The sequence below is a fragment of the Oryctolagus cuniculus genome, chromosome 15 (genome assembly GCF_964237555.1).
Source record: "Oryctolagus cuniculus chromosome 15, mOryCun1.1, whole genome shotgun sequence".
NCBI classification, from domain to species: domain Eukaryota; kingdom Metazoa; phylum Chordata; class Mammalia; order Lagomorpha; family Leporidae; genus Oryctolagus; species Oryctolagus cuniculus.
Genome location: NC_091446.1, coordinates 36,112,006 through 36,184,094, shown reverse-complemented (window position 1 = coordinate 36,184,094; position 72,089 = coordinate 36,112,006). Strand labels below are relative to the sequence as shown.

The following is a 72,089-nucleotide window of genomic DNA, read 5'->3' as shown; positions in this document are numbered from 1 at the left end:
CAGAAATATTTAAGTCGAAAATTCCATATGCAATTCAAAAGTTTTAAGTTGTGCTCTCTTCTGAGAAGTGTGATGAAATTTTGTGCCATCCTGCTCTATCTTAGACATGAATCATCTGTTTGTCCAGTGTATCCATGCTGAATATGCTGTCTACTCTTTAGTCACTTAATAGCTGGGTTTGTTATTTGATTGACGACTGTGGTAGCACAGTTCTTGTGTTCATGTGATCCTTGTTTTACTTAGTAATAACACTAAACCACATGAGTAGGATGGTAAAAATATGGATATGATGAAGAGAAGCCATGAAGTGCTTCCTTTAAGTGAAAAGGTCAAAGTACAAGATGATTTGAGAAACCACATTTACCTTTTATTACACTACATTGTTGTAATTATTTTATTTGTTTATTAGTTATTGTTGTTAATCTCATACTGTGCCTAATTTATAAGTTAAATTTTATCATAGGAAGGTATGTATAGGGAAAGACATATGGGAGTTGGTGCTATCTAGCTAGTATCAGCCATCCCCCAAGGTTCTTGAAACATACTTTCCATGGAAAACAGGAAACTACTATATTATATTAGGTTCTTCCCATGAGTGATTGCATTTGATTTTTATAACTTTTATGACGTATGTATTTTTACTATGCTTTATGAAATAGGGAAGCTCAGAGTCAGAAAGGTTAAGTGGTTTGCCCAAGGTTATACAACTAGTGAATAGTCGAACTAAATTTGAATTTGGATCTGTCTGACTCTAAAACTCACACTTTCAGCAGACTCTTCTACCTCTGAAAAACTATATCCTAGCAGTAGTAGATTCTTGGGGATTTTGTTTTGAGTACTAAGTTAGTGCATTTTTAACATTTTTATTTTTTTTTTATAATTTTCTATGTATTTCTGATTCTCTTATTGTATCCTTGGTATAAATAGCATCTATCAAAAACAGTTGCCTCTAAATTACTATTATCTGTCTTTGAAGTACTGTAAATTTTGTAAATTTTTGTTGCCTACAAGGATGAGCTTTAAGGAAAGAATGTATACTATACTCAACTTTCTAAATTCTTAAAAATCATCTGATCACTTGGCCATAGAGTAGGTAAGCCATCATGCAACTAGTATTTTTTGGTATAAAAAGTAACATTCTCCTTTTTTCTCCTCCTTTAATTCTAGGCGTAGTACAAGAAGAGTTCGAGAATTGTGGTGGCAGGGGTTGCCCCCTAGTGTTCGTGGGAAGGTTTGGAGTCTAGCTGTAGGAAATGAACTAAATATCACTCCTGGTTTGTATTCTATGTTCAGTTATTCCCACACATCCAAACAGTCATCTGCAATTTACAAGGCAGATTAGTAGAGTGGCCAGTTTAAAAAGGCATTACCATATATAATGTCATTTTAAGAGCATGCTTCCTCTCCCCCAAACCTCATATGAATTAATAACTTACTATATTTCATATTATATAAATAAATTTGTGGTTTTTCCTTTACTTTATAACTATTAATAGGATTCTTGACATTCAGATATCAAAAGTATAGCTACTTTCGGCCGGTGCCGCGGCTCACTAGGCTAATCCTCCACCTAGCGGCCCTGGCACACCGGATTCTAGTCCCGGTCGGGGCGCCGGATTCTGTCCCGGTTGCCCCTCTTCTAGGCCAGCTCTCTGCTGTGGCCCGGAAAGGCAGTGGAGGATGGCCCAAGTCCTTGGGCCCTGCACCCCATGGGAGACCAGGAGAAGCACCTGGCTCCTGCCATTGGATCAGCGCGGTGCGCTGGCCACAGCGCACCGACCACAGCGGCCATTGGAGGGTGAACCAACGGCAAAGGAAGACCTTTCTCTCTGTCTCTCTCTCTCACTGTCCACTCTGCCTGTCAAAAAAAATAATAATAAAAAAAAAGAAAAAAAAAGTATAGCTACTTTCAGAAACTTTGATTCTGTATGACAGTGGATGAATAAGTAAATACTTCTCCTTTATTCACATAAACATAAATATTCAGGGAAGACTAGACATTTCTTACTTCTCTCCAAACCAGTTTTTTAGATTTTAAAATTCTATTTTTAATTTTAAAAACAGAAAAATAAGTTAGAACACTTTCAAAGAGTTGTCTTATTGTCTTGTTTCTTAAAACCTTGACAGAGAGAAGTAAAGTATAGAGTAGTTCTGATGAATTAAAAAGAAAGTTTAGATAAAATTGGGATAACATCAAACAGCAGAAAATGAAATAATTAACTTTAAAACATGGTAAATTTGTTTCAATGGTAATGTTAGACAGTCTATCATACCAAAGAAAGACATAGTATCTCTAGTATAACTGAAACAATATACTGTTGCTATTACTTAAAATTTTTTTAATTTCATAGTTATAAAAAAAAACTTTAAGCAGTAATAATGTGAAAACTTTATGTCTTTTACATACACACTCCTGTTCTTGTTGCTACTATAAGCACTGTTAACAAATTGGTATGTGATCTTTTTTCTATGTGCATAAAAACTTATATATCTATGTATGATAATTTTTAAGGTTTTTATTTTTCTTTCATTCATTTTTCACAAAAAATTAGTTTATGCTTTAAGGTTATTCTATGGCTTGCTTTTTTTACACAATAATCTATCTTGAACATCCTGCTATCTCAGTATATCCAAGTCTACTTCATTCCACTGTTTGTACTGTCAATTAGTTACTCGTTTCCTTTGTGATAGCCAAATCAAAGATACATATGTTAAAACAACATCAAAATATATTGTCTTTTATTCCTTCAGATTAGAAGAGGTTAAAATGATTGAGAATTACCCATACGGGTTATAATTAAAGATAATTGAGAATTATCTATCCAAAGTCTAAAAAATAGACTTTAATTTACTTATTCCAGCTTATGGGAGTGATTGGGATTGTTTGCAGAAACTATTTTTATATATATATGATTTATTTTATTTATTTGAAATGCAAAGTTACAGAGAGAGAAGGAGAGAGACAGAGAGAGGTCTTCCATCTGCTGGTTTACTCCCCAAATGGCTGCAACAGCTAGGCCTGGGTCAGTCTGAAACCAGGAGCCAAGAGCTTCATCCAGGTGTCCCATGTGGTGCAGGGGCCCAAGCAGTTGGACCATTCTTTCCTGCTCTCCAAATAGTATTAGCAGGGACCTGGGTTGAAGTAGAACAGCTGGGACTTGAACTGGTACTCATATGGGATGCTGGTGTCACAGGCAGCAGCTTTACCTGCTATACCACAACACCAGCCCCCAGAAACTGTTTAACAAAGATGTTCATTGCAGTAGTTGGCATTATAAATAACTGGACAGAATTACAACAAAAATCTAAATAATTATAATCTTAATACTGATGCCAACTTTAGATATCATAATTAAGGTTTTAAAAATTGATTTTCATTAGTATCCCTTAATGGATGAACATGTTATTTTAAAAGAACATTAAGGAAAAAACAACTTTAAGACTTAGAATTTAAAGGAAGCATTACAAATTTTGGTTTAGGGGTTGGCATTGTAGTGCAATGGGTTAAGCCACTGCCTGTGATGCTGGCATCCCATATGGGTGTCTGTTCGAGTTCCCTCTGCTCCACTTCTGATCCAGCTCTGTGCTACTGGCCTGGGAAAGCAGTAGAACATGGCCCAAGTGCTTGGGCCCCTTCCACCTATGTAGGAGACCCAGATGACTCCTGGTTTCAGCTGGCCATCTGGGGAGTGAGCCAGCAGGTGGAAGATATTCTCTCTCTCTCTTTCTCTCTCTCTCTCTCTCTCTCACATACACACACACTCACACATACACACTCTGATTTTCAATAAATAAACGAATCTTTAAAAAATGAGGTATATTGATGTTAAAATATTTATTAAATGGGTGTTATAGTAACACTATAATCAAAAGCTTTAAATTTCTAATTTTTAAAAAATATGGCTGTATCATTTATTTAGAGTAGTTTTAGATTTCCTCTGCTAACATTTAGGTATTCAGAAATGAAATGGGTACTAATTGTCTTATTTTCATTAGTGGTAGGAAGATTCTAAATTTTGATTGAAATATATTTTTTCTTTTTCTTTTTGACAGGCAGAGTTAGACAGTGAGAGAGAGAGAGACAGAGAGAAAGGTCTTCCTTCCATAGGTTCACCCCCAAAATGGCCGCCACGGCCGGCACTGCACTGATCCAAAGCCAGGAGCCAGGTGCTTCCTCCTGGTCTCCCATGCAGGTGTAGGGCCCAAGCACTTGGGCCATCCTCCACTGCCTTTCCGGGCCACAGCAGAGAGCTGGACTGGAAGAGGAGCAACCGGGACAGACCCCAGCGCCCCAACTGGGACTAGAACCTGGAGTGCTGGCGCCACAGGCGGAGGATTAGCCAAGTGAGCTGCAGCGCTGGCCAAGATATATTTATTTTTGATAACCTTATTTACTTCTGAATGGCTCTAGTAATTTGACTCTTGTTATATTTGTTTAAATCGTGAAATTTTTAATCACTAGAGAATAGTAAATAGCAGTAAAGACTTTAAAATCAGTCAAATGTGCAAATCTTGGTTCCTATATATATAGATATATAGATTTGTGACCTTGGGCAAATTACTTAACATCTAGAATTCTTAGTTTTCTTCAACTGTAAGATGGGGCTATGATTATTAGCTATTTTAAAGGGTATGTTAACAGTTTTTTGTGCTAATGAATACAAAGTTATAATGAAATTGTGCACTCTACTGAGAATATATATGAGATAAAGTCTCTGTCACAAAATAGGAAAGTGAAACATACATTGGAATTATTCTCTATTCTAGACCAAATGTACCATCTTTAAGTCTGCTTCAAGTTCACCCTTTGTAGATTCACAATAAAATAAGTGTGGAATTGAACTGAGTTGTAGGTCTCCTTATTAGAGATAAGCACTTGTAAATCTTCCTTGGAGAAAGGTGATGTTTTGAAATGCATTACACATTTTGATTATGGGATCAATTTTTTGGCTCCCAAAAGGGATGGATTTGTCTAGTGAGCCTTTTTTCTTCCAAGGCAATTAAAGTATTTGAGTAAAATAATAATAACCTGGCTTAGAACCAGTTTTAAGTAATGAAAAAAAGTGTGGTCTTACAAGTTTGATACCTTATAACTCCCAAATAATTATAGAAATTTAAAAATTGTATTGACTTCTTCCAAATATTCACAAGATTTTTGTTTGATTTTTTTTCTTTTCAAATTTCTTTCACTGCCATTAGTAGTAATGAAAAGTGAATAGAAGGGAATAGAGATTAGAATAGTGAGAATCTGAAATTTATCTAGTTAGCTACTTCATAATGGTCTGATTCCTGGAAGTACAGGAATACTTGTTATGGTACAGTTATGCTTGGAATACTATGAAGTTGTTTGAAAAACAGCCTGAGGGGCTAGCATTCTGGTACAGTGGTTTTAAGCCACTGCCTATGATGCCAGCATCCCATATGAGTACCAGTTCAAGTCCTTGATGGTCCACTTACGATACAACGCCCTGCTAATGCTCCTGGGAAAGCAATGGAAGAATACCCAAGTATTTGGGCCCCTGGCACCCATGTGGGAGACCTGAATGGACTTCCATGCTTCTGACTTCGGCCTGGCCCAGCTCTGGCCATTGCAGCCATTTAGGGAGTGTATCAGTAGATGGTAGGTGTCCCTCCCCTTGCCAACTCCCCTGCCTTTTTGAACTTTGCCTTCCACATAAATAAATAAATATTAATAAAGGTAGAAATAAAAATTAAAAAAACCTGAAAGTGCATCTGAATCTACTAATGAGGAACAACCTCCAATATAACAAAATGAGATAAAAATCAATACATATAATATATTGCCATTTTGTTTTGTAGAAAGAATAAATATATATTTAACTGTGCTTGCATATTTTTATCTTTGGTAGAGTTCATGAGAAGTCTAGTAACCATGGTTGCATCCAAGGAAGAAAATTTGTTTTCACTCCATTTTATTTTGTATTGTTTATATTTTTTTAAGATTTGTTTATTTATTTGAAAGTCAGAGTTACATAGAGAGAAGGAGAGGCAGAGAGAGAGAGAGAGAGGTCTTCCATCTGCTGCTTTACTTCCCAGTTGGCCGCAACGGCTAGAGCTGTGCCAAACCGAAGCCAGGAGCCAAGAGCTTCTTCTGGGTCTCCCACATGGGTGCAGGGGCCCAAGCACTTGGGCTGTCTTCCACTGCTTTCCAAGGCCACAGCAGAGAGCTGGATTAGAAGTGGAGCAGCAGGGACCCAAACGGGCACCCATATGGGATGCTGGCACTGCTGGTGGCGGCTTTACCCTCTATGCCACAGTTCCAGCCCCTACTGTTTGTATTTTTAAAAGCCATGTCATAAAGTTTAAAATATATATATTTATTTGAGAGCGAGAGAGAAACAGCTTCCATTTGGTGATTCATTCCCCAAATGCTGGTAATGGCTGGGGCTGTGCCATGTTGAAGCTGGGAGCTGGGAACTTAATCCAAATCTCCCATTTGGGTGGCAGGGACCCAACCATTTGAGCTATCATTTCTACCCTCCAGGGTCTGCATTAGCTAGATGATGGGATCAGGAGCCAGATCTAGGACTTGAACTCAGATACTCTGATGTGCGATACACACATCTTAACCACTAGGTCAAATGTCCACCCCAAAAATAAATTAAAAAAAGAATCCTTTAAAACAAAAAAATGTTATTAGTATTCTGGACAATATATAAATGTTGGTGTTTGGGCAAGAAATTTTTTTTGTTGTTCTTCTGTCACTGAAATTTGCTATTTTATGTAGTTTCTAATATCTTTAATCGTTACTTAGAAATTAAAAACAGTTGGGGCTGGTGCCGTGGTTCACTTGGTTAATCCTCTGCCTGTGGCGCTGGCATCCCATATGGGCTCCAGGTTCTAGTCCCTGTGGTCTGGGAGGGCAGTGGAGGATGGCCCAAGTACTTGGGCCCCTGCACCCGCATGGGAAACCACAAGGAAGCACCTGGCTCCTGGCTTCGGATGGGCGCAGCACTGGTCATGGCGGCCATTTGTGGGGTGAACCAACAGAGGGAAGACCTTTCTCTCTGTCTCTCTCTCTCACTGTCTATAACTATAAAGAAATTAAAAACAATTAAAATTTTCAAATTGAGAAAAAATTTTCAGTTTTTTCTATTCCTGAAGTTTTTGTGAGATTGTGGATGTGTCGTGACAGAGCACTTAAAGTAAAAAGGTTTGGTTAGAGATTTTTACATGTAGTCCCTTAGACCAAATCTGTATGAAAGATAGGTAGCTTTATATAGTATAGTATCATAATGAAGAAACCAGTTTTAGAAGATAATGAGAACTAGCATTTATTGAGGGGTCTAAATGGTGCCAGAGGCTTTACTTAAATTATGTTATTTGACCCTATCAGTAACCCTGTGAATAGATACTATTTTTCTCAAGTTTGCAGATGAAGGAAGCCAAACTTGAGAGTGGTTAAGTAACTTTCTTGAAGTGCCATAGATAGTAATTGATAGAGCTGGAATGTGAACATAAGTCTGATTTACTCCAGAAGTTCTATCTGCTATCTCACAATTATAGTCCTGTAGCAGAAACATCTCTGATTGCCTCTTACATCTGCTCTGTAGTATAGCTACTTAAATGATTACTCAGCTGTATTGTTGCTTTCTGATTGCATAATGAATGACTGCTTTTGGTAGAATCAGTTTGTCACGTTTTTGATACCTGCTACATCAGGGAGACTCAATGTTTAATAGATAAACAATAAAAATAAAAATGTGAATATATTTCTTTCTTATTATTTATGAATTTTTTTGTCTTTTATCTCAGAACTTTATGAAATCTTCCTCTCAAGAGCAAAAGAACGATGGAAAAGCTTCAGTGAAACAAGCTCAGAGAATGATATGGAAGGTGTGCTTTTTTTTTTTTAATAGGTATTTCAGGATGAAAATTCAGCCACTGAAGACACAATGTGATATTTACTGTGTGTTGAGAACTGTAGTGATTGCTTTACATACATTATCTCATTTAATCTTAATAGCCTTTTTAGTGGGTGAGTTATGTGAGAAGAAATTGAGGCTTATGATAGTTAAATAGCCTATAAACTGGGAAGCTGGGATTTAGATCCAGATTTCTTGGACTCCAGAGCCCAGGATTTAAGTCATAGCAGTGTGGCTGGCAGGATGAAGTATTTTTAGGCCAAGCTTTTAAAGATCGATATCCTTCACGCCTTGTTTGTGACCTCTTGTCCCTTCCCGTCTACTGACTGTAATGTACTCTCTCTTAATTGTTTTTTCACTTTCCCTCCACCCTCTTCAGTTTTTTCCCCCAATAATTTTGGAGAAAACAGGAACACTTTTTTCATTATATTTTATTAAATTTACATAAATTTACTCAGCCATTTATTTCCATGAGTAATGAGTAGCAATGTTTCTTCTAGTCAGTTCTCTTTTTTATATTTGTTCTACTTCATAGAAAGCAAACCCTCTTCTCTTACATTTAAATAAAACTCTAAAAATGAGCTACTCCACTTCTGATCCAGCTCCTTGCTAATGTGCCTGGGAGGGCAGCAAAGATGGCCCAGGTGCTTGTGCCCCTCCACCCACATGGGAGACCCAGCTGAAGCTCCTGGTTCCTGACTTCCGCTTGGCCCAGCCTGGCTGTTGGGACCATTTTATTTTTATTTTTTAATTTCTTTTTTTTAACTTTTATTTAGTAAATATAAATTTCCAAAGTACAGTTTATGGATTACAATGGCTCCCCCCCCCCCAGTAACTTCCCTCACACTCGCACCCCTCCCATCTCCCACTCCCTTTCCCATTCCATTCACATCAAGATTCGTTTTCAATTGTCTTTATATACAGAAGATCAAACACAGCAAGGCTTGCCCTAATTTCAACAGCAAGCTAGCACCTCTGCCGTTGACAATGTACTGCCAGCTCAGAAACCCGATAGGTCTTTGTGAAATTTTTTTTTTAACTTTTATTTAATGAATATAGATTTCCAAAGTACAGCTTATGGATTACATTGGCTCCCCCCCGCCCATGACTTCCCTCCCACCTGCAACCCTCCCCTTTCCCGCTCTCTCTCCCCTTCCATTCTTATCAAGATTCATTTTCAATTTTCTTTATATACCGAAGATCAGTTTAGTATACATTAAGTAGAGATTTCAACAGTTTGCACCCACATAGAAACACAAAGTGAAGTACAGCACATTAAGGACAGAGATCCTACATGAGGAGTAAGTGCACAGTGACTCCTGTTGTTGACTTTACAAATTGATACTCCTGTTTATGGCATCAGTAATCTCCCTATGCTCCAGTCACGAGTGTCCAAGGCTATGGAAGCCTTTTGAGTTCACCGACTCTTATCTTATTTAGACAAGGTCAAGGTCATAGTCAAAGTGGAAGTTCTCTCCTCCCTTCAGAGAAAGGGACCTCCTTCTTTGAAGACCTGTTTTTTCCACTGGGATCTCACTCACAGAGATCTTTCATTTAGGGTTTTTTCTTTCATTTAGGTTTTGTGGTTTTGTGTGTTTTTTTTTTTTTTGCCAGAGTGTCTTGGCTTTCCATGCCTGAAATACTCTCATGGGCTTTTCAGTCGGATCCGAATGCCTTTGGGCTGATTCTGAGGCCAGAGTGCTGTGTAGGACATCTGCCATTCTATGAGTCTGCTGTGTATCTCGCTTCCCATGTTGGATCGCTCTCCCCTTTATTTATTCTATCAGTTAGTATTAGCAGGCACTAGACTTGTTTATGTGATCCCTTTGACTCTTAGTCCTTTCATTATGATCAATTGTGAACTGAAATTGATCACTTGGACTAGTGAGATGGCATTGGTACATGCCACCTTGATGGGATTGAATTGGATTCCCCTGGTATGTTTCTAACTCTACCATTTGGGGCAAGTCAGCTTGAGCATGTGTGGGGACCATTTTAGAAGTGAACCATTGGATGAAGATTTCTCTTTCTCTCTCTGTATCTCCCCCTCTCTGTAATTTGACCTTTCAAATAAATAAATAAATCTTTAAAAGTTACAAGCATTAATTTCTGAGACATTTCATTGTAAATATATGGTGAGAGTAGAGATTTATGGAATGTAATGACAAGTTATTCTAGTCAGTATTAGTATGGGATTTAAGTTATGGTTATTTGCTGGCCATTTATAATTTGCATTAATCATTTAACTTTTGGCCGTTATCTTTCCAATTATTATTTCTGCCCCATCTCACTGTCATTCTGGTACTCCAATTATATGTATGGTAGAGCATTTTACAGTGTCCCAACAGTCTTGAGCCAGAAGGCCAAAAGGACTTGGGCCATCTTCTACTGCTGTCCCAGACCATAGCAGAGAGCTGGATCGGAAGTGGAGCAGCTGGGACTCGAACTGACATCTGTGCTGGCACTGCAGGTGGCGGCTTTACCTGCTATGCAACAGCGCCAGCTCCAATATTTTCTTTTATGAGACTAAATACTAGCAAAAGCTTTGTGGCATTTCTTGAAACTTAATTACTCAGCTTTTAAATTTCCTTAAATAACACATTTACTATGTAATTATTCTGTGCTTACAAAATTGAACTTGTAACTGCCAAGTGATCATTTACATTTAATGTACTTGGTAAATGCAGGTGTATCTATTGCTGATCGAGAGGCCAGTCTGGAATTAATTAAGTTGGATATATCCCGTACATTTCCATCTCTCTACATCTTTCAGAAGGTGAGGTTTTCTAATCAGCTTATAACTACATTTTTTTATCCTTCTATATCAACATCAGTATTTCTCTGAAGGCATAACTGTTATTTTTAAAAGGCAAAAGTATAAAACTTTGGGCTTTTACATAAAAGTATAAAACTAGTAAGAAAATTTTAAAGTAATTTTTATTATTTTATTCCACTGACTGAAACATATTAGAGTCAGCATGACATCATATATTCATATATTTTGTGTAATAGGTACTTGATACATTTTTATTTCGGTGAATTTCTCTTTTGCTTTTTATTCTGTAAGATACTTAATTTCTTAATATTTTTACTTGGTAGATTGATAAAATATAAAGAACTTTGCTCCAACACTTAAAATTTTCACTATTACTATTGAAATAGGAATAGTTTACTTTTTTGAGTAAAGGTTATTAGGAAGTTGCTTGTCTTTATGACCTGAGAAATAACTACATTTTATTTTATTTATTTATTTATTTATTTATTTATTTATTATATTTTATTTTTTACTCAAGTCTTTATACACATGGAATTCCTCTGTCCTTAGATTGATAAAAATGAGGTAAAACTTTTTACATTAATATTGAAATTTTGCTGTAACTTAATTTAGTGTAGTTTGATAGTTTTTTCTGAATTAGTTAAAATTAAACAATCTGTAGTTATCAGACTCTTATTGTAATAAATCTGAAGTCTTTAAAATATTGTTTATAAACTATATAGTTTGTATCTATCAAGTCCATCTTTTTTGTTATTTAGGATTATTTTTAATAATTTAAAAAACATCTTTATAGTGAATTTAGAATGTTTTGACAGTTGTTCAATACACTAAATGTTAGTTTATTAACATGTTATGTAAGAATTAACTATGAGACAATTATTTTTATATTTTCAATTTTCTCTCCTAAGGGTGGCCCATATCATGATGTTTTACATAGTATCTTAGGGGCATATACATGTTACAGACCTGATGTTGGTTATGTAAGTATTTGTTTCAATTTTTTTAATAGAAAAATATTATCTAAACTCTTAGCAAAATATGATGTATTAGCTCTCAAATGTCTGTATCACTATGTCTGTTTTCTTTGGGCTTATCAATTTACATGGAGAGGAATTTTTCCATATCTTGCCAGGAGATTATATGACCCTCTACGAGCTTCTTAGGAGAGCTATACGGATTTCACCATTCAGTTTGTGAACTTTAATACTCCTGCTGTCAGAATGAGGCCTTAGCCCCTTTTCCTATCCCTCTTTTCACTGATTTTACCTCTAGGAAATAAACTTCTTATGTTTTGCCAGGCTAATGCAAGAACAGGTACCTATCTATAAGGGATAGGGGAGGGCTGGCACTGTGGCTCACTTGGCTAATCCTCCGCCTGCGGCACCGGCACCCTGGTTCTAGTCCTGGTTGGGGTGCCGGAGTCTGTCCTGGCTGCTCTGCACTTCCGGTGCAGCTCTCTGCTGTGGCCCAGGAAGGCAGTGGAGGATGGCCCAAGTGCTTGGGCCCTACCCCTGCATGGGAGACCAGAAGGAGGCACCTGGCTCCTGGCTTTGGATCAGCGCAGCGCCGGCTGTGACGGCCATTTGGGGGGTGAACCTATGGAAGGAAGACCTTTCTCTCTGTCTCTCTCTCTCTCTCACTGTCTAACTCTGCCTGTCTTCCCCCACCACCACCACCAAAAAAAAAAAAAAAAAAAAAAAAGGGATAGGGGAGGAGATTTGCTCCACTCACAGCCTTTGAACCTATTTTTAGGCTATTCCTCAATTTTGGAGGTACTTTGTAACTTCAATTCCTCACTCTTCCATGGTTTTGTGGCTGATTTGGCTTGTTGATTATTGGCTTTCTTCCCTTTAGGTATTTTAGTTTTAACATTTTCCACTTATTTATATTAAAATTTCTAAAATGCTGTTGACAGCTCTTATCCACTGTTCATATCCTTTTCCATTCTCTTTGTCTATTTAAGTTAATACTTCTATTTCTTTGTTGTCATTTTAGTTGGATTTTGGGAGGGAACAAAGGAATGAATGTTCAATTGCCATGTTTAACTAAAAGTCATAAAACTTTCATCTTCTCATCTGTTAAAAATAGAAGAATATTAGACACCTCACTTATAAGGTGGCCATGTAATACAAGTTAACTTTGTTCTGTTTTATGTTCATTTGTATGTTTGTATGCTTAGAGTTTAGGAGGAGAAAACATATAATAAACAACAAACAAATAAATCATGTTATACTAATAGATGATAAGTGATATGGAAAAAGTGTGGCATGGCAAAGGGGAGAACTGCCAGGTTTGGGGTGGGGTAGGTTGTAATATTAAAAAGATAGTTCTGGGACCTGCACTGCAGCCTAGCTAGCCCGGTGACGCTGGCATCCCTTATGAGCAGCGGTTCATGTCCTGGTTGCCGCTGGCATCCCTTATGAGCAGCGGTTCATGTCCTGGTTGCTCCACTTCTGATCCAGCTGTCTGCTGATGTCCTAAGAAAAGCTGTGGAATTTGGAGCCCAAGTACTGGGGCCTCTGCTACCCATGCGGGAGATCCAGAGGAAGCTCCTGGCTCCTGGCTTCAGATTGGCCTAGCTCCAGCCACTGTGGCCATTTAGGGAGTGAACCAGTAGATGGAAGATTCCCTCCCCGCCCCCCCTCCCCCGTAACTCTGCCTTTCAAATAAAAGCATGTATAATTGCTTAATCGGCAGCATTTTTTTTCTTTTTTAACGGCATATAAAATAATGTAACTTCTAATAAATGGCATTGTAGATCCAATTAAACATATTTTAATCCCTTCTGTTTACTTTGCTATCATTATATTATAGATGATTAGCCTTATGTCCCTTTTATCTGTTCAGCAAATGTTGTCATACTAAGAGCACAGTCATGATTGGAGTCAGTTCTCTGTATTAGTTTCCTGTTGTCACTGTAACAGATTACTGCAAACTTAGTGGCTTTATTTTTTATTTAAAGATTTATTTTATGTATTTGAGAGGCAGAGTTAGAGCGAGAGCGAGAGAGAGAGAGAGAGGGGCTCACTCCCCTAATGGCTGCAATGACTGGGGCTGAGCCAGCGCAAATGCAGGAGGCTGGAACTCCATCCTGGTCTCCCACATGGCAAGGGCCCAAGTACTTGGGCCATCTTCCCTTGCATTCTCAGGCTAATATTAGCAGGGAACTGGATTGAAATGGAGCAGCTGGGACTCGGAACAAATGCTCATATGGGATGTTGGCATTGCAGGAGGCAGTTTAACCTGTGTTGCCACAATGCTGACCACAACTTAGTGACTTTAAGCAACATACATTTATTATTTGAAAGTTCATGAAGTCATAAGTGTGAAACACATTTAATTGGATACAATTCAAGGTATTGTCAGGCCTGTGTTTCCTCTGGAGGCTCCAGGGGAGTATTCATTTTCTTGTCTAGAAACTGCCTAGGTTCATGGCCTCCTACCTCTATCTTCAAAGCCAGCAGTGTAGTGTTCTTTAGCTTGCTTTCTGACTCTTCTGCTTCCCTCTTTCACATGTAAGTGCCCTCATGGTGATTACTTTGGGCCCACTCTGATTTTCCAGGATTATCTTCCCACCCTAAGATGCTTACTATATCATATCTTCAAAGTCCCTTTTGGCCTGTGTTATAACATTTTTAGATTCTGGGGATTAGGTCTTGGGTATCTTTGGAGGGCAATCATTCTGGTCTCTGTCCTCAATTGGCAAAGAACACTCATAAGAAGCTAGAGGAAGCGGAGGAGAACAAAGACATACTGAATCATAGAAGCTAAATGGGGGCCGGCGCCGTGGCTCACTTGGTTAATCCTCCGCCTGCAGTGCCGACATCCCATATGGGTGCCGGGTTCTAGTCCTGGTTTCTCCTCTTCCAGTCCAGCTCTCTGCTGTGGCCCGGAAAGGCAGTGGAGGATGGCCCAAGTGCTTGGGCCCTACACCTGCATGGGAGACCAGGAGGAAGCACCTGGCTTCTGGCTTTGGATTGGTGTAGCTGGGGCCATAGCGGCCATTTGTGAGTTGAACCAACGGAAGGAAGACCTTTCTCTCTGTCTCTCTCTCTCACTGTCTAACTCTCTCTCTCAAATAAATAAATAAATAAAAAGAAGCTAAAGGAATGCTGCTGCAAGGGTAGGAAAGTACCTGTGAGATTTTACAATGCATGTCATTAGTTATATTGGCAAGAGAAAGTATCCAGGTAGTATAGTAATGAAGTGGGAGTCTATGTTGACATGTGTTTAAAAGTAAATAAGAAGCTGAGAAAGTAGATAGGGATTATAGGCAGCTATTTTTTTTATGATTTATTTATTTATTTGAATGGCAGAGTTATAGAGAGGCAGAGTCAGCAAAAGAGAGAGAAAGAGAGAAGAGGGAGGTCTTCCATCCACGGGTTCACTCCCAGATGGCCACAAAGCTGCGCCAATCTGAAGCCAGGAACCAGGAGCCAGGAGTCACACTGGTGGAGGGCCATCCTCTACTGATTTTCCAAGTATAGGCAGCTTTTTCAAAGGGTTGGGAAGAAAAAATGGAGGTATCATTATAGTTATTCCTTGTGGTCTCCCTGCCCAAGTCCATTAATAGAATTCTCTGCCAGAAGTAAATGCTTGATACTCTTTCTTTCTCTTTTCGTATCGTCCCCTGCCCTCCCTTCCCCTCCCCCTTCCTCCCCTCTCCTCCCCTCTCCTTGTTACAGACAGTGAGAGGGAGAGACAGAAAGGTCTTCCTTCTGTTGGTTCACTCCCCAAATGGCCACAATGGCTGGAGCTACACCGATCTGAAGCCAGGAGCTAGGTGCTTCTTCCTGGTTTCCCATGTGGGTGCAGGGGCCCAAGGACTTGAGCCATCTTCTACTGCTTTCCCAGGCCACAGCAGAGAGCTGGATTGGAAGAAGGGCAGCCGGTGGTGCAGACGGAGGATTAACCTACTGTGCCATGGCGCCAGCCCTTTGATACTTTTTCATAAAAGAAATGTACAGTAGCTACTGAGAACTGACAGATATAACATGGATTAGCTTTTTACTAGAGGCCTTTTACAGTATGAATATATCTTACTTTTTCCAAATGTCTGTTATTCCCATTATAAAACTTGTGCTCCAACTGGCTTGGTCCTGTTTTTGTCTTTGCACCTGCTGCTTTTCCACCTTTGAATGGTTTACCCTATTTCTTTATCCTGCTTTTCTAGGAATCCAGGCTCACTATCTCAACCCCTGTGCCCTTTCTTTCTTGGAATTTCAATAGCACATCCAGAAGACGTCTTATTTTTACTTGAACAGATTATGCTATAATCACCTGATTTTCATTAAAATTTGTTATTTTGAAAGAATTCACAGAAGAAATGAAAACCAAGTAGTACACTGAGCTAGACTTAGAGCAAGTAAAAACTGATTTTTTTCTTTTGTCCAAAATTTTCCCTAATACTTTAACTCACACCATATAAACAAGAAATGTAAAAATAAGGGAGGTTTCATAAGTATTAGTTGTTCTCTATATTTACATTTGCTGAGAAGAAAAAAGAAATTTTGGTTAATTCTACTTTGTAATGTCATTTGTAGTTTTTCAGAAGTACAATAAAATAAACTGTTTAGAATTATAATTATAAATCCATTTTGATTGATTTCTTTATAGAATTATAATTGTAAATCCATTTGATTGATTTATTTCCCATTTGAAGGTCCAAGGGATGTCCTTCATTGCAGCAGTACTCATTCTCAATCTGGAAGAAGCGGATGCCTTCATTGCGTTTGCTAATCTTCTGAATAAGCCATGCCAGTTGGCCTTTTTTCGTGTGGATCACAGCATGGTATGAGCATTTGGAATGGATTGTGTTTTTCTTTCTCTGTTTCTTTAGTCTCAGTGTTCTCTTAGAATGAAAAAAACAATAATTGAAGACTTAAGATAATTTTGATCTAAAATAAATTTTATGTTGAGTTGTGGTTTTGTAATTGCTTGATGAGAAGACTAATAAGTAAGCTTTTTCTGTTAATGTTTAAAAATTTAATTTCTCTATTTCTAGAGTATACTCTTTGATATTTGATTTTTTTCTGTATGTAGATGTTGAAATATTTTGCAACATTTGAAGTATTTTTTGAAGAAAATCTCTCCAAACTATTTCTTCATTTTAAGTCTTACAGTCTTACACCAGACATATACTTGATAGACTGGTAAGTTATAAATAATGAAAAGGAAGTAAAATTTAACTTTGTAAATATTTTAAGAACTACAGTAAATCTGAGGCATAGTATCATGCATTGTACAAACCTTCCCTTACAAATAGAGGGTTTTCACATTTCTGTAGGAATGCATTTGGTTAAGAGCATGGACTCTGGGTTGAAATCAGAATCTCAGTTTGTGTTTCAGTTTCTTATCTATAAGATGGGAATAATATCTATATTTGGAGATGCATTGAGGATATTTTACATGGATTATCTCATTTAGTACCTAGCATAAACTATGGTTCTAACAGTTAGATGCTATCCTTTTTTATTCTTAATACAAAAGGACTTAATGGTTGTTATGATAGTGTTGCTTTACTAAGGTTTGGATCCAGCTTTCTGACATTGTAATGATGTCTTGTTTAAGTGCTAGTATCTTTTTCCCATGCTCCAATTCTAGATACTCTGTTTTACTTTGGAGATTTTTCCTGGCAATCAGTAGCCAGTTGATTTTACAATGGTGGGTGAATTTTTGCCAGAGATGTAACAGTGTTAAGATGGGATGTTAAGAGTACATATGATGGCCTGCACTGTGGCGTGGTGGGTAAGGCCACCATATGCAGCACTGGCATTCCATATGGGCACCAGTTCGAGTCCCAGCTGCTCCACTTCTGATCCAGCTCTCTGCTGTGGCCTGGGAAAGCTGTAGAAGGTGGCTCAAGTCCTTGGGCCCTTGCACCCATGTGGGAGACCTGGAAGGAGCTCCTGGCTCCTGGCTTCGTTTTGGCACAGCTCTGCTGCCGTTGCGGCCAATTGGGGAGTGAACCAGTGGATGCAAGACCTGTCTCCGACTCTCCTTCTTTCTTTGTGTAGCTCTGACTTTCAAATAAATCTTTAAAAACAGAGTACATATGGAAAAATTAAAATTTAAGTCCAAATCATGCAAAACTAGTGGGGTTCGTGTAAATGATATTAGACTTTAATATGGAAAAATAAATAAATAATAGCACTGATCAAATATGATGCCTTCCTACTTGTTTGGGCTTTTTAAAAATGTGTTATTTTGCAGTGTATTCTCCTTCCATTCCCACTAGGAACATTAGAGTTCCTCTGGGAAGGACCAAGGATAATGCAGAGAAGGGTTTTTATCAAGGGACCTAGAGAACCAGGATCAAATACTAATTCTGTGAAGCAAAAGACAAAAAGTCTCAATTGTAGTCTTAAGGATTATGAACATGGGACATATCAGAATCACAGTTGCTATAGGCAACAGACTGGAATTAATGATGAGTGAATACTGTGTACTAGAAACTGCCTAGATATTCCCTTTCTCATTTTTAGCAGTGAAATTAGTATTCTCTGTACTACTAAAAGTATTCTTTTTGTTATATGATTAAATGTGTGTTTATAATTCAGGAAGTAGAGTTGTGTTTCTGTCTCTGTTGACCTTATTTTACATATAAATTCCAGAATCATTTTTGCAAGCGAGGAATGAATTAAGTGGCAATGCTGAATTTTTTTTAAAAAGATTTTATTTATTTTTGAGAGATAGAGTTACAGACAGTGAGAGGGAGAGAGAGAGAGAGAAAGGTCTTCCCATTGGTTTACTCTCTAAATGGCCCCAAAGGTCGTAGCTGTGCCAATCTGAAGCCAGGAGCCAGGTGCCTCCTCCTGGTCTCCCACGTGGGTGCAGGGGCCCAAGGACTTGGGCCATCTTCTACTGCCTTCCCAGGCCAAAGCAGAGAGCTGGATTGGAAGAGGGGCAGCCGGGACTAGAACCAGCGCCCATATGGGATGCCAGCACTGCAGGCAGAGGATTAACCTACTGTGCCACAGTGCTGCCCCCCCCCCCCCCCCCCCGCTTTTTTAAAGCAAGGAAGCCTTTTAGTGCTTTCCCTAAAATTCTGTCAGTACTGCCCCAAAGAAACTATCAGTAAAAAATTTGTCCTTTTTTTTTTTTGCTATGACAACTTCAAGATGAGTTTTCTGTGGCACCTATTCTCTCCACTTCCCTAACGAGAATGCCACCTGTGGCATAACTGGATAAAGAATTACATGGTCAGAAAGTATGGAAAAAACCATTTTGGTGATTTTATCGGAAAAGAAGTAGCAAGTAAAGCTGCTGAAGAGGGAAAAATAAATAAAAAACAATTGATTCTTATGGAAGGGGAAGAGAAAAAAGTCTTGCATGAACAAGTTACTAGAATCTGATATTTGGGTTCTTAATACAATAATCATAACTTTTATCACACATTTCTTATGTACCAGATACTATTTTATATTTTTATAAAAAGTATTATATTTATTAACATCTTTAATTTTGAAAACAACCCTATGAGGATGGTACTTTAATCTTAATCTATTAATGAAGAAAATGGGGGCATAGTGAGGACAAATGTCTTGCTTAAGGTAATTCAACTAATAAGTGGCAAATTCAGTATTAAAGCACGGACATTCTGGTTTCAGAGCCCATACCCTTAAAAATTAGACTATTCTACCACTGTTGCTTGTATTATATCTTAACTTTTCAAGTTTAAAAAATAACACAATTTCATGATTTACTAATTTCCTACTACTGAAGTTTGAATAAAGAAGCCATATTTTATTTGCCTTTTATCCCTAATTAAGCACTGTTCTTTTTCCATAGAGATTTTTAATAAGTGAATGAGACAGTAAATGAAAAACTTCAGTGATTATTTTCTCTCCTTACTTTAGGATCTTTACACTGTATAGCAAATCCTTACCACTTGATCTGGCCTGTCGAGTGTGGGACGTATTTTGCAGAGATGGGGAGGAATTTTTATTTAGGGCTGGATTAGGAATCCTTCGATTATATGAAGATATTCTCCTGCAGATGGACTTTATTCATATAGCACAATTTCTCACTAAATTGCCAGAAGATATCACATCAGAAAAACTGTTCAGCTGTATTGCAGCCATTCAGATGCAGAATAGCACCAAAAAATGGACTCAGGTAGAGTGACATTTTCCTATCTATAATAGATTTGTTAATCAGTTGACTTCTTGTTAAAATAGTTATTTCTCAAATGACAATGCTTATATTTAAAAATATACATCTTCTAAAAATAATTGTGATGTCAAAGAAATAAGAATTTAAAGCAGTTTGTCCCTCTCACTTAACCAAACCTGTGGCTTTAGTTTTATGTTAAGTCCAGTAATATTTTGAGTTTAGTGAAGTACAACCTGTAATAGTATTTCATTTGCCAGTGCACTTATTTAATTATTTTGGTATTTCAGATAGAGAAAACTTTTATTAAACACCTGCCTCATACTAAGAGTTTGCATGGAAAGAATATGATATATGATCTTAACTTTTTAAAGGCTTAGTCTTTCTAGAGAAGCAGACATACTAACATACTAATTCAGTGACATAAATATTATGACATAATCCATGGATACTGACAATTAGGGTTATAAGTTCACAGTTTTATTCCTTATGAAAATGAAATACAGAAATATTGATCCAGAAAGTGTTCTGTTACTGAATAGTAGTTTAATAATATCTGGCTATTGATAAACACTGGAATCTTAATTGTTTAATAAAACAAGGAGATTGGAGAATGGCAGTGTTTTAGGGGACAGAGTTAAGTATATGAAAGCTTTTTCATGTTTCTAAATTATATTTACTTAAATTTCTTTAATTTGGGTGACTTTTTGGATTAATTTTTATTCTGTGTAACTTCTAGGTCTTCACTTCTGTAATGAAGGATATTAAAGAAGGAGACAAGAACAGTAGTCCTGCTCTGAAAAGCTGATCTTCAAAATTAACAGACTAATTGAAACATAAGATGTTTTTTGGATAAAAGTTTTTTGTTTCTTAGGTAGAAAGCATGGAAGAAAATGTTGGAGAAATCTTAAAACAATCAAGAGGTGGAAAACTGCTGATTTTAAATTCCATGGCTGAAATGAAATAAGTAACTTATTGACAGTATTAATGAAAAAGTGTTTTGTAGGGGAAGCCATTTTTGAAAGGAAAAAACTTAAATGGCTACTTCATACTCCAAAATTTGGAGTGAAGAGTTTAATGCAATAACTTTTTAAAATAGCCTAAAAAATCCTTCCAATTTTTACGTCTTTTCTTCTTAAATAATTACCACAATTGCACTTTGGAGGTCAGAGTAAGACTGTTAAATAGTACTCTAACTTCCAAAAATACTGTTTTATAGATATTATCTCCAGTGCTGACCCTTTGAAAATATGACAGACAAAAAATAAGCAACTCTGGTTGTAAATTAAGTCATGGAAGTTGTCACCTTCATTCACAAATTGGGGAAAATCTGTGTTATGTGGTAACTAGAAATATTGGTGGGAGATTGTTAATTATTTGTTTGGGCTTTCCCCCACAATATTGTGTCTATTTGTTTTGGAAGGTAATTTTTTTCTCTTACTTAAGGAATTCCTATCACTTAAAGAATTTTTATCCTTTTTTTTTTTTCACCCTAGTGTAACAAGTTGTTCATCTGGTATTTTAACATTAAGAAAACTAAATAAGTGATAGAAGTTCTTTGCACTTTAATGGACTAAAGACTTAACTTTGGGAGTTAAGTCCAAAAATATAAATGAGGTATTTCACTGGTAAGACTAAAAAGTAATGAATTCTAAGAGTTCTTAAATAGTGTACTACTTGACAAGATTAAATTTTTAAAAAATTCCTCCATTATCTATAGAAGCAAAATTCATTAATTTCAGTTGAAATCTTAATAATAGCTAAGTCCATGACTTGTAAAACACTATGCATATTTTTTCTAATCAATGGAAATCAAAGAAAAAGTAAAATTAACTTTTTTTCTGAGTTCTACTTTGATAGCATAATAAAGAATATTAATCATTGGTAAATTGGCATTAAATTTATTATGTTTAATTTTTTGAACTTAAACTAAGTCATTGAGTGTTATGATACTTGTTTAACATGCTATTTGGTTAATTAATTTATGCTGTGTTTTTATGTTGCAGTTTGTTTTGAAACAACACATAAACACACTATTTCTGTTAGTGGTATATCTACAGTCTTCAAGCTAACAAGCCCAAGATCCTTGTTAGTGTAATGACTGCCTCTTAAAGAGTATGGGACCAGAGGGTGCCCATGGAATTTTATGTCATTGGTCATTCTAGCCTAGGGACTACTATTGGAACCCTCAGAAGTTAACTCCTTTTAGAGAGCCTTGCTTAATGGTAACTGGTAGTGTAATACAATATCGAGGGAGTTTCTAGGATCTTACAAGTTTTAGGATGACCTTTTAACTCTGGTAGCTACTTCCTTGGTATTGATATTCCTGATAGAGGGAATGTAATGTCTAGCAGTAATCTCACTGAGGTTATACTACCTGCCTAAATTTAATCTTACTTTTATGTATTTGTTGCCTAAGTTGGATCTATGTTACTGTATTCCTTTTTCTTATTTTTTTTTCTTATTGTACAGTTTCTTTACCTTTCAAGTATAAATGTGTATATAAAGTGTAAATATAAAGAATCCACTAAAAACCACTAGTAACAGTAACTGTGTAAATAAAACTTATAAGCAGAGTATTTACTTGAAATGAGTCTTCATTACTTTGGGGATATCTAGTTTATTAAACCACATCCTGAGGGAAAAAAAGAAATACGCTTTTTTTTTTTGGTCAGATTTCTCTTCCAAGGGATGCACTAGGCCTTGTCTTTTGAAAGGCAACATTGGCAGCTAAATATTATATCTTCCCTTGAAACTGTATATAGGCAATATGTGGTTATTCATGTGGTCAGAATATGCAGGATTGTTTGTTTTTGGTTAAAGTATATTTAAAATTAAAAAAACTCCTAAAATATTTAAGACATTCTGAGATTTAAGGTTTTATTTGCTTGTCTACTTAATATATCCTTTAGCCCTGTTCTGCATTGCTAATATTTAAATGTTACTAGAGGTCTCGAATGACTAGTATAGTCTTCTGAAGTCAGCATTTGCTGATTTCTTTTGCATTGATTCCATTCATATGATGTTATTGGTTTGTTATTGTTTAACTTTACAAGTTAGGCAGCCTTTACAAAAGAGCATACAAATTTGCAGAGCCTCTGATTTCAAGATGACATTTTTCATTGTAGCTTAGGAACTAATGCTGTTTCTACCTATAGCAGTCAATTCTATTGAATGTGTACTGTTAGAAGGTACGATTCTAAAACATATAATCAGGAAACTTGTACTTCATAATGTCATATGGTTTATCTTGATTTTTCAGTTCCTATTTTTGTTTAGATAGGATAAAATTAACTTATACTCAAAAAGCATGTTCAAACAGTAGAGACTGGAATAAACGAGGCAAGAAAGATGTGAGGTAGCATTGGAAAATCAATCATTTTAATTTGCCATAAACAATTAATATAGTGTTACCTCTGGAAAGAAAGTGTTTTTTTTGTAATGAATTCATATTATTTTGCTGTTGACATTGTCTAAAAGTTAAATTCTCAAATGTAGTAAAACTTCATTAAAACGTCACTATTTCACCGCATGTAAAAACTAAAATAAAGATATTTCAAGCCAGATTTCAGGGAAAGTAGCTGCTTCAGAGAAAGCCTTGTCCTTTAAAGATATTGTTTGCATACTAAGAGTGTAATTGCAATAAAAGTGCATTACATGGAAATTTTAATTACTGAAGTGACATTTATTAAGCCTACTTATATGCTATGTCCTGCTTCTTAATATTTTGTTAGGCTACATAAATTTCTAATGCCTGGGAAGTTAGAAAATTGGCTCTTCCTTTCAAGCATTCTACTGTTTGTATTGATTGTTCCTCAGTCCAAATTAATGAAGTTTTACTGTGCACATTTCTTTTTGTGTGCTAGATTTATTTTCTAAAAAACTTTAGAGAGGAAAGTTGACCTTAAAAAAATTACATTGCCAAAATGTTTCACCTGTTGAACATTTAAGTAAATAGTATTTCATGGTTTTATTAAATTTAAGGTAAATGACTTTTGTACCATATAATGTATTTGGAAAATCACTTTGTAATAAAAACATAAGTGATAACCTAATAAAGACTTGATGGAGTATATAAAATTCACAGCAATCAGGATCTATAGTATTTTCTCATTTTTCATCTTCATATAATGATATTACAGAACCAGAAAGTGAAACTTTGGATTCTCCTGGTCTAGACCTTACTGATGTTGTATTTTGATTACTACATGAATCCCAAGGCTTTTAATTTTAGATATTCCTAAGAAAATTTGAAAGGGAAATATTTACTTGAAATTTTTTTATAGATTTATAAAAGGCTCTGACACCTGTGTTTGGACTTCATTTTCAACTGAGACGATATATAGGAGATCATTTTAATGACAGGGTTTATTCTAATTTTAAATTATACCATGTGACTTTAATTGTATTTCAGTAAGGTGCTACCTCACTTATCATGTTCTGATTTAATTTTTACACTCATGTATGTGAGCCCATGAAAATAAACAGGTCTCATTAAATTTTTAATCAGATTGTATGTTTTATGATTTTCTAAAAGTGTCATTGAACTCCATCATTTCCTTCTCAAGATCCTCTAATGACTTTCCTCATAATAAAAACCCGAAGTCTTTATCCTGGTTTACAAGATCCAACTTGATCTGGTCACTGCCCATCTGTGCACTTTCAACTCCCATGTACCCTCATTTATTCCACTCTAAGTACAATGGAGTTTATTTACTATTGAATTGCTAGTACTCCAAATATTGCCTGGTGCTACCTATGATACATATGGGTGATTGGATTCTTTTTATTTTGCTCCATTTCTCACAGAACTTACCTTTCATTTACAATTTTTATACAAGATTATGCTATTGGCCAGAAACTCAAATTATTTCTGGTTCATTCTGATATTTCAATACTTACAAATGTTGAACTGGTGAAAGTCAGAAATAGGAATATCAGGGCCGGCGCCGCAGCTCACTTGGCTAATCCTCTGCCTGCGGTGCCAGCACCCCAGGTTCTAGTCCTGGCTGGGGCACCGGGTACTACTCCCAGTTGCTCCTCTTCCAGTCCAGCTCTCTGCTGTGGCCCAGGAGGGCAGAGGAGGATGGCCCAAGTGCTTGGGTCCCTGCACATGCATGGGAGACCGGGAGGAAGTGCCTGGCTCCTGGCTTCGGATCAGCACAGCGCTGGCCATAGCGGCCATTAGGGGAGTGAACCAGTGAAAGGAAGACCTTTTTCACTGTCTCTCTCTCACTGTCTATAACTCTCTCCCTGTCTCTCTCTAACTCTGCCTGGCAAAAAAAGAAAAAAAAAAAAGGAATATCAGGAGAGAGTGGGTCAGAGAAGATAAGGGACAAGGGTATTTTCACAGAGTGGTGATTAACAGTGTTATGCCACAGTGAGATTGAGCTAACTAAGCTAAGAGATGTCTATTATGTTTAGCAACAGGGAGGTCACTGATTACCTTAACAAGCTACTGTTTGTGTCGAGTGGCAGCCAGACAGATGGTAAAGGCAGCAGTGGGAGTCAAGTAGTTAAAGATTGCTCATGTAGATAATTTCTTTCTTTTTAATTTTTTAAAAGATAGCAATGTGGTTTTTTTTTTCTATTTTATTTATTTGAAAGAGTTACACAGAGAGGTGGAGCCAGACAGAAAAAGATCTTCCATCTGCTGGTTCATTCCCCAAATGACCGCACCAGCCAGAGCTGAGCTGATCTGAAGCCAGGAGCCAGGAGCTTCTTTCAAGGACTTGGGCCATCTTCTACTGCTTTCCATCCAGGCCATAGCAGAGAGCTGGATCAGAAGAGGAGCAGCCAGGTCTCAAACTGGCACCCATATGGGATGTTAGCACTGCAGGCTGGGGCTTTAACCCTCTGTGCCACAGCGCTGGCCCCCGTTGTAGATAATTTCTAAAGTAAATTATAAAGGGAAGAGAAAGCTGTGAATAGTTAGAAGTGAAAAGGAGGTTCCCCCCCCTTTTTTTCTTTAAGGTGGGGAGAGATTTGAGTGTTGGAATACTAATGTAAAGGATTCAGTAGAGGTTTAAGAAACAGAATGGAATAACATGTAATCTATGATACCTGAGTAGGCTGCAGGGAGTTGGATCCAGAGTATGTGAACAGGCAAAGTGGAATAGGTATTCATATGCTAGTAGGTTTGTAAATAAGATTTTGGAAATCTGAAGAGTTCTGTCTTGTAGCTACTGTTTACTCTGTGAGGTAGGGAGAAGATGGGATCATCTAGCACAAGAAGGAACAGAACAGTTTTATTTGGACTGCTATGATTGGGTGGATAATGTTACCATTAATTTTAAAAGGATTCTAAAAGAGCAAGACATTTGAAGTGGTGGGGAAAAATGACTTGTACTATCTTAGAAGAACATCTCAATGCCTTTGACTTTTTCTGCCACTCCCCCTTGCCAACTCTTCTTCAGTCAGATTGGTCTTGTGATTCTCAAACACGCCCAGGCTTATTTCTGCCTTAGTCTCTCTGCATTGTCTGTAGTTTCTGCTTGGATTACTCTTTCCCTGGTCTGGCTAGCATCTTGACATTTGGTTCTCTACTTTAGTGTCTGTCACTTCTTCAGATACCAGATTATACAATATAAAATAACCACCAGTCATCCTCACAACATCCTACTCTAGTATACTACTTTGCAGAGCATTCCCCTCTACCCTTTCTTATTTGCCGCAACTCACAGAATGTAGTTTCCTACCTACAGGAGTTTTGTCTGATTCATAGTTGTACAGTCATTTTAACAGTTCTAGTACCCTGGGAGCATTTAAATATAGACCTTTCAAAGTGCATGACCAAAACTTTTTTTTTTTTAAAGATTTTATTTACTTATTTGAGAGGTAGAGTTATAGACAGTGAGAGGGAGAGGAAACAGAGAGAAAGGTTTTCCGTCCACTGGTTCACTCCCCAGATGGCCGCAATGGCTGGAGCTGCACTGATCTGAAGCCAGGAGCCAGGAGCTTCTTCCCAGTCTCCCACACGGGCAGGGGCCCAAGGATTTGGGACATCATTTACTGCTTTCCCAGGCCACAGCAGAGAGCTGGATTGGAAGAGGGACAGCTGGAACTCGAACCAGCGCCCATGTGGAATGCCAGTGCCGCAGGTGGAGGATTAACCTACTGTGCCATGATACTGGCCCCCAGACCTTTTTTTTTTTTTTTTTTTACAGGCAGAGTGGACAGTGAGACAGACAGAGAGCGGAAAGGTCTTCCTTTTTTCCGTTGGTTTACCCCTCAATGGCTGCTGCGGCCGGCACACCGCACTGATCCGAAGCCAGGAGCCAGGTGCTTCTCCTGGTCTCCCATTCGGGTGCAGGGCCCAAGGACTTGGGCCATCCTCCACTGCACTCCCGGGCCACAGCAGAGAGCTGGCCTGGAAGAGGGGCAACTGGGACCAGAATCCGGTGTCCCGACCGGGACTAGAACCCGATATGCCAGCGCCGCAGGCAGAGGATTAGCCTAGTGAGCTGTGGCCCAGAACTTTATTTAAAAAAATGATTTATTTACTTATTTGAAAGAGTTATAAAGAGGCAGAGGCAGAGAGAGAGGTCAGTCTTCCATCTGCTGGTTCACTCCCCAGATGGCTGCAACTTGTCGGAGCTGGACTGATACAAAGCCAGGAACCAGGAGCTTCCTCTGGGCCTCCCATGTGGATGCAGGGGCCCAAGCACTTGGGCCATCCTCTACTGCTTTCCCAGGCCATAGCAGAGAGCTGGATCAGAAGTGGAGCAGCCAGGACTGGAACTGGTACCACAGGCAGCAGCTTTACCCACTATGCCACAGTACTGGCCCCATGACCAAAACATCAGGTTTTCCTCCTGTATTATCAAAAAGTAGGCTTCTGGACAAGTCAATTTATCCTCTCTGAACATAGGTTTTCTCGCATGTAATGCAGGAATAAAAATAATCTGCTCTACTAATCTTCAGTTTTTTTGTTTTGCTTGGTTCGGTTTGGTTTGGAAGGCAGAGAAGAGTTCTCCCATCCTCTGGTTCAATCCTTAGATTTCCCTAACAACCAAGGCTGGGGCATGCCAAAGCATGAATTGGATCTGGCCTGTCACGAGGGACCCAAGCACTTGAGCCATCACCTGCTGCCTCCCACAACTGTGCCTTAGCAGGAAGCGGGATCAGGAGGGGCCGGGGCCCCAGGCACGCTGACTTTGAATGTGGGCGTCGAAGGGCTGGCATAACCACTGTGTGGAACGCCGTGCTGTTTTGAAGGTGTGGAAGATGGTTGTGATAGACGTGAATTATAAGCTTTCTGTGGCCTACCCCAAAATGTTGTGCACTATAGCATTAAAGAAATGAAAGAGGTATACCGCTTAGTCTGAGGAACTGGGGGCGGACAGGAGAGGGTGACAAAGTCAATAGCTGAAAAGGATCGCGGTATAGAACAGTGAGGTTGAACGCTGAAGCGAAAACCAGTAACGAAAAGCCCCTTCAGCGCCCACGCTAATGACTGCTCTCTCCGGGTTCTGAATCTTGCACCTGCTGGGCGCTCCGTTTACCACTGCATTCAGCTTTCCCTGATCCTAAACGGCTTTCCAGGACGCTGTCCAATGTAAACACCACGCCCCTCTTTCCCCCTTCCCACCCACAGAGGAGCCCTGCTCCGGCCACGGCGCGCTGCCGCTGGCCTAGGAGCTTGGCAGTGTTTGTTCTCCTACACCTTTCCTAGGATAACTCGCGAGGCTGTCTGCTAGGGGTATTCCATCTCTTCAGCGAGTGCGGGAAGGTGCCTTGCAAACTGTTAAGCGCGCTACTGAACTACTGCGGAGTTCGGAATTTTCACCAACTGCTTGAGGACCGGGCGCTCCGCTCTCGGCCGACTCGTCCAGTACCACAGACGTGGCTAAAACGCCGAACTGAGCAGAACCCCGTCTTCCCAGGACCAGCTCCATAGCAGCGCTCACCTTGGCTACCGCGCCGCGCCGGGTCCTAAGGAAATCACTCACTGCGCCAAATCTCGCGCCGCCCGCCCAGGCCGGAAGGCGGGCGAGCGGCAGGAGATATCGCGAGAGGACAGAATTTTCCCGCGAAGTAGAAGCGCGCGTTTTTCCCTGGCCGGCTTCTTGAGTGGAAGGCTGGCCGAGCGGCCGCTGTGAGGAATTAGCGGGCGGCTTTGCAGGTGCGGAGAGGCGGGGACCTGGTTCCAGTGCTGAGGGTCCAGCCATGCCGGCCGAGCAGCCCGCGAGTAGCGGCGGTGAGTGAGGAGAACCGTCTGCGGGCGGCACGGAGTCTGCGGCGGAGCTTGGGGGAGGTTTCCTTCCCGGTTGGGGAGTGAGGAGGGAGAGGGGAGGACACCTCGGGACCGCACAGATTTGCGTGATGGAAGCGCCTTCACCCGGGCGGGGGGCAGCGTGTGGCCGCGCATCCTGGTCCGTACTGCGGGGCGCAGAGCACTTGCGGACGATGCTGGCGGCCCCGCGGGTCTCCCGCTCCGGCTTCCGATGCCTGTGGGAAGCGAGGACGGTGGTCTGACGTCGGAGCAGAGGAGTGGGCCGGTTTGCGGGACGGCGGTGTGAAAGCCTTCTCCCGGCAGGGCCCCCGGCTCCCGAAATGGTGGGACGGCAGGAGAGCGCCGTGATTACCCCAGCCATGCTGGAGGAGGAGGAGCAGCTGGAGGCCGCCGGACTGGAGAGGGAGCGGAAGATGCTCGAAAAGGTAATTTGCGAATTAAGTTCATTGTTCTGAAGGCCGCCGGGAACCTGCGGCTCCCCGGGACGGGTGGTTTGTGCCCTCGCAAGTGTTGGGGTGGGGTCTCGGCCTCCTGAGAGCTGCTCTGTGACTGCGTGTGTGTGTGTGTGGGGGGGTGGGTGGGGTGTGGGTGTGTACGGACACTGTCTCTGAGTAGCTTGTGCATCCTTGGGTGCTGTGCTGTTGGAAGGTGCAGTCTTGCTACGCTGCAAGGTGGGCTCATCTCTTTGAGGAAAGAGCTTTGCCTTTGCTTATTTAAATTAGTGCCTGAAATGTAAGCCTAAGAGCAAGCGATCTAGAAAACCTCTAGAAGTAAATGTGGGTGTGAGTGAGATGGAGGGCGTTCCGTTGAAGTTGGCATTCAAGAGTGGGCTGGCATCCCGGTCTATGACATTGTTTGTTCCAGTTTTGTGCCATTTTCCCAACTAAGTGATGAAATTGCTTTCTCTTTTTGTTTCTGGTTCCTTGGGGGTTTCTGTTTGCAAATAAGATTCTTCAGCTAAAAATGCGATGCATTGTTTATGGTGGCAGGTTATTGTACTTGTACTTTCTCATACAGAAAATCTGTTTTGTACGCTAGTAGTTAACTAGTTTTTGCTTATTCTGAATGCCTACTCTACTGCTTTACTTGTTGTATAAACATGAAAAAGAGTGATAGGCAGCTCAGTAGTGTGTGTTGACTTTCTTATATTAATTTATTTCATCATACCAATAGTATGATATAGGTGCTTTTGTGGTCCCTGTTTACAAACCAAGACACTGAAATAGTTGGCCACAGAAGTCAAATTTGAACTAGGCTGTCTCCAGAGTTCCTGTCCTTAACCGCTGTGCCCCTCAGGAAATGCATAATTTAGTAGTGAGTTAACACAATTACAAAACATTTGAGTGGGAAAACAGTGCACTCAAAAGCATGTGATGAATCAGTTGGTTCCCTTCTCTCTTCTATCAATAATAAGGATTTTTTGTCAGCCGTTGATAACACGAGCATTTGTGAGTATATTTCAAAATATTCATGAACAAAAACTGATACACATTTCCCATGAACTTTTGAGAGACTGCTTGTATTATAAGTTGGGTATTGTTTTGAATGCTTTATGTGTTTTACTCACTGAATCCAACTAATTATTCTGTAAAGTAGCTACTTTTTATAAAGTTATCAGTTTTTAAACTTGGTAATTTAATGACTAGTGAACCGTTATTGAAGGTTCTGTTTACCTAATTTTACAGTTGAGGAAGCTGAGGTGTATAGAAGTTACCTGCGATGCCACAGTTAGCAAATGGCAGAGCCAAGATTTGAATGTAGTCTCTGTGGTTCCAGAATTCACACTTTTAAACTACCATGCTATACTTTCACTCTAGTAATACTAATGCTGTTGCTAATTATCTGTCATTGACCAGAAGTTGTAGGAGGAACATAATCTTCATCTTAAGAAGTGCATTTTCATCTTTATTCTGTTTAACACAGCCATGAAGAGTGTTGTAGGGAAATACCATTTGGAGGATAGCTTGAATGTTAGTTTAGCATTAGTTTAGGGGAAGAAATGTTCTTCATACGTTTAAAACAGATCTGTCAAAGTACATAGTTATGTATGTATTTGCTGCTGATGAAAATTAGTCAAAATGACTCTTGCTTTCAGTGGCATTTAAAAGCTTTTAATCATTATGTAGTGAGTCTTGAATTTACTGAAATTGTTACCAAGGGATAGGCCTGCTGTCAATAGCTTTTCTTCAGCAGTTATGCATTCTAGAACCAAACAGTAATTTTCAATCCCCATTCATGGTCAATCTTTCCATTAAAGAGTTAACAGATCTTTCTAGCCTTACCAGTACAAATGTATAATTTGCTTTAAAGTCATGTCATGATCTATAGTTATTACATTTTTTTTAATGTACAGATATTGAGGAGTTTGTATTAAATACAGTTTTATACTTGACACTTATAAACAGTTATTGCTGTGATGACTGTGGAGAATTCTAATACTAACTTTTAGAATCTTCCTATTTGAGATTAAAAATGTTTTTGGAGTTTAAAAAACTGTTATACAAAAGTGAAGATTCTTTTATTTGGGGAGAATACAGTATTTATGGGCAGAGATTTAGAAACAGGAGAGAAGGAGCTACCTTAGTTTCTTAATGAGAAGCATTTACTTTGCTTTAGGAATTTTAAAGTTTGTGAAGAGCCTAGAGCTTTACATTCATTTGCTGAAGTTATTTGCTTTGACTTTCAAGTACATTTCCTTTTAAAAGGACTTTTTGTTAGTCTGGAAGATTTAAAGAGTACCATTACCAATGAATTGGGGAAGGGGAAAGGTTGGGGTTGGAGTATTTCTTGGAGAGGTAAAAGGGTTCACATTGGGTATAGGTTGAAATAGTAACAGAAAAGTTGGAAGAGACAATGGGGAATTTGTACCCTATGTTCAATGGCATACTCTTGCAGTCTAGCCACCCAGAAATGCTTCCTGCTGGACATTCCATGCTTTCTTTCCACAGATGGAACTGCAAACTCACTGTAATGTAACAATGAAATTGCTAATTTAAGACAGAGTAATGATAGATAGGAAGATTTTGAAACACGAAAAACTGGGTTGAAAGATTAGCCATTGGTATGGTTTAATGAAATTTTTCATTTATGGCATCTTAAAGTAATTACTTTAAAGTATGTGCTGATTTGTTCTGTACAGATTTAAGATAGTAAGTAGATTTAAATTAGACCTGAAATGTTTTTTGTACCATTTTTTTGTACCAAAATTTAAAAAATTCATTTCTAAAGTTCAAATAATTTTTGTATACTGTTTATAATATTCATCTCTCATTGGCTGCCTATTGCAGTCACAGAAGTAAATTGGTAATAGTAAAAGGAAGGCTGTTCTAGAAGAGTTTGAAAAATTGTTAACTAGGATAATGAGTGATTTGTGCATTTTTTGACTTTCAGTTTTTCTGTAATGCACTTCTTATTCTCTTAGATATCATACTATTGCCATTGCTTTTGTAATACTTATTGTAAAAGAAAGCTAATGTGATATAATATCTAGGTAGGTATAATCAATAATATGCAATGACGTCTTAGAGATCACAAGCTGGAGTAGCAAAATGACCATGGTACAATATGCAAGGTGTTGGGGTGTATTAGAATATAAAAATGAACTCATAGCTCCTGATTTCCAGCCAGTTTAAACTCTTAGCTGCTTTCTTCTAACTTGAAACCACTAACTGTGGTGGAAGGAGCAGTTAGGATTTTTTCCTTGGCTTGTATTTTTTTTTTTCCCTCTCTATTCATATTGGTTGAAAAGTAGATGACTGGTTTTAGTTGAAAAAGCAAAACACTAAATCTGCCACATAGCTGGGTAAAATGGATAAGAATTTCTCTAGACTATATAAAATGAAATGTATGTGTTACCAAATCTATAAAGATCTTTGTAATTCTAAAGTGACTTAAGTATGATTCTTAGTGCTGTTGTTAAGACACTCCCAAGTGGGAGACTAGGTTGGAGCTTCAGGCTTCTCACTTCAGTCAGGGAAGTGAAGTGCTTACTGCAAGAACTATTTTTGAGCTCTTCAGTCATTTATCTGTCCTATAGCATTGATGTCATCTATTTCCTGCAATCTGATTTCTTAAATTTTAACAATTCTTTATATTTTAGAATTTATAGCTTGTACTGTACAGTTTAAATACTAAGTGTATCCGTACCTTTTAATGCTTGTTATTTTCAGATAATATATCAGCTCATCTATAGTGTAAGTCAATGTTCTGTGTTCTATCCAGTAACTTTATATGATGTAGTGTAGATTCGGTGCTTCCCCGTATGTTTGTTGATTGACTGAATTGGATTGATGTTAAAGAATTGACTTTTTTTCTTTAAAGATTTATTTATTTAAAAGGCAGAGTTACAGAGAGAGAGAGAGAGAGAGAGAGAGAGAGAGGGAGAAATAGAGAGATACAGAAACAAGAGAGCTTTCATCTGCTTCACTTCCCTGACTGAAGTGAGAAGCCTGAAGCTCCAACCAAGTCTCCCACTTGGGTGGCAAGGCCCAAGTATTTGGGCCATCTTTTGCTCCTTGTTAGTAGGGGAGCTGGATGGGAAATAGAGCAGTTGGTGTCACAACACCAGCCCATGGAATTGACATTTGAAGATAATATTGGGGCCGGTGCTGTCGCTTATTGGGTAAAGCCACTGCCTGCTTTGCCAGCATCCCATATGTTCACCGGTTCAAGTCTCGGCTGCTCCACTTCTGATCCAGCTCTCTGCTATGGCCTGGGAAAGCAGTAGAGGATGTGGGAAGATACAGAGGAAGCTCCTGGCTCCTGGGTTCGGATTGCCGCAGCTCTGGCTGTTGCGGCCAATTGGGAAGTGAACCAGTGGATGGAAGACCTCTCGCTCTCTCTCTATAACTCTGCCTTTCAAATAAATAAATCTTTTAAAAAAATGATAATGTTGACTAAATATCTGTTTTGTGTCTTAGGCAATATGAATTGTATTGGCAGTTATTTCCAAAATGTTCTATGCAGATAACTTTGAACTACAAAATAGTTTTCAATCCTGGATCTGAACTGATTTAAATGGCCTGGATAGGGGCACCTGTACTCATAGTCTCTGGAGTATAATTGTTGATTTGTCAGGTTTATATATACCTTAATTTTGATAGATGAATTAAACTCTGACTTGACTCACTTAAGCCCACTTTGGTGCTTTTTATGGAATTCAGTTTACATTGACTTGGTAGATTATGATCTGGATTTGCCCTGCAGCTGTTTGTGTAAATAAAGTTTTATTTGAACACAACCATACCTGTTTGTTTACTTACTGTCCTTGACTGCTTCTAAGGCAGAATTGGGTATTTACAATAGAGACCAGTGTTCCATACTGAAATACCTACTATCTGGCTCTTTACAGAAAAAATTTATAGACTACTGAACTATTTAACTTTTTAAATTATTTTCTGCCTTGTGCCCCATGGTGGTGAACTTTTAAAATATTTTAACATTCTTGTCATTGTGAATTGAGGGAGGGTTCTTTCTCAGCCATAGACTCAATTACCCTTTTCTTTTTTAAAAGATTTATTTATTTGAAAGGCGGAGCAAGAGAGGCATCTTCTACCCTCTGTTTCATTCCCAAGTTGTCTAAATGCCTGAGGCTAGGTCTGGCTGAACCAGGGAGCCCAGAACTCTCTGGGTCTCCCTTATGGGTAGCAGAGGTCCAAATATTGGGCCACTGGCTACTACTTTCTCTGGTACATTAGTAAGGAACTAATTTGGAACTCCAGGATGGGATGGTGGCATCACAAGTGGCAGCTTAACCCTGTGCTGCAGTGCTGGCCCCTCTTGTTCATAGTTTCATAGTATAGTTCTAGAATTCTAAAATAAGATGTTTTATTCTTTGACCAAAGAAATTTTTTATTTTATTGCTCTTTGAAATAAAACTGATAACACAGGATTTTATATGTATTTAAAAAAGCGTTTTATTGTTTAAAAATATATCCAACATGCATTAAATATTTTCTAAATTTTGATTTCTAACTTCTTAAAAAGATTTATTTGAAAGGCAGCATGATAGAGAGGGAGAATTATTTTATATCTACTGGTTCGCTCCCCAGATGCCTGCTGTAACTTGTGCTGTACCAGGTGGAAGCCAGGAGCCAGGAATTCCATCCTGGTTTCCCACATGGGATAGGGACAAAGTATTTGAGCCATCATCTGCTGCCTTCTGGGTGAGCATTATCAGGAAGCCAATTGTTAGTAGGAGCAGCAGAGACTTGAACAAGGCACTCTGATAATGTGATGCAGACATCTAAAAGTGGCTTAACCTGTGCTACAACACTCATGATAATTTCTGATTTTCTTTTTAAAGATTTACTTGAAAATCAGTTACAGAGAGAGGGGGAGAGACTGAGACAGAGGTCTTCCATCCACTGGTTCACTCTAGATGGCCCCAGTGGCCAAGGCTGAGCCAGGCTGAAGCCAGGAACTTCATCTGGGTCTCTGCGTGGATGGCAGGGCCCAAACACTTGGACCATCTTCTGCTACTTTTTTTTCCCAGGAGTTGGATTGGAAGTGGAGCAGCCAGGACATGAACCAGTGCCCATATGGGATGCTGGTGTTGGCAGGCAGCAGCTTTACCCATGACACCACAACGCTGGCCCCTCTAATTTTTTTTAAATGGATCTTTGACTCAGTAAATGTGAGAAACTATATGTCCACTATCTGAAATTTGAGGGGCAGAGAGAAAGAGTTCCTGTCTGTTGATTTACTCTTTTTAAAGATCCATAATGGCCAGGACTGGAGCCAGAGTTGGCTTCCCTACCTCCCTGGATCTACATGAGCAGGTAGCTGAAGTCAGGGGCTGGAGCCGAGTATGGATTCGAGGCAGTCTGATAGGAGACAGGACATCTTAACTGCTAGGCCAAATGCTTACCCATGGTCCAGTTTTTGCTTTAGAAAAGAGATTATCTGTAGTAAATAAATTTAATGTTGTAAGGATTTTCATTAATTACAGGAAATATCTTAGACCCAAGGGTTGTATGGTAGCTAGTTTCATGGAACCTTATGTAAAAACTCAATGTCATAAAACATTAGTAATTTTGGAAATTTTTTCTTTGGGTAGGCTCGCATGTCTTGGGACAGAGAGTCCATGGAAATTCGGTACCGTAGACTTCAACATTTGCTGGAGAAAAGCAATATCTACTCCAAATTTTTATTGACTAAAATGGAGCAACAACAATTAGAGGTAGGTATATGTGATTTGACTATAAGTTAGTATTCCAACCACTTGAACTATCATCCTTGTCTCCTAGGGTGCTCACTAACAGGAAGGTGGAATTGAGAGTGGAACCAGAACTCAAACCTAGGCAACTACAGTACAGAATATGGGCATTCCAACTTGGTGTCTTAACCAGGAGTCCAAATTCCTGCAAGTGATGAATTTGACCTTTGACTGTATAGACTCTGTATAGCTACCAGTACAGCTGAGGGAATGTAATTTATAATCATTACCAAAAGTTCTCTTGTATCAGCTTGCCTTATCATCATGTTCAAGTCTTGGTTTAAATGTTTTCTCATTGAGGCCTGCCCTGACAGCCTCAAAGTTGCTAACACTCCTGAACAGTCTTGTTCTTTTTTTCCCATTGCATTTTCATATGACATATTATTTTAATGAGCTCAGTGTAATTCACTGTTTAAACAGTTCTTAGAAATGGTTTAAATTCTTTGGTGTCTTGCATTTAAAATTTGTTAGGATACATTAAGAACAGCTTTTAGTCTAGAAATAACTTGTCCCACTTCTAAATATTGGAAGTGCCCCATGTATTAACCCTTTCCTATTGTGGCAGAGGAAATGTGAACTTTTCCTTATTTTTGACCCCTTCCTTATAAGCATAGGAAATTGTTCCTCATGTTTCGTTCTGGTGACTCTTTTCCTAGTCTTGGTTTCCTTATGTTCATTTACTTGCTAATATTCAACCTGAAGAATTTTGAGAGACTAGCTTTTTCTGTACAGCTATTTCTTCTTTGGTGCTTGGCCTTGGGAATGTTAGCAGCTCTGTTTTGAATTCTGTCTGTTTAATTCAAAGAGGCAGTGGACTCTGTTTCAGTTCTACCTTCCTTATTTATGCTTGGAAATGGCCTTCAGGCATTAAGCTGGGAAATAAGAAAATTCACCTCGTTAGTTCTCCTTTTATCAGTGTTCACTGTTCTTTGTTGTTATGTTTTCTGAAAACCATTGTTTGATATATTTTATCTGGGTTTTAATTGTTTATGACAGGAGAGTAAATCTGTTTCCTACTAACTCTCTAAAGGTTTGAAGTGTGAGTTCTTTGTTTTTAAATAATTATGTAGTTTTCTTACTATGAACATAAATTATTTGAGATTCATGTTTTATTTGTTGTCTTCGCTTGTGACACTGAAAAATTATTTTACAGGAACAGAAGAAGAAAGAGAAATTGGAGAGAAAAAAGGGATCTTTAAAAGTTACAAAGGTAACTCAGCAAGCCAAGTGTTTTTTTGTTGTTTTCTTAATTTAATGGAGAGGTGGGGAGAGTGAGACAAATGGGGAGCTCTCATCTTCTGATTCTCCTGATTCACTCTGCAAATACCTGCAATAAATACTCCCATACAAGGAAGTGAAGCTGGGATCTGAGAACTTACTCTAGGTTTCCTGCATGTGTGGCAGGGAACTGTTGACTTGAGCCATCTTCTGTTGCCTTCTAGGGTGCAGATTAGCAGAAAACTTGAATCAGGAGTTGAACTAGGACTCAAATCCAGGTACTCCAATATGGGATACAGATATCTGTAGTGTCTTAACCACTAAACCAAATACCACCCTCAGAATTTTTTAATAAATTACCTGAAATACTAGAGAAATTATTTTTGTATCCTTTTGACTTCTTACTCATTTACTTAATTTAAAATTTTTAAATTTGATAACATATCTTTTTTACAAGCTTATAGAAATGTGTAAAGTCTTTTTCAGTACTTAATGAACAGAATGAGAGCCAAGTATGATCCTTTGAGATTTTTCATTCTGTGAATTGTTTCCCATAATGATGAAATCTGTATAAGTGACCAGCTCTTTTGGAATGCTTAATGTACAGTTGCACTAGTGAAAAAGAGAAATAATAAAGAGTGTAATTATTGAATACTTAGTTTGTGTCAGATATTCTATATAAATATCTTAATTCTCAAAATTCTATTAGGTAGAGCCGGCGCCGTGGCTCAATAGGCTAATCCTCCACCTTGCGGCGCCGGCACACCGGGTTCTAGTCCCGGTTGGGGCGCCGGATTCTGTCCCGGTTGCCCCTCTTCCAGGCCAGCTCTCTGCTATGGCCAGGGAGTGCAGTGGAGGATGGCCCAGGTGCTTGGGCCCTGCACCCCATGGGAGACCAGGAAAAGCACCTGGCTCCTGGCTCCTGCCAGGATCAGCGCGGTGCGCCGGCTGCAGCGGCGGCCATTGGAGGGTTCTCTGTCTCTCTCTCTCACTGTCCACTCTGCCTGTCAAAAAAAAAAAAAAAAAAAAAAAAAAAAAAAAAAAATTCTATTAGGTAGAGATACTTTTAATGTTTTTTAAGAGTGTTTCTAGAAGAGAAAAATGGAATTAAAAGATCTTCGTTTTGTTGCAAAATATTTTGAAATAGTCCTTTTTTTCATAATATGCATTTTTCTCATGAACTTTTAGAGGGCCCCTCATAGAGCTGGATTTCAAAAATTTTTATACCAAAAGAAACTTACCTTTTAATTCTATTTTCTACAAACATTTTAAAGTACCCTTGGATATTTTACATATAAAGAAATATACAAGAAGATAGAATAACAGTTTTCTAAGATTTATTTTTATTTATTTGAAAGGCAGAGTTACAGAAAGAGAGATCTTCATCCCCTGGTTTACTCCCCAAATGACCACAATAGCTGGGGCTGGGGTTGGGCCAGGCTGAAGCCAAGAACCTGAAGCTATTTTCAGGTCTCCCATGTGGGTGCAGGTGCCCAAGCACTTGGGTCAGCTTCCACTGCCTTCTCAAGGACATTAGCAGTGAGCTGGATTGGTAGTGGAGCAGCTGGAACTTGAAGCAACACCCATATGGGATGCTGTCATCACAAACAGAGGCTTAACCTGCTATGCCACAATGCTGGCCCCAAAGTAATAGTTGTTATTATTTACAAATTCTGTATTTATGAATATACCTACTACCTAAAATATAACCCCCAAATATTCTTGGCATTTTTTAAAAAAAGGAATTTTGATTTGTCAAAGTTTTATTTATGTGAGAGGCACAGAGTGACAAATAGCATGCACACTCTGATCTGCCTGTTTACTACCCAGATGCCCAAAACAGCCTGTGCTGGATCCGGCTGAACTGAGTTCAGGTCTTCCATATGAGTGGCAAGGGCCCAACTAACTACTTGATCTACTACAAGCTGCCTACTTGTGTACCCATTACGTAGAAGCTGAAATCATAGTGGAGCCAAAATTGAACCCAGGGACTCCAGTATGGTATACAGGTGTATCAGTTGGTACTTAACCACTAGAACAAATGTCCATCCCTCCTGGTACTAGTTTGGATATTTACTGATACACTTGTATGCAAAGCAGCAAAAATTTTGTCTCCTGAACCAATATATTCCCAGCTAAAGTGAAGTATGTTTGTAGTCTCATGATATAATTAGATATATCCTTCTCATTTTTGTTAGTGTTTTGCTCGTTAACATGGACCCCAGCCAATATGCTGAAGTGCTATCTACTCTAAGTAGAAAAATACTGTGTGATATGCCTAATGGGGAAAATACATTGGCCGGCGTCGTGGCTCAATAGGCTAATCCTCTGCCTTGCGGTGCCGGCACACCGGCTTCTAGTCCCGGTCGGGGCGCCGGATTCTGTCCCGGTTGCCCCTCTTCCAGTCCAGCTCTCTGCTATGGCCCGGGAAGGCAGTGGAGGATGGTCCAAGTGCTTGGGTCCTGCACCCCATGGGAGACCAGGAGAAGCACCTGGCTCCTGGCTTTGGATCAGCGTGATACGCCGGCCGCAGCGCGCTAGTGGCAGCGGCCATTGGAGGGTGAACCAACGGCAAAAGGAAGACCTTTCTCTCTGTCTCTCTCTCACTGTCCACTCTGCCTGTCAAAAAAAAAAAAAAATATATATATATGTGTTAGATGTTTGAATTTGGCATGAGTCATAATGCTGTTGGCTGTGTTCAGTATTAGTCAACACATACATTAACTAAGGTGTCCTTAATCAAAATGTTACAACCAGAGTCTTGCAGAAGACTGAATTTTTATTTTCTTTAGAGGCTATGATTTCTTTTTTTTTTTTTTTTTTTTTTTAAGATTTTTATTTATTTATTTATTTGAGAGGTACAGTTACAGAGAGAGGGAGAGACAAAGTCTTCCATCTGCTGGTTCACTCCCCAGATGGCCACAATTGCTGGAGCTGAGCCTATCTGAAGCCAGGAGCCAAGAGCTTCTGGGTCTTCCATGCAGGTGCAGGGGCCCAAGGACTTGGGCCATCTTCCACTGCTTCCCCAGAACGTAGCAGCTAGCTGGATCAAGAAGTCTCCTGTCCACTGGTTCACTCCCCAATTGGCCACATCGGCTGGAGCTGCGCCAATCCGAAGCAGCAGCCAGGAGCTTCCTCTGGTTCTTCTCATGTGGCTGCAGGGTCCCAAGTACTTGGGTCGTCTTCTGCTGCTTTCCCAGACCATAGCATAGAGCTGGATTGGAAGTGGAGCTGTTTGAATTTGAACCGGCACCCGTATGGGATGCTGGCACTGTAGGCAGTGGCTTTACCCGCTATGCCACAGTGCCAACCCTGATGATTCTGTTTTATAGGGAATATATTGAACATAACTACTGCAAATAATGAGAACTAAGTATAACTAGCAGATGGTCACAGAATCCAATAAATGATAATGCAGAGATTTGAATAAAACTTGTTTGAGAGCTCACACTTCTGGGTGTTAAACTGCCTTTATTAAAATCAACTATTAAAACAAAGGAAGAGGGACTGGTGCTTTGGGGTAGTAAGTTAAGCCTCTGTCCACAACATCGGCATTCCATTTGGGTTCGTGTTCGGCTGCTTTTCTGAGCTAGTTCTCTGCTAATAGTCTGGGAAGACTGTGGAGGATGGCTCAAGTGCTTGGCCCCTGCACCCATGTAGGAGACCTGGAAGAAGCTCCTGGCTCCAGGCTTCAGATTGGCCCAGCTTGGCCGTTGCAGCCATTTGGGAAGTGAACGAGCAGATGGAAGACCTCTGTCTGCCTCTCAAATAAATAAAAAAAAAAAATCAACTATTTAACTACCTTTATTAGGAAATATCAAAATGTAATAAAACAAGTAGGATATCTTTAAGTCTTAAGTCCAGTTAATTTGTTTCTTTCTTTTTTTTTTTTTTTTTTTTAAGATTTGATTTATTTATTTGAAAGACTGAGTTACAGAGAGAGGTTGAGCCAGAGAGAGAGGTCTTCTATCCGCTGGTTCACTCCCTAGATGGCTGCAACGGCCAGAGCTGCGCCAATCTGAAGCCAGGAGTCAGGAGCTTCTTTTGGGTCTCCCATGTGGGTGCAGGGGCCCAAGGACTTGGGACATCTTCCACTGCTTTCCCAGACCATAGCAGAGAACTGGATTGGAAGAGGAGCAGCCGGGACTAGAACCGGTGCCCATATGGCCAGGGCTTTAACCTGCTGCGCCACAGCGCCAGCCCCAAGTCTAGTTAATTTGATTATTAGGTTTGACTAATGGTGATGTTAAAGTACTTGATGAAGAATTTTGTAAGAAAATAAAGTTAATAATAATTGACTCATTTACTACTTCTAGAGTCTTACGGGGCTTTTGGTATGCATACATGATAGTTTTACTTGTCCCACATGTTCTTATACCATTTTTTCCCCCTATTTCTCCTCCTCTTGCCTTGTTCTAAAGATGCTAGCCATTAAATTTTGGCTACTCTTCTGTTTTAATCGTCACTTAAAGACAGTTTTAAATTTATAATTTTTGTTAGAACGTGTCAATACTCTTGATGTAATACTCTTCTCCAACTCATTTTGAAACTGTTTACCCTCTCATTAATATTTTTCATTCAGTCAGTATTTTCTTCTCTTTCAACTGTATTTAACTTAATAGATATAACTGAAAATGAGTTCTTTGAGCACCATACAGTACCAATGAAATGTTGGCTGCATTAATGTAATTACAGAAGATGTATGTCGTATTTCAAAATAATATTGTTTTCCGTGTTTAATTTTGAAATTTCTCTACCTAAATGAAAAAAATACCTGAGGAAAGTGTAGCTCTTTTGCAAAAGCAAAGGGATGTGATCATGGACAAGTTATTGTAGGGAAGTACAGGAAAAGATTACATATGGGTAAGTATAAAAGTGAAGGACTGATTGGATGTAATTGAACTGCAAGGAACACTTATGTTGCAAGTTAATCATTGTCCTTTAATATATACTACCATGAAGGTCCATAGTAAACATAGTTTTCAATCCTTGTTTTGTAGGGTAAAAACTCAGTTGATGGAAATGAAGAGAATGCAGGTAAATTTCCCTATTCTAGTTTTGAAGAATATGTATTTATATTTCTGTTTTAATTGATATTAAAAATAAAATGTCTTTTTTATAGGTATGAGAAAGAAAAGAGGAAGGGAAGATGAATCATATAATATTTCAGAGATAATGTCCAAAGAGGTAAAATGGGGGAGAGCACATAACATTTGATGTTGAGTCTAGTTTTGATTCTGAACTACCTGAAATATGTAAAGATTGCTTTTACTTGGCTTTTTACTCTGTTTTAAATATTTTGCTTTCAAGTGTTTATGTGAAGAATTTGGTTAATATTGAGAGTATTTTTAAAAAAATCTACCCGGAATATAAAACATAGATCTATAGGTAAGAGTTGTTTCATTTTTGAAAGGATCATTAAATAACCTTTTTAATTAATATTGTCATCATAATAAATATGTTTTTCCACTTATGTCATTTGCAAAAGTTTGAAGCAATCAATATTCAATAGACTTATCTGAAACTAATATGAAAAAAGGATTTTATTTTCAGGATATACTGGTTTTCTTATTCAGATTACAGAAGTAACAGTAATAACTTTTCCAAACATGTAAACACCTAGTGGACTTCTGTAGCATTGTATCAGGAACTCTCAGTAGCAAAAAAAGGGCAGTGCCTTTTAGTTGTGGGAACAGCGTATGTGAAAGCATAGAGCTTAGAGTTAACATTTTGAGTGGGTGGGAGGTGGAGGGGATGTTACTTGATCATAGCAGAGAAGTACTTTAGGGAAGAAGATTGTTGTCATTCCTAATTAGAAAAATGGCCCATTTTTTATATATATACACACACACACACACACACACACACATATATATATTATTATTTGACAGATAGAGTTAGACAATGGAGAGACAGAGATAAAGGTCTTCCTTCCGTTGGTTCACCCCACAAATGGCCACTACGGTCGGCGCTACACCGATCTGAAGCCAGGAGCCAGGTGCTTTCTCCTGGTCTCACATGTGGGTGCAGGGGCCCAAGCACCTGGGCCATCCTCCACTGCCTTCCCGGGCCACAGCAGAGAGCTGGACTGGAAGAGGAGCAACCAGGGCTAGAACCTGGTGCTCATATGGGATGCCGGCGCCGCAGGTGGAGGATTAGCCAAGTGAGCTACGGTGCCGGCCTCGGCCCATTTTTATATATATATATATATATATATATTTTAAAGGTTTTATTTTATTTTATTTGAGAGTTAGAGTTACAGACAGTGAGGAGAGGCAGAGAGAGAGATCTTCCATCTGCTGGTTCACTCCCCAATTGCCCACAACGGCGAGAGCTATGCTGATCCAAAGCCAGGAGCCAGGAACTTCTTCCTCGTCTCCCACGTGGGTGCAGGGGCCCAAGGACTTGGGACATCTTCCACTGCTCTCCTAGGGCCATAGCAGAGAGCTGGATTGGAAGAGGAGCAGCGGAGACTAGAACCGGTGCCCATATGGGATGCAGGCGCTTAAGGCCAGGGCTTTAACCCACTGCGCCACAGTGCCGGCCCCTCGGCCCATTATATTTTTATCTGAACTTCAAGATCTATATATTTTCATAAAGTATAAAATATTATAATACTTTTCTTTACTCTGGAGATATACTCTGATACTACTTTTTCATTTAAAAGTAATGGTCAAGAGCCAGTAAAATTGATTGTGATTATGGTATCCACTCAACTTGTAGTGTGAAAAACACTGTTAGTCTACTTATTAAATTTAAATGGACGAGCTCCATTAGCCCAGAACCAGTCAGAAACTCTGAAGTAATTAGGCAACTAAATTGGATGCTATTGAGAGGATATGAAGGGATGAACAAGCTCCTTTTTTTTATTTTTTAAGATTTCTTTGTATACATATTATTTGACAGAAAGAGAGTAAGAGACAGAGAGGTCTTATATCTGCTTGTTCACTCCCCAAATGCGAGAGCTATCATCTGCTGCCTCTCAGGAGCATTAGCAGAAAGTTTGGTGGTTAGCACAGAGTAGTCAGGATTTGAATCAGATACTCAGGGAATGTGGGCATCCCATGTGGAAACTTACCCTGCTGTGCCACAATTCTTTACCCAAAGAACTTTGAACTCAGCTATGATATGTATAAAAATTTGCATCTAGGAAGAGACTTGAGGGTTGATAGTTTAATCATTTAAAGATGGAGGGATTGGTGCTGGTGCTGTGGCATAGTAGGCTAAGCCTCTGCCTGCAGCTCTGGCATCCCATATGGTCACTGGTTCATGTACCAGCTGCTCCTTTTCTGATCCAGCTCTCTTCTCTGGCCTGGAAAGGCAGTGAAAGATGGCCCCAGTGCTTGGGCTCCTGCACCTGCCTCTTAAATAAATAAATAAATCTTGTACAGGAAAATTGTAAGGTAGAAGAGGAGTGTTCTAGGAAGAGATAATAGTATTGGTTACATAATCAAGAGTTAAGAGAGACTGACAAGTTCTCAAAACTTAGAAGAATTTGCACTTGGCTTCAGTTAGTAGGCTAAGTGGAAGAGTGGTAAAAGGTGAAACTAGAAGTTAAGTATAGTCAAGAGGTTGAGGCTATCATATGAAGAGCAGAGTGCTATTGAAAGATTCTATGCAGATTTGCATTTTGTAAATCAGCTGGTTATTGGTTAAAATCTGCAGTAAAACTGGTAGTTATTTGTACATTTTGTTACTTCCTTTTCTCCTTATCTAACCAAATCTTTTCTTTGAAGTTTAACACAAACCTTACTTGCTTACTAAAGAATCTTAAGATTCTTATGAGTAAGCTATATGGATTACCTAATTTGATATTGTATTGTGGTGAACCTTGCTTCTCCAGAATCATCCTTCTGTATTTTGAACCATTCCCTCTTTACTAGATCTTTCTTTATCTTTGAATTAATAAATACATCATGCTTTTTAATCTGAAGTTCTAGATAATTGCCGTTTTCTTTTCTTTATACCCAGGCTTACTAAAAGAATAGTCTATACGTATTTCATTATTCACAGTGTAGTTTGAGAAATTCACATCTGCCTTTCTGAATTTGCATCTGAAATCCTTTTAGCTTTATAGTTTGAATGTTTCCATAATACTTTAACATTAAAAAAAAAGATTTATTTTTATTTGAAAGGCAGAGTTAGAGAGACGGAGAGATAAAGAGAGCTCTTCCATCTGCTGGTTCACTTCCTAGATGGCCACAAAGGGAGTCAGGAGTCAGGAGCTTCTTCCTGGTCTCCCATGAGGCTGCAGGTGCCAAGTACTTGGGCCCATACTCCACTGCTCTCTCAGGCACACTAGCAGGGAGTTGAATCAGAAGTGGGGCAGCCAGGACTCGAACTGGAGCCCATTTGGGATGCCAGTATCTCAGGTGGCAGCTTTACTCACTGCATCACAATGCTGGCCCCTCCATAATGCTTTCAATCTACATATGACTTATACAACATGTGTATGTGTGTGTGTCAGCCACTTATGTTTTCTGTCAGTTTTCTATGAATTTTTTATATATATTTTTTTACATTCCACAAGGGTTTTATACATTTTTTTCATTAGCATAATAATTGCATATGTATGGGATACTCATGATAGTTCAAGGTAATTTTTACTAATTATGATTAGCATTACTCTCTCTCTCTCTCTATTTATATATATATGTATATATATATACATATATAGATTTGCTTTTAAAGATTTATTTATTTATTTGAAATTCAAAGTTACAGAAAGAGAGGGAGAGACAGAGAGATCTTCCATATGCTAGTTTACTTTCCAGATGGCTGCAACAGATAGGACTAAGCCAGGCCGAAGCTGGGAGGCTCATCCAGGTCTCACGTGGGTGACTGGGGCCCAAATACTTGGACCATCTTCTGATGCTTTTTTAGGTCATTAGCTGTGAACTGGATTGGAAGTGGAGCGGTTGGGACACAGACACCTCATATGGGATGTGGGTGTTGCAGGAGGTAGCCTTACCTGCTACACCACAATGCTGGCTCCTCCTTATCATTTTTGTTTAGATGCTTTGAGCTGCTATCTTTAAGTTTTTCATTAAAATATATAACAGATGATTATGAACTACAGTTATCCCACTGTGCTACAGAGCACTAGCACATATTCCTTCTGCGCCTTAAATTTCATATATTCTTAAAGTATCTTGATTATTTCATCCCCTGTGTTTTCTGTGTACCACTATTCTCTGCTTGACATGAACCCCACCTCTGTCTTTAAAGATTAAGCTCCATGGCAACTTTTCAGATAATCTGATGTTAACAATACATGGCTAAGTCATCAAATGACATTCAGGTCTTATTTATACCTTTAGCATCTAGTAGGTACCACAAAATCATAGCACTTTATTCTGTGTTTCCTAGTTATATGTCTTAGCCTCTTACCCAGGGTTTAAAACTCAGGTGTTTATCTACAGAGGTTTAATGTATACTGAAGCAGGGTCAGGAAACCTGTATGTAAATAGCCTGATACTAAACATTTTCAGCTTTTGAGTACTTTCACAAAGCTGCCACGGACAAATGGCAAACGTGCCTGACTTTGCTCATTTTAACTTTATTTACAAAAACAAGCTGCCAGCTGGAGTTTGTCTACAGGATGTTGCTTGCTGACTAGAGGATTGTTATTATGTGTGAATTACTGTTCACAGTTTCATATTTTAAACAAAGAATAGCTAGAAAATCCAGGTGTTTAAGCAAACATTCCAAGATTTAATGTAGCTAGTTTATTTAGAATTTTATCAGACTATCAGCCAGAAATGTCTGCATGTTTAATTCTTCCTAAGGACCACCAGTTTGATATGTGTATTTTAATTACCTTGAACACCTTTATCCCTACTTCCAAAAATAAAATTAGCATAGAATAAATGTTTATTGAGTAAATAAATAAATGAACCTCATACATTATTGTTTTTGTTTTCTCAATCTTGTAGGAAATTTTGTCTGTGGCTAAAAAAAGTAAAAAGGAGAATGAGGTAAGAGATTTATAGTAGAAAATTAAATTTAGGAATCATTTGCTTATTGATCACTAGTCCCTTTTATTTTAGTCATCAGGGTATGTTTTGTTTACCATGTATCTCCTTTTTTTTGCTGTTTTAAAAACATTTATCTACTTCTTTCTTACCTTAATCTTCCTTTTTAAAATTTTTTTTGTTTATTTGAGAGGTAAACAGAACAGGCTCCCATCCACTGGTTTATTGCCCAAATGCCCCAATTATAACGGTAACTAGGAGCCAAGAACTCAATCCAGGTCTGTCTACATGTGTGATGGGGATCTAATAAATGAAGCCAGCATCACCACCTTTCAGGGTGTGCACCAGCAGGAAACTGAAGTCAACAGCTGGAGTCTGGTATTGAACCCAGGAACTCTGATATGGGATGGAGGCATCTTAACCAATGTTTTAACCACTAGGCCAGATGCCTTCTCCAGTATTGCTTCTTAAATTTCAACTTGAGATGTTCTATTGCATATCCTTTAATACTGGCTGTGCTCCTGTTTCCAGCTTCCTGCTGTTGTGCACCCTGAGATGTAGTAGGTGATGACTTAAGTGATTGGGTCCCTGCAATATTTGTGGGAAACTAGGATTGAGTTCTGGCTCCTGCCTTTGCACTGGCCCAGCTCTGGCTATTATGGGCGTTTGAGTAGTGAACCAGTGGATGGGAGACCTGTCTGTCTCTCTTTCAAATAAATAAATAAAAATATTTAAAAATGTTGAATAAAAGATTTTCTTCAGTTCTGTTTGGGAAGGTTTGAATATAATAGCGTTTTGTATCAGACTTCTAACCAAGTTTTTTTCTTTATAGGATGAAAGTTCCTCTACTAACCTCTGTGTAGAAGATCTTCAAAAAAACAAAGATTCCAATAGTATAATTAAAAGTAGACTGTCTCAAACTGTTAGGCAGAATACGAAATTCTTTTTTGACCCAGATCGAAAATGTAATGGACAGCCAGTACCCTTTCAGCAACCAAAGCACTTCACAGGGGGAGTGATGCGTTGGTACCAAGTAGAAGGCATGGAATGGCTTAGGGTAATGAATTATTTTTAATACAATGTGTTGGTTACTTTCTATAATAACCTAGTAATGTAATATACCACAGCTTGAGTTGTCCCTTCATTTTACTATTACATATGAAACCATTATTTGTGTGTAGATACATATTTTTAATTGATTTACCCTTAATAAATTTTTAAAGGTAAAAATTAACATGTTAAGGACTTGATAAGGATTTGATAAAGGACTTTGGAGAAGTCTTGTGATCATTTATGGTATGAAAATGGTAGTCTCAACATGACTGTTGATTTGGGATATGATTTTTAAAAAGAAATAAGCTATTGCTAAGTTAGTAGGTATCATTATTAGTATTTAAATACAATGTATATTATTTTGTCCAGATGCTTTGGGAAAATGGAATTAATGGCATTTTAGCAGATGAAATGGGATTGGGAAAGACAGTTCAGTGCATTGCTACAATTGCATTGATGATTCAGAGAGGAGTACCTGGACCTTTTCTTGTCTGTGGGCCTTTGTCTACACTTCCTAACTGGATGGCTGAGTTCAAAAGATTTACACCAGAAGTAAGACATATTTCCTTATGTTAAATATATTATTTCACATGTTTTATAGTTTATTTGTTGTTAGAGGAATTGTATCCTTTCTACTATATACTTATTTCTGTATAAACATTGTGTCTAACTTGATTTTTCTTTTTCTTTTAAAAAGATTTATTTACTTATTTGAAAAGCAGAGTTCCAAAGGGAGAGGGAGAGACAGAGAGAGAGAGATTTCCCATCCGCTGATTTGCTCTCCAGATGGCTGCAATGGCCAGGGCTGAACACTGTGGAGCCAGGAGCCAGGAGCTTCTTCCAAGTCTCTCACATGGGTGGCAGGGCCCAAGCACTTGGGCCATTTTCTGCTGCTTTTCCCAGGCCATCAGCAGGGAGCTGGATTGGAAGTGGAGCAGCCGGAATGTGAACTGTAACTCATTTGGGATGCCTGCATTGCAGGCTGTGGCTTTACCTGCTGTGCCACAATGCCAGCCCCCTGATGTGACGCTTCACTCGGAGCAATATCTTATTTTAAATTTATATGGAGGGCCGGTGCTGCAGCTCACTAGGCTAATCCTCTGCCTGCAGCACCAGCACTCCGGGTTCTAGTTCCGGTCGGGGCGCCGGATTCTGTCCCGTTGCCCCTCTTCCAGGCCAGCTCTCTGCTGTGGCCAGGGAGTGCAGTGGAGGATGGCCCAAGTCCTTGGGCCCTGTACCCCATGGGAGACCAGGATAAGTACCTGGCTCCTGCCATCGGATCAGCACGGTGTGCCGGCCACAGCGCGCCGGCCACAGCGCGCCGGCCACGGCAGCCATTGGAGGGTGAACCAATGGCAAAGGAAGACCTTTCTCTCTGTCTCTCTCTCACTGTGCACTCTGCCTGTCAAAAAAAAAAAAAAAATTTATATGGAGTAGGTATTGGTAATCTCAGACATCTTGCCTAAAATGTCCCTGAGTGATTTTAGTCTATTGAATAGTTTGATTCACCTAAGACAGATCTGGGTATAATTTTCTTTATTTAGTTTTTATTCAGAGAGATAGACAGATAGACAAAGTTCCCCTGTGCTGGTTTATTCCCCAAATACCTATAATGACTGTGGCTTGACCTACACTGCAGGATGGTAGGGACCCAACCACTTGAGTCATCACTTGCTACTAGAAGCTAGAATTAAGAGGAGAACCAAGATTTGAACCCAAGTACTCTGGTGTTGGACACAGGTATCCCAACCAGTATCTTAACCTTGCCCCAATTTAAAAGAAATACTGTTTATTCCCCTGGTGTTTCCCCCCCATATGTATGTCTTCAAATCTGCATCCTTACCTTATGAGAAGTATATATTCTAGAAATAACTTCCCTGTGTTTCTCTTTTACTTGCTTATTTTTGTGATTAAAAAAAAAAAAAAAATTGAGAGGCAGAGAGACAGACAGCTCCTCTTCATTGGTTTATTCTCCAAATGCCCACAACAGCTGGGATCCTGCCAGGCCAAACACTGGAACTGGGTCATTACAGGTTTTCCATGTGAGTACCAGGAACTAAACGACATTACCTGCTAGCCTCTAGAGTGTGCATTAGCTGCAAGCTGGAATCAGAAGCAGAGCCAGTACTCACATCCAGGCACTCCAGTAGGCAGTGGGCATTCTGCCCCGCCAAGCAGTGCTGCCAAATGCCTATCCCTTTGGTTTAAAAACAAAATTCTCCTGGGGCCGGCACTGTGGTGTATTGGGTAAAGCTGCCATCTGCAGTGCTGGCATCCCATATGAGTGCCAGTTTGAGTCCTGGTTGCTCCACTTCCCATCCTGCTCTCTGCTATGGCCTAAGAAAGCAGTATAAGATGGCCCAAGTCCTTGGGCCCCTGCAACCATGTGGGAGACCTGGAGGAAGCTCCTGGCTCCTGGCTCCTGGCTTTGGATTGGTGCAACTCCGGCCATTGCAGTGACCAGCAGATGGAAGACCTCTCTCTTTCTCTTCCTCTCCTTCATCACTCTGTGTAATTCTGCTTTCAAATAAAAAAATAAATCTTTAAAAAAAGTTCATGGAAATGGAGTTAAAAGATAAGTTCTTCTGTATGAGTTCAGTGGTTTGTTATACTTGCTTATTTTATTATAGAGAGCTAGAACAGAAATTGACTTTTTGTCTCAGAAAAGAATTTATTTCTAATTAATTGATGTTTCTATTTTGTTCTAAATTAACAAAATCTTTTAGGTTCCTACTATGTTATATCATGGAACCCAGCAGGAACGTCGAAAACTGGTAAGGAATATTAACAAACGGAATGGGACACTGCAGATTCATCCAGTGGTAATCACATCATTTGAAATAGCCATGAGAGACCGAAATGCACTACAGGTACAGACAATTGATCTAAGAGTCTATACTTTGCATTTTTCTTAATTTGTACTATTTTCTCACTATCCAGTAGCATTTGATTATTTCTTTTTCTTCTTGTTTATGTAATTAGATTGTATTGTGCATATTGCCCTAGAAATTGGAGGCTGTTGTTAACAGAAAAATTGGGATGAAGGCTGTAAATTCTAAGTAAGATTAATGCTCCTGGAATTTCACTTGTGGCCCTCATATTTTTAGTTCAGTTGTGACTATTTTTTTTTTAAATTTTCATTGTTTGAAAGGAAAAGGTAGAGATCTTTCATCTGCTGATTAACTCCCCAAATGCCTGTGGTAGGTGGGGTTAGGCTAGGGCCAAGCCAGGAGCTGGAACCCCATCTGGGTCTCATGTTGGTGGAAGGGAGCCAAGCACTTGAACCATCATTTGTTGTTTTCCCAGGAGTATTAGCAAGAAGCTGAATTGGAAGCAGGGGAAGCTGGGACTTGAACCAGTGCTGCAGTATGGGATATGGATGTCCCAAGCAGCTACTTAACTGTTGCTTCATGATGCTTGCCCTGATCCTAGTTTTTTAAATGTTAGAATCAAACACAGCTCTAATCTGTGAAAATATTATTTTTTTTTTATTTTATTTTTTTTTTGACAGGCAGAGTGGACAGTGAGAGAGAGAGACAGAGAGAAAGGTCTTCCTTTGCCATTGGTTCACCCTCCAATGGCCGCCGCGGCCGCCGCGCTGCAGCCGGCGCACCGCGCTGATCCAATGGCAGGAGCCAGGAGCCAGGTGCTTATCCTGGTCTCCCATGGGGTGCAGGGCCCAAGCACCGGGGCCATCCTCCACTGCACTCCGGCCACAGCAGAGAGCTGGCCTGGAAGAGGGGCAACGGGACAGAATCCGGCGCCCCAACCGGGACTAGAACCCGGTGTGCCGGCACCGCTAGGCGGAGGATTAGCCTAGTGAGCCACGGCGCCGGCCTTATCTGTGAAAATATTATAGATATGTTTCTGACATGTACTTCAAGTACATGGAATTTACTTATTCTTTTAAATTTTTTTATTTTTATTATTTGTTTGAAAGGCAGAAACGGACAGACACCAGCACAGAGAGATCTTCCATCTGCTGGTTTATTTTCCAAATGGCTATAACAGCCAAGGGTGGGATCAGGCTGAAGCCAGGAGCTGGCAACTCCATTTGAGTCTCTTAATGTGGGTGGTATCTTCTGCTACCTTCCAGGGTGTTCATTAATAGGAAGCTAGATTGGAAGCAGAGCCAGGACTTAAATCCAGGCACTTTGAAATGGGCTGTGAGTGTCCCAAGTTGTAAATCCTGTTTTAATCAAATAAGAGAATATTTGAAAACAAGTGATTTTTTTAGATTGTGTCCTGGACTATAGGAAAATATTTCCTCTTTTTTTCTTGCTCCTCTAACACAAGTAGAATATTGCTCTTTTTTCTCTCATTGCTTCTGTTCCTTTTCTTGTGTTTTGAACTTCATCCTCACTATTCTACTTATTTCACAGGTAATTAGCACTGCTTTGTTTTTCCTGCTCTGATTCTATGTGAGTCAGATTCTATAGTAAGTGCAATCCCCTTAGATTTTTTTTTTTTGCTTAACTGAAACGAAAGTAACTCCAGTAATGAGTTTAACATAAAATCAAAACAATACTATATATGTAAAGTAATTAAGGTTTGTATGGTCATGAAGAGTTATTTGTCAGATTTTGCATATGCTGGTAAAACTTTGGAACATGATATATAGAAGTCTTTTCTTGTCACTCCCCCTCTTCGTGGAGGAACGACACAGGACCCTGCGCTGTTCTTTTGTCTGCTCGGCCCTCCCCGGGTTTGCTGCTGGTTCTTCCCGGGTTGGCTACCATCCCTCCACCTCCGTGGAGGGGCGGGCCCCCTGCCACCTTCCCCACTTCCGCAGGGGAGCGGCACACCGCCGGCCGGCTCTCTCGGGGGCTGCACAGGTGTTCCTTCAGATAGATGTTCCTGGTGCATGTTGTCTCTCTCCTCCTTTATAGTCCTCTTCCACCAATCCCAACTCTGCTACCCACACGCCGAGTACGCTGCTCTCCTCCAATCAGGAGCAGCTCCTACAGCTTGTCAAGTTGGTGAGAGGCAGCTGGGTAGAAGCTGTTGGCTCCTCTCCCAGCGCCATATTGTGGGACAGCAGATGCATAGAATAAGTCTTAGTTCCAGTAACTTAGTTTAGTCCGAGTTGCTCCCCACATTTTCTCTGGCGTTTAACAAAAATTTCTGAATATGTATGGAGTCAAATGTATCAAAACTATTTCTTTACTGTAAAAGTAAATCAGTTTCAGAAAGAATATTGTACAGAAAGGTATAAAAGCACCTTTCATTCTGAGAATTACTGCTTTTGTATTAAAACTACTTTTACGTATAGCAATTTCTATATGTAGGATCACACTATGAATGCTCTTGGGTCACTCCAGTTTTCTACAACATTAGACTTCTGAAATAGCTCATCTTGTTTGTCAGTTCCATTTGCTAGTGGCTAGAATTTTTCCACTTCTCTTTTTCACTGATTCTGTGTTTTTTTTTTTTTTTTTTTTTTTTTTTTTTTTTTTTTTTTTTGATAGGCAGAGTGGACAGTGAGAGAGAGAGACAGAGAGAGAAAGGTCTTCCTTTGCTGTTGGTTCACCCTCCAATGGCCGCCGCTGCAGCCGGCGCACCGCGCTGATCCGATGGCAGGAGCCAGGATCCAGGTGCTTTTCCTGGTCTCCCATGGGGTGCAGGGCCCAAGCACCTGGGCCATCCTCCACTGCACTCCCGGGCCACAGCAGAGAGCTGGCCTGGAAGAGGGGCAACCGGGACAGAATCCGGTGCCCCGACCGGGACTAGAACCCGGTGTGCCGGCGCCGCAAGGTGGAGGATTAGCCTATTGAGCCACGGCGCCGGCTTGATTCTGTGTTATTAATTCCAAGATCTTAGTTAGAGAGTGATGGGTGTGGAATTCCAGAGCTCCTGTTTGTGACAGAAATATGAGAGCCTATTACTAATTTGTTTTTCAGATTCCTTATCATTTCTGTTTCCTTCATTGTTCTCTTTTAATTACTTATTTATAAAGAATGTTTTATATATTATCTGGCATTGTTCAATAGGTGTTAGTGGTGAGAGACTTTTCAGGTTTTCTAAGTTTTGCATATTGCTTGAAAAATAAGTATCTTTGAAGTCACTTTAAACAGTTAATGTTTTTCCATTTTGTTAAGAGTGTACTGTGCAAAGAGTATGAAATGATGTCTTCCCCTACTTTGCCAGTCTAATATTCCAGGATACCTATATTGATAGTTTGGTATTTTTATTTCCAGAAATATTGCATATTTCTGTATTTTTATACAGTAAATTAGATAAATTATAAGTCTGAGCAAGATAAAAGAGAAAGCAAAGATATTAACGATGAGAATGAATATATTTTTTCATGAGGATTTTATGAAAGTGATTGGATGACTTTGTGAAAATATAAATTGCTAAAATTGATGTTTGAAGACAGGGAAAACCTAAACAAGCTAATAACTAAAAAATTGAGAACAGCATATTGAAAATAGTGTCGATCTGAGATGTAGGCCTTAAGAATAAAGATTCTGGGGTGGGCATTGTGTCATAGTGGATTAAGCTGCCACTTGGGTTACTCACATCCCACATTGGAGTGCCAGTTCCAGTCCCTGGTACTCTCCTTCCGAACCAGCTTCTTGCTGATGCATCCTAGGAGGCAGCACGCCCAAGTGTTTGAGCCTCTGCCACCCACATGGGAGACCTGGATGAGTTTTGGGTTGTTGGCCTGGTTCAAGTCTGGCTATTGGAGGCATAAGTGGAGTGAACCAGTAGATGGGAGCTCATGTGCTCACACTTTCTGACTGCACTACTCTTTCAAGTAGATCAAAATAAATAAATAATCATTTAATTAATTTTGTAAAAGAGATTCCAATGCTATTTAATATTTCAGAATTTATGTTACTAGTGAAAGCTTTCAATTACTTTTTTAGAAATTTAGTATAACACTGATAGCAAAACTTGGCTGGAGTAGGAATTTAGCATAACACTTAAGTCACCCTGACCCACATTACAGAGCCTGGGTTTGATTTCCAATTCTAATATCTGACTGTAGCTTCCTGCCAGTGCAGACTCTGGAAGGCATTGGTGATGGCTCAAACAATTGGATTCCTGCTACCCATGTGGGAGACATGGATTATCTTGTTCTTTCTCTCTCTCTCCATCAAAAACAAGAAAAACCACTTTTTATAAGAAGACTAGAAAGGAAAGTTATGAACTGTTCTGACTTAAAGACATAATAGCAGGTGGACATCAAATACTAATTCATGACCTGCTGAGGTCTGTTCCAAGAACACAAATATAAATCATTTAAAGAGTCCATTAATTATCCCCTTAGTAGCTCAAAGGAAAACATGCTTATCTCTGTAGATAATGGCATTGGATAAAACTTAACATTTATCCCTCTTAAAAGAGAACTTTGATTTTTAGATTTGCTATTCAGAAAAATTATTAGATCATTATTTTAAAATTTTTCCCTTGATTCATTTTCTAGCATTGCTATTGGAAATACTTAATAGTAGATGAAGGACACAGGATTAAGAATATGAACTGCCGCCTAATAAGGGAGTTAAAACGGTTCAATGCTGATAATAAACTTCTTTTGACTGGTACACCCTTGCAAAACAATTTATCAGAACTTTGGTCATTGCTAAACTTTTTGTTGCCAGATGTATTTGATGACTTAAAAAGGTAGGTAAGCCAGTTTTTAACTTTTATATATGTATTAAACCTCAAAATCTGTACTCATAGTTAAAATTAATCCTTTCTTCTAGGTAGCTGATAAATTTTTATTAAGTTCTTGAAGTGTTTGAGGGTTCATCTCAAAAGTTCATGGAAAAACAGAATTAAAAGAAATTTTTTTTGGCACAAAAAATTTTTGAAATATGTGCATAGTTTTTTCATAGTGTCCATTTTTCCATGAACTTTGTGGAGATCCCTCACATATGCATGTTGTTCTTGTGACACAGATTGTGTGAGAGAAGATAAGTAAGAATATTTAAAACTTATTTGCATTTATTAAAGAAAAACTTTTAAATGTTATCTTAAAATGTTTTTATGAGACTTTTTTTTAGTTTTCAAAGTTTTAAGCACAAATAAAATGCCCCCCCTTTTTTTTAACTTTTATTTAATGAATATAAATTTTCAATGTACAGTTTATGGATTACAGTGGCTTCCCCCCATAACTTCCCTCCCACCCGCAACCCTCCCATCTCCCGCTCCCTCTCCCCTTCCATTCACATCAAGATTCATTTTCAATTCTTTATATACAGAAGATCAATTTAGTATATATTAATTAAGATTTCAACAGTTTGCACCCACACAGAAAAACAAAGTGAAAAATACTGTTTGAGTACTAGTTATAACATTAAATCACAATGTACAGCACATTAAGTACAGAGATCCTACATGAGGAACAAGTACACAGTGACTCCTGTTGTTGACTTAAGAAATTGACACTCTTGTTTATTGGCAGCAGTAATCACCCTAGGCTCTTGTCATGAGTTTCCAAGGCTATGGAAGCCTTTTGAGTTCACCGACTCCAATCTTTTTTGGACAAGGTCATAGTCAAAGTGGAAGTTCTCTCCTCCCTTCAGAGAAAGGGACCTCCTTCTTTGATGACCTGTTCTTTCCACTGGGATCTCACTCGCAGAGATCTTTCATTTAGGTTTTTTTTTTTTTTTTTTTTTTTTTTTTGCCAGAGTGTCTTGGCTTTCCATGCCTGAAATACTCTCATGGGCTTTTCAGCTGGATCTGCATGCCTTAAGGGCTGATTCTGAGGCCAGAGTGCTGTTTAGGACATCCACCATTCTGAATCTGCTGTGTATCCCGCTTCCCATGTTGGATCGTTCTCTCCCTTTTTTTTTATTCCATCGCTTAGTATTTTCAGACACTAGTCTTGTTTCTGTGATCCTTTGACTCTTAGTGCTATCATTATGATCAGTTGTGAACTGAAATTGATCACTTGGATGGACTAGTGAGATGGCATTGGTACATGCCACCTTGATGGGATTGAATTGGAATCCCCTGGTATGTTTCTAACTCTAAAATTTTGCCCCCCTTTTTTAAAATTATTTACTATTTTGAAAGTCACAGAAGACTTTTTTTTCTCTTTGTAGAACACTTTCAGGTGGATTTTAAAAACTTTATCTTTACAAATCAACCCAGGGACATAAGGTATGCATACAACTAGTTAGTAGAACCAAAATTTGAATTTTTTTTTTTTTTTTTTTGACAACAGAGTGGACAGTGAGAGAGAGAGAGACAGAGAGAAAGGTCTTCCTTTGCCATTGGTTCACCCTCCAATGGCCGCCGCGGCTGGCGCACCGCGCTGATCCAATGGCAGGAGCCAGGTGTTTCTCCTGGTCTCCCATGGGGTGCAGGGCCCAAGCTTTTGGGCCATCCTCCACTGCACTCCCGGGATACAGCAGAGAGCTGGCCTGGAAGAGGGGCAACCGGGACAGAATCCGGCGCCCCGACCGGGACTAGAACCCGGTGTGCCGGTGCCGCAAGGCAGAGGATTAGCCTAGTGAGCTGCGGCGCCGGCCCAAAATTTGAAAATTTTTAAAATTTTAGCCTAGAACTTTTATTCTAGAAACTGTTTGAATCTAGCTTATGTTCTAGGAACCAAAAAATCACAAGTAGTTTTCAGGAAATAATTAATATCCTCAGAGTGAAAGAGCAGATAGTTCTAATGTAATTAAGATGGAACTACAAGAAAAGCTAGTCTGAATAATTCATTCATGTTTATTTTGACATCAGTGAAGGAGGAAAGCTAATTGAATATGGAGAAATAATTTTCAATGTTTTATTTTACAAATATTCCAAATCTGGGTATCAAGTACTGGCCTAAGGCCTAGGCTGTCTTTAACTCTGGACACTTTTTGAAGCACAGGATTTCTGGGTTTACAGAGACCTAACGAGTTGAGGTTGAAGCTGAGATTATGAATTTTTAGAACATGTTTCAAGTCGTTTAAGTTTGGGATTATCCAATTTATATATTGTATAAATGTTATTAGCATGTTTCATAATTGGATTTACTGGCTGTAGTGTCACCTAGAATGTATTATGAATACCTGCATACTTAAACTAAATTACTCATTTTAATGAATTTTTATACTGGAAAGAATTAAGGATTATTGTTTCAAATTTATACCTGTAGAGATGGAACACATGGCCTTACACTTTTAGAAATAGATTTTTGCTTATAATAGTTTTAAAAATATTAAATAAAATATTTACATTAATCTTTATTTGATTTTCGTACTATTATAATATTAATGTAAATTAGAAACTATCTCCCTTAAGATCACAAATTGAATTGTGGTTCAAAAATAGCAATAATTTTATTTTTATCATTTGAATGTGATCTTTTCCACTGTAATTAACACTACATTTGAGGATATGTTAGAATATTCATACTTCATAATAAAGAGTATGAAATTCTAAAATGCATTGTTTTAATATAATGGAATTTTTGATAGATTAACTCGTAACTTTTCTCTTCCAGCTTTGAGTCTTGGTTTGACATCACTAGTTTATCTGAAACTGCTGAAGATATTATTGCTAAAGAAAGAGAACAGAATGTATTGCATATGCTGCACCAGGTTTTGACCATTTTCTTACTATGCTTCCTTTATGCACATAGAATCTAAAGAAAGTTCTTGAAACTGCCTTTCCAACCCTTATTAGTAGAGAATTAGAAAATAAGGGCTCTCTTCAAATTTAAATTACTCTTCTTTTTTTTTTTTTTAAGGTTTTATTTATTTGTTTGAGAGGTAGAGTTATAGATAGAGAGACTGAGAGAAAGATCTTCCATCCACTGGTTTACTCCCTAAATGGCTGCAAGGGCTGGAGCTGGGCTGATCAGGAGCTGGGAGTTTCCTCAACGGAAGAGGAGCATATGGGACTGGAACCAGCGTCCATATGGAAGGCTGGTCCCACAGGCATAGGCTTAGCCTACTACCCTGCAGCGCCTGCCCCCAATTTTTTTTTTCGTAAACCATTGTAATATTCTCTTTATCTGGTATAGTTTCTCTATGCCTCTGGGTATTTAGAGTACAGATCCCTGAAAGTGAGCTTTACTACTTTCTCTCCCCCCTACCCCCCCATATATATGTAATTACTGTATGTAAAACACTTGCCAACTCATATTGAAACCTAAGTTCATAGAGTATAAATAAGTTTAAGTGTTTGTTTAGGCCTAAACAATTTAATATTACAATGTTTAATCACTTTTGTATTCTATTTAAAAATGTGATATCACTTGTAATCACAAAGAGTACCTTTACTCCTGACTTAGAACTTATCTGTAGGTTGATTGGTTTTCCATTAGTCTAAAATCATTTGAAAAATTGTGGTTGTAATTGAAAACTATCACTGTGACATTGAAATAATTTTTTCTTTCTGCTTTTTAAATTACTCCAGATATATTCTTAGAGTATTTGAGTGACTAATAAATTGTGAAGTGCTGTGGATAAATGTAATGGATTTATCATGTGCTGCTGTGGTCTAGGAAAATTTCAAGGAGATAATATTTTAATCTCATTTCTTCACACTTGATAGTTATTTATATAGGAATTAAGGAGAAAGGGTAAAGGGTATGTGAGAACAATATTGCCAAAAAAAGAGGAATGTTTAATATTCATACTTGTTCATTTTAGATTCTAACACCTTTCTTATTGAGAAGACTGAAATCTGATGTTGCCCTTGAAGTTCCTCCTAAACGAGAAGTAGTTGTTTATGCACCACTTTCAAAGAAACAAGAGGTCTTTTATACTGCCATTGTGAACCGCACCATTGCAAATATGTTTGGGACCAGTGAGGTACTGTGTGGGTTTGATATAAACTGTAAATAAGCTTTGGGGTATAAACTTTCATGCTTGATTTGAGTCTTAAGACTCCTAACTTACTTTCAGGATTTGTGTGTTAATTTTGACTTATGGTTGAAGAGGCCAGTAGCAGAAGTTATTTCCTAGTCTACTTCAAAAAATTTGTGGAAAACTAGAATTAAAAGATAAGTTTATGTTGTAAAATTTTTGAAATCCATATTTTACTTGCTTTGTAGTCACTTGTAATGCTTGTTAAAAATGTAGATTCTAATCCCAGGTTCACCCTAATTATGCTGATTGTTGATGGATTTTAAAAAGCTCATAGTCAGTTGAGAGTAACTGAACAAAGGGCTTGCCAAATAGATGGACTCCTTTAAATAAGCAAATCTTTTGCAATAAGATTTTTTTAAAATTCTTTTTAAAGATTTATTTATTTATTTGAAAGGCAAAGTTACAGAGAGGCAGAGAGAGAGAGAGGTCTTCTTCCTGCTGATTCATTCCCCAGATTGCTGCAGTGGCTGGAGCTGCGCCAATTGGAAGCCAGGAGTCAGGAGCTTCTGCCAGGTCTCCCACGCAGCTGTAGCGGCCTAAGGACTTGCCCTTCCTCCATTGCTCTCTCAGGCCACAGTAGAGCTGGATTGGAAGTGGATCAGCTGGGACTCAAACCTGCGCCCACATGGGATGCTGGTACTGCAGGCTGTAGCTTTACCACTGTGCTATAGCACCGACCCTGCAAGAGGGTATTGATAGCTAAATAGATTTGTAGAATGTGAGTTCAAAATGGTTTTATACATCATGAATTTTTCTCCGTTGATGTAGATAGATACTTAGTGTTACTTTGAGATGCTGTTAATTGATGTTAAGGCAAATTTAATGTAACGTTTGCCTTTGGCTGTAGATTATGGATTCCTGATATTTTACTTTTGGGAATTAACTTGATGAGTGATTTTCTTTCTTTAAATCTTAAAAAAATAATTTTGTTCATAAAACTATTAACTTCAGGATATAGCTTTTTAAACAGATAGCCCTTTAATTTGTTCTCTTTTAGAAAGAAACAATTGAGCTAAGTCCTACTGGACGACCAAAACGACGAACTAGAAAATCAATAAATTACAGCAACATAGATGATTTCCCAAATGAATTGGAAAAATTGATCAGTCAAATTCAGCCAGAGGTGGACCGAGAAAGGTGTGATTTTAAAAATAAGTTTGTTTTTTTTAGACTGTTTGTTTTTTGTTTTTAACATTTCTCATTTTCGTGCATTACATGTTTTTGATAGAACTGTTGTGGAAGTGAATGTCCCGCTAGAATCTGAAGTTAATCTGAAGCTACAAAATATAATGATGTTACTTCGTAAATGCTGTAATCATCCATATTTGATTGAGTACCCTATAGATCCTGTTACACAAGAATTTAAGGTGAATATAATTTAATTTATTTTTTGGATTTCTGCAACTTTTGTATTGAAAGAAAGTATAATATTTTGTTTGGCTTGATTATTATTTAAAAATAAATGTTGTGCTATTTTCCATAGAAAGGTTATGATCCTTAAGGTAAACTAAAGACAGACTGCTCTCTCCAAATTTAGAGAACTTTTTATTTTTTGACAGGCAGTGTTAGACAGTAAGAGAGAGGGAAACAGAGAGAAAGGTCTTCCTTCTGTTGGTGTCCCCCCCCACCCCCCCAGTTGGCTGCTATGGCTGGCATGCTGCGCCGATCCAAAGCCAGGAGCCAGGTGCTTCCTCCTGGTCTCCCATGCGGGTGCAGGTGCCCAAGGACCTGGGCCATCCTCCACTGCCTTCCCTGGCCACAGCAGAGTGCAGGACTGGAAGAGGAGCAACCAGGACAGAATCCAGAGCCCCAACCGGGACTAGAACTCCGGGTGCCAGTGCCACAGGCGGAGGATTAGCCAAGTGAGCCGCGGCGGCGGCCAAATTTAGAGAACTTTAACAGAGTTAAAATGATGGTCACTCTGTGCATTGTAATTATCTGATAGCTAAGAATAAATTGTCTGAAATTTTGTAAAACTATTGATTTCTACTCTCATTTTATGTGTTATTTTAGAGGTAGTTGTCATTGGTGTCATTCTTTCCTATTAGCATTTACCTTGTTACAGTCGTACCTGTCTGCTCTGCTCATTGCTTCATTCTCAACAAGTAGCCATAGAAGAAAGCCCAAAAGTTGATACTGAGTTGTGGACTTTTTGGGTGAAAAGAATTGAAATTGCTTTCTACAGTAGTTGATAAGAAGATGGCATAGTTGGTTTCTCATTGCTGGCAGTATGATATTTTGACCTGGATAATGTTTTTTAGTTAAATAATGTCTGTGCACTGTAAAACATTTAGCAGCATCCCTAGTCTCTGGGTGCTAGTACTATTTACCATCCTCAGTGACTGCAAAATGTTCTCTAGGGGTAGAGGGCAAGATTGACCCAATCTGAGAACTACTGCTTTACACTATTTGAAATACCTGTGAAAAAGATGGACTAAGAAGGTCATTTCTAAGTTATAGTGACTCATTTATCATTGAAAATTGAGCTAAATTTTATCCTTACAAAGTAAGTAGTTGGTAATTAGAGTGATGTTTTCATTTTCTTTTTTCTTTTTTTTAACCACTTTTAAGATTGATGAAGAATTGGTAACAAATTCTGGGAAGTTCTTAATTTTGGATCGAATGCTTCCGGAACTACAAAAAAGAGGTCACAAGGTGGTATTTTTGATTGGAATGTTTTTATTATTTTATTTATTTCTTAATGGTCAGTATAGATAATAATACGCATTTAAATTTCAGGTGCTGCTTTTTTCCCAAATGACAAGGATGTTGGACATTTTGATGGATTACTGCCATCTTAGAAATTTTAACTTTAGCAGACTTGATGGGTCTATGTCTTACTCCGAGAGAGAAAAAAATGTAAGAGTACATACAAATCAAAATCTTTTACTCTTTTCTTGATTTCTGAAGTAATATTCAAAATAAATGGAAAAATTTGATGAGCTAGAAATAACAGAAAACTCTGGCAAAATCAAAATAAGCATTTTGATAAAGTCAATGTTTGATTCTCATGTATCACTATAAATGTATCTTACAGCATAACCTTATGTAATAATATACTATTTAGCCAACACTTTGAAAATATTAGGATAACAAGAAAATTTTTCCCTCTGACCTTTTGCCCTAACTTCCTAGCATTTTTATTTCGAAAATTTCAAATATATTGCAAGTTGAAATAATTTTACTTAAACAGTGTAAACCCACCTAGAATTTGCCATTAGCTTTTTTTAAATATAAAGATTTATTTATTTGAAAGGAAGTGTAACAGAGAAAGAGATTATCCATCTGTGGGTTAACGTCCCAAGAGGCTGCAACAGTCAGATCTGGGCTAGGCTGAAGCCAGGAGCCAGGAGTTACATCTATCCAGGTCTCCCACCTGGGTAACAGGTTCTAAGCACTTGGATTAGTGTCTACTACCATCCCAGGTACATTACTGGGAAGCTGGATTGGAAGTAGAGCAGCCCGCCCTTCAATAAGGGATGCTGATGTCTCAATAAGCAGCTTAACCTGCTGTGCCACGCAGTGCCAGCCCCCTTCCTGTTAACATTTGATTGTACTTTTTAATTAAATACCTTGATACAGCATCAGTCCATTGCTATATCCATTCTACATTCCATCCTCTGTTTCTGGTGCATTTCAAAATAAATTGTAGGTGATGCTTTTCTCTCTAATGGATTCAGCATATTTTTTTTTGTTTTCAGAGTGGGATTTAGTCATCCTGTATAAGCAAAATATACTTTAGTTGAGTTTTGTCCAAGCTTGTTTCGGGATATAAAATATTGCCTTTAGCCCAGGAAATTTTCTGGGTTCCTTTCTGATCAGTCCACCCTTTGTATCTGCCTCATCTTGGCAACCACTGGAGATTTTCTTTGTGTCCTTTTTTATTTATTTATTTTTTGGTATTTAAATATCTTTGTGGTGTGTAGTTTTTTAAAAATTAAAATCTCAATAAAATCTGTGTTTGGAAAATAATGTTAACATGAGTAGAGGTTTTATTAAGATAATTATTCAATAGATTTAAATGATCAGCTTGGCCTCCCTTGAATCAGCCTTTAATGGTTAATTAACAGCAATATCCCCTCGATCTTGTTGGTTAAGTTAATTTCTTAATTTGTTTTTTCATCTTTTTGCTTTTAGATGCACAGCTTTAACACAGATCCTGATGTGTTTATCTTCTTAGTGAGTACGAGAGCTGGTGGTTTGGGTATTAATTTAACTGCAGCAGATACAGTTATCATTTATGATAGTGATTGGGTGAGTTGGAAGTATTATCAATATGCTGATTATGTTTTCATTCTTAATTTTTAAACTTTCCCAGTACAGGTTGAAGTTTCATTTATATCTTGGAAATTATCTTTTCAGTTAAGGATCACTTAATCAAGTTTGTTACATAAAAAAACTTGAAATGTTTCCTTTGGAATATTTAATTTTTTTAACAATTGTCAATGATAATGAAGTTTAAGTTGAGTTTCATGCAACATTTTCAAATTTTTAATTGCATCATAAATTTTGACTTCACTTAGATTATGAGGTTAACTTAATTTTAATCTAAGACTGATAAATGTTATTTTCCTGTTTAACTTCCAAGAACCCGCAGTCTGATCTTCAGGCCCAGGATAGATGTCATAGAATTGGTCAAACAAAGCCAGTTGTTGTATATCGCCTTGTTACAGCAAATACTATTGATCAGAAAATTGTGGAAAGAGCAGCTGCTAAAAGAAAATTGGAAAAGTTGATCATCCACAAAAGTAAGGAACATTTAAGTCATGCTTTTTTCCTTCAGTTATCCATTGTGTGCTATAACATGTGCAGGTGCAGCTTGACATGAAGAGATTTAAATAAGCAGTGAGGAATTTGGAGCTGCTCAGAACCTTAAACTAAGGTGGTGATCATAGACATGAAAGAACATTAATGTGTGTTTAGATGAGGAACAGAAGGACAGAAAATGAGGTCGAGGATAATTTTTAAGACATGGTATTCTAAACTGTCGGGAATTTGGTATGCTATTAATGATTAGGCCTGATATTTGCCTGCCTAAAGCTTTAAGGAAACTTTAATGCTCTTCTTGTAAGTTGAATATATTAAATATTAGAATATAAACATGGTATTGAAGAAGTGCTGTAAGAATTTACTTTGTGAAGTCCTCTGTTTCATAGAATATTTCACTACAGTGTATCTTTAGTCTAGGACACAGTGTTTTACAAACTTTTCTCATTAGAAAAGATTCTCGGAAGGAAGGGAATTGAAGTAGATTGGTGTGTTCTGTTCTCTGAAATTCCTAGGATAAGTTCTACTTTCATTTATTCAACATAATACTGTGTTTGGATTAATGGGTTGGTGGCTACCTGAAGGAAAGTTGAAAGTTGAAGTTTATCTTTTTGAGTTGTCAAGCCTAGAGAAATTGGAGCAGCATAGTAATGGTGATGTTAAATCACTGTGAATTTATTTTATGCTGCTTTTTTGCTTGCAGAAACTTTCTCCAGAGTACTTGTTTTTGAGGGAAAAGTGAATTAGGTTTTCAATAAAACTAACTTGGCTAGATGGAACATTGAGATTATAGTTGTGATTTTTGTTGGGGAAGTGAGTTTCATCCTAATATTGTGTGTCAACTAAAATTCAAATTCAACTGATGAAATCAATTATATTTTGTTTAAATACTGAGTATACTTTAAAGTGTAGATAAGCTTTATCTATGATTTTGTTTTCCTGAATTCTATTTTTTAGTATTTTAAGGGATTAATTTTATAAAAAAATTTGAAGGACCTTTTAAAAATTTCAACAATTTTTATTAAGTATCAAATGAAGATATATATAGTAAAATGTACAACTCCTGAATATGCAGCTTGCTAAATTGTGTTAAATACACATTCATATAACTCCTCCAGATCAAAAGGAGACATACCTTTTCTAGTCATTCTCTGTGTTCCCTCGACTCTCTCCAGAAGGCTACCACTATTTTGATTTCTGTCATATAGATTTTTTTTAACCATTCAATTGTTTGCATGTATTTTTATGTATGACTATTTTTGTATTCCTTTGTTTCTGGATATTGTTTTGTTTGCTGAATATTTTATCCATTTTTCCGTTGATGGATATTTGAAGTATCTTCAGATTGTGACTATTGTGAATAAGCTGTTGGTGTGTGTATCTATGTGGACAATAATGCATTTGTTTGGCCTTGATGTGGGGTGTGGGGCCTATGTGTATCAAACTTTTTCCTAAGTTAATATCCCATTTTACATCCTACCAGCCAAATCTGAGAGTTTCAGTTGTTCTTCCTAACCAACACTTGGGGTCTTGTTTTGTCTTTTTAATGTAAGCCATTGGCTTATAATGTATCCTATTATAATTTTAAAAGGAATTCTAATATTTTGAAATTGTTTTTCTAGATCATTTCAAAGGTGGTCAATCTGGATTAAATCAATCTAAGAATTTCTTAGATCCCAAAGAATTAATGGAGCTTTTAAATACTAGAGATTATGAAAGGTAAGGTTTCTTAATTTTAGAAAAATATCATTCATATTTTTGATTTATTCATATAGACTTGAATATTTTGGTTTCCATAGGGAAGTAAAAGGATCAAGAGAGAGAGTCATTAGTGATAAAGATCTCGAGTTGTTACTAGATCGAAGTGATCTCATTGGTAAGTATCTCTTGTGTTTTCTTCTTAATAGAAACTGAACATGAAACATGCAAAAATAGAATAGTTTAATGAATGAATGAATCCCTTGTACAATTCATTCACCCATAGTAGTTCACAACATGTAGCCAGTTTTCTTTTGTTGTTATTTCTCTTTTGTTGTAGCCTTTTTTTTTTAATATTTATTTTATTTATTTGAAAGACAAAGTTATAGAGAGAGGTAGTACAGAGAGAGATCTTTCATCCACTGGTCTACTCCCTAGATGGCCGCAATGGCCAGAGCTGTGCTGATCCAAAGCCAGGAGCTTCTTCTGGGTCTCCCATGTGGGCACAGGGGACGTGGGCCATCTTTTACTGCTCTCCCAGGCCATAGCTGAGAGCTGGATCGGAAGAGGAGCAGCTGGGACTAGAACCAGTGCCCATATGGGATGTTGGCGCTTCAGATCAGGCCTTTAACCCAGGGTGCCGGTGCTGCAGGTGGAGGAATAGCCAAGTGAGCCGCGGCACCAGCCATTCACTTTCTTAATTGGTGTCCTTTGTAGAGAATATTTTTAAAATTTTGATAAAGTTTCATCAAGGTTTTTCCTATTAGTGTTTTTGTGTTGTATCTAAATAGTCTTTGCCTTACCTAAGCTTAATGTGTTTTCTTATAGTCTTAGATCTTGTATTTTAGGTCTTTGATCAATTTTGAGTTACTTTTTATGTAGAATATGAGGTAAGGATATGTTATTTTTTTTGCAGGTAAGTATCCAATGGTTCCAACATTGTTTTTTAAAAGATTATCATTTGCTTGTTGAATTGCTTTGTCATCTTTGTTAAATCCATTGATTATAAATGTAATGGTTTACTTCTGTATTATGAGTTCTGTCTGATCTGTTTATCAATCCAATGCCAATACCATACTTATGATTACCGTTATTTTGTGGGAAGTGTAAGTCTTTTAGTTTTGTCATTTTTCAAGTTTATGTTAGCTGTTTCGGATTACTTGCTGTTGATTTGAGTTTTAACTTTCAAATAGCATAGAATTCTAGGTTGATTATAAATTTACAGTATGAGATCAGCAATAATTATTTAGTGGATAATGTAGGGTACCATTTCTAGAAATAAATATAACAATTTCTTCATGGACAAAATTATTAAGCAGCAAAGCATAGTAACAGAAAAAGTAAATGTATAGACTAAACTATATTTATAAAAATATTTAATATAAAAGATAGGGGCTGGTGTTGTGATAAAACAGATTAAGCCTCTGGTTGAAACACTGGCATCTCATATCAGAGTGCAGATTCAAGTCCTGACTCCTCCACTTCTGATTCAACTCCCTGCATTATAATAAGCCTGGGAAAGTAGTAGTAGATGTCCCAAGTACTTAGGCCCACACCAATTCTGGCCTTTCTGGCCATACAGGGAGTGAGCCAGCAGATGGAATTCATTACTCTCTTTTTCTCTCTCTCTCCTTTCAGAAAAATAAATAAACCTTGTGTCATATATATGTATATACATATATATATATATATTGTTAAAGTTATTATTCCCTAAACTTGACTTGCTCTTCTGATTAAAGTCCCATTGTGACTTTTTAAAGAACTGTGACAGACTATTGTTACATATTGCATGGAAGAATAAAGTATCAAGACCAAGAAATTTTGAAGAACAAGATACTCTATAATTAGATATAAAGTGTTATTAAAAGATATGATTCTCAAGATTGTTGAATGAGCACTTGATGAGATAAATTTGCTAGTTATTATATGGTGAACCTATAAAGATGACTAGATGTTTGGGAGAAGATAAGTATCCAAAAATGGCCTTTCAAACAAGACAGGGAAAATTTTTATTAATTTATGTATATGATTCTGGAGCAATTTGTAATCAATGGGGGAAGAGGATAAACAGATCCTCCTCACTTCACACTGTTCATAGAAAATTGTAGATAAACTAGCCATCTATATATTGAAATTATTAGCAAAAGTTTGAGAGAGGAAAATTTAGCTATGAGCTTAAAATTATAAAAGGATGCCTAAGTAATATACAGTACACACAAATTTTCAAAAAATTGATAGATTTTTATTACATTAAAGACCCCTAGAACAGACAGAATCGTGTGCTGTTGGAGTGGGCATTGTGGAGAAGTGCTGCTTGGGGCACCCACATCTCATACCTGATATAGAGTCCTGCCTCTACTTTCTTTTTTTATCTTTCTTTTTTTTTTTTTAAATTTATTTATTTATTTGAAAGTCAGACTTACACAGAGAGAGGAAAAGCAGAGAGAGAGAAGTCTTCCATTTTTTGGTTTACTCCCCAATTGGCCACAATGGCTGGAACTGCACCGATCCAAAGCCAGGAGCTTCCTCTGGGTCTCCTGTGCGGGTGCAGGTTCCCAAGGACTTGGGCCATCTTCTACTGCCTTCCCAGGCCGTAGCAGAGAGCTGAATCAGAAGAGCAGCAGCTGGGACTAGAATTGGCGCCCAAATGGTATGCTGGTGCTTCAGGCCAGGGCGTTAACCCGTTGAGCCACAGCACCGGCCCCCAGGAGCTTCTTCTGGCTCTTCCATGTAGGTGCAGGGGCCCAGTGCACCATCTTCTACTGCTTTCCTATGCCATAGCAGAGAGCTGGATTGGAAGTGGAGCAGCTGGAACTCCAACAAGCACCCATATGGGATGCCGGCACTGGAGGCGGTGGCTCTGCCCGCTGCGCCACAGCACCGGCCCCCAGCCTCTACTTTGAGTTCAGCTTCCTGTTAATAGGCTTGGGAGGCAGCAGATGATGGTAGTTTTGGTCATTTTGGGAGTGAAACTACCAGATACAGGATCTCTTTCAATCTGCCTTTCAAATAAATAAATCTTAAAAAAAAAAAAAAAAAAAAAAAAAAAAAAAAACTGAAAGAAAGAAAAAGGAAAGTCTGTACTCAATATTAAAAAGAAAATAAAAGTAATGGAGTGGGGGCCAGTGCTGTGGCATGGTGGGTAGAGCCATTGCCTGCAGTGCCAGTATTCCATATGGGCACTGGTTCGAGTTCCTGCTGCTCCATTTCCAATCCAGCTCTCTCCTATGGCATGCGGAGGCAGTAGAAGATGGCCCAAATCCTTGGGACCCTGCCACCCGCGTGGAGTTTCCTATTTCCTGACTTCTGCTCCGGTGCAGCTCTGGCCGTTTTGTGGCCAGTTGGGGCGTGAATCAGTGGATAGAGGACCTCTCTCTCTCTCTGTGTCTCCTCTCTCTGTGTAACTCCGACTTTCAAATAAATAAATTTTTTTTTTAAAGTAATGCCGTGGGTAGACAGCACAGCAGTTATGATGCCACTTTTGATAGCCACATTGCACACTGGAGTGCCTGAGTTTGAGTCCCACCTCCACTTCCATTCCAGCTTCCTTCTAACGTGCACCCTGGCAGGCCCCAGATGATAGCTCTACAACTTTGGTCCCTGCCATGCATGTTGGGGCCAAGATTGAGTTCTGGACTTCCAGTTATTTTAGGTAATTGGGGAATGAATCAGTGGATGCAAGATCTCTGCTTCTCTCTCAGTGCCTTTCAAATAAATAAATAACTAAAAATTTAAAAAATACTTCAAATTAAAATCAGATTCATTACATAGCTGCAAAATTGACAGAAATTTATGAGACTACATTTTATAATACTTTGGAATGTTTGTACTGGTAAATTTTTCACAGTGCCCTGCTTTCTAGTTTTTAAATTAATTGTGAATAGACTTCTTTTGAAAACATCTCTAAAAACATAATTCAAATTGGCATTCTGTTTATTAATGTGTAATTTGTGTGTCTTAAATTCAGCAAAGGAGATTTTGATGTCCGAGATTATTTCCTAGACGCTGATTCTAACAGGAGTGTACTTTTTTACTTGTATTCTTAATCCTTTATTGATAAGATTAAGAGTATCCCACCTTTTTGTGGGTTTTCATATTTTTGGGACAGGTACTATGGCATGTACACAAATTTCTTTTCTGATTTCATCTATTTTAATTTTTCTCTTTTTAGATCAAATGAATGCATCAGGATCAATTAAAGAGAAGATGGGGCTATTCAAGATATTAGAAAATTCAGAAGATTCCAGTCCTGAATGTTTGTTTTAAATTGGAACTAAAGAGTTGCCTTTAAAAATTCTTGTTTACATCCACTGATTTACTTATGTTGGTTCTGAAATCCGGATTGTCTATTTTACTTTTTTTGATTATATCTGTTTACATAATGTAATTATTGATTACCATCACATACTTCATAGATTTATAATTTTCTGAGCTTTATTAAGAATGAAAAGATTTATATTAAGTTTTGATTTTTGAGACTGAGTAGTATGAGGGGTAGAGGCTGATGTGTACATAATCCACTGCCAGATTTATACAGTCTTCCTGTGGAAGTTTAGTAGATGTCTTTTTTTCCCCCTTTCTTTTAACAGTACATTTCCTGGAGTGTTGCTACTTCAGTTATGGAATAGGCTTTTGACGGGAGGGGTGATTGAGATTATGGCTTCTGTTTAAAAAATTGTTTTAGAGTTGCTAAGATTACCCAATAAATATTCATTGTAAGATGATCTCATGAAAATTGTTTTGTCAGGAAAATAATATTTGAAATAATAGCAGTGGGCTTGACTGGCATTGAAATTCAACATTATGCTATCTTAGTTTTAGTCAATAGTAGTGTATCATATAAAGATTTCAACTGGAAGTTGGGTTGGCACAGGGAAAGTTGGGTTAGCATTCTGGAAAAAAAAACTGTTAAGTATGGTCTTGACAAGAGACCAGAAATTGGAAGTGATATGCAGAACAAAATTTTTTTTTTTAACTTTTATTTAATGAATATAAATTTCCAAAGTACAGCTTATGGATTAAAATGGCTTCCCCCCCATAACGTCCCTCCCACCCGCATCCCTCCCCTTTCCCACTCCCTCTCCCCTTCCATTCACATCAAGATTCATTTTTGATTCTCTCTATATACAGAAGATCAATTTAGCATACATTAAGTAAAGATTTCAACAGTTTGCTCCCACACAAACATAAAGTGAAAATTTTTTAAATGATGATGAAATCAGATCAGACCTATTGTCATGTTTAATCCCAGTGAGAGTCAAGTTGGGAATTGATAATTTCTTCTTCTTCTTTTTTTTTTTTTTTTTTACAGAAGATCAGTTTAGTATACATTAAGT

At 38.3% G+C, this 72,089-nt stretch overlaps 2 protein-coding genes across 12 annotated transcripts in view; both read left to right on the top strand.

Annotated features, from left to right (window-relative positions):
• TBC1D12 (TBC1 domain family member 12) overlaps nt 1-22,352 on the top strand; it is a 131,632-nt gene extending 109,280 nt beyond the window's left edge. For all 10 annotated transcript variants that reach the window (XM_070057572.1, XM_051823425.2, XM_051823424.2 and 7 more), the window contains 8 exons: nt 1,168-1,274; nt 7,777-7,857; nt 10,574-10,662; nt 11,571-11,642; nt 16,325-16,453; nt 16,705-16,814; nt 19,521-19,779; nt 20,513-22,352. In XM_070057572.1, coding sequence (XP_069913673.1) covers nt 1,168-1,274; nt 7,777-7,857; nt 10,574-10,662; nt 11,571-11,642; nt 16,325-16,453; nt 16,705-16,814; nt 19,521-19,779; nt 20,513-20,581 — 916 coding nt within the window. In that variant the 3' untranslated portion in view covers nt 20,582-22,352. The remainder of the gene's footprint in view (nt 1-1,167; nt 1,275-7,776; nt 7,858-10,573; nt 10,663-11,570; nt 11,643-16,324; nt 16,454-16,704; nt 16,815-19,520; nt 19,780-20,512) is intronic.
• A 4,568-nt stretch (nt 22,353-26,920) lies between these two features.
• HELLS (helicase, lymphoid specific) lies at nt 26,921-71,488 on the top strand. Of its 2 annotated transcripts, XM_002718520.5 has the most exons (22): nt 26,921-28,972; nt 29,312-29,433; nt 36,066-36,188; nt 37,378-37,434; nt 42,443-42,479; nt 42,565-42,629; nt 47,378-47,419; nt 48,249-48,473; nt 48,839-49,021; nt 51,196-51,339; nt 55,902-56,098; nt 58,917-59,013; nt 60,070-60,231; nt 61,286-61,425; nt 61,517-61,655; nt 62,860-62,943; nt 63,028-63,147; nt 64,426-64,542; nt 64,877-65,036; nt 66,678-66,774; nt 66,855-66,931; nt 70,925-71,488. In XM_002718520.5, exons 1-22 carry the CDS (start codon nt 28,942-28,944, stop codon nt 71,017-71,019), a joined length of 2,514 nt encoding a protein of 837 aa, XP_002718566.2. In that variant the 5' UTR covers nt 26,921-28,941; the 3' UTR covers nt 71,020-71,488. The 2 variants fall into 2 exon arrangements, with proteins under 2 accessions (XP_002718566.2, XP_051679383.2); XM_051823423.2 differs by lacking the exons at nt 26,921-28,972; nt 29,312-29,433 and adding an exon at nt 30,300-30,456.
• Nucleotides 71,489-72,089: the final 601 nt, after the last annotated feature.

Bases quoted from the DNA above. Each gene is read 5' to 3' on its own strand.
- HELLS (XM_002718520.5), top strand. From the start codon at position 28,942: ATGCCGGCCGAGCAGCCCGCGAGTAGCGGCG. The intron at 29,434-36,065 runs GTAATTTGCGAA...TTCTTTGGGTAG, and splicing joins AGCGGAAGATGCTCGAAAAG to GCTCGCATGTCTTGGGACAG. The intron at 66,775-66,854 runs GTAAGGTTTCTT...TGGTTTCCATAG, and splicing joins AATACTAGAGATTATGAAAG to GGAAGTAAAAGGATCAAGAG.